This window comes from Urocitellus parryii, chromosome Y (genome assembly GCF_045843805.1).
Source record: "Urocitellus parryii isolate mUroPar1 chromosome Y, mUroPar1.hap1, whole genome shotgun sequence".
NCBI classification, from domain to species: domain Eukaryota; kingdom Metazoa; phylum Chordata; class Mammalia; order Rodentia; family Sciuridae; genus Urocitellus; species Urocitellus parryii.
Window position 1 is genome coordinate 19,613,381 of NC_135548.1, and position 71,598 is coordinate 19,684,978.

At 47.8% G+C, this 71,598-nt stretch overlaps 1 protein-coding gene and 1 pseudogene across 1 annotated transcript; one reads left to right on the top strand and one right to left on the bottom strand.

Moving 5' to 3' along the window:
- Positions 1 to 27,471: 27,471 nt before the first annotated feature.
- On the top strand, positions 27,472 to 50,960 carry LOC144250962 (protein-tyrosine kinase 2-beta-like). Its single transcript, XM_077794119.1, is given in 26 exon segments — positions 27,472 to 27,498; positions 27,787 to 27,965; positions 28,968 to 29,030; positions 29,221 to 29,275; positions 29,707 to 29,847; positions 30,171 to 30,243; positions 30,750 to 30,853; positions 31,481 to 31,598; positions 32,141 to 32,180; positions 32,507 to 32,553; positions 33,308 to 33,358; positions 33,760 to 33,857; positions 34,446 to 34,527; positions 34,641 to 34,741; positions 34,980 to 35,092; positions 36,172 to 36,275; positions 36,444 to 36,533; positions 37,351 to 37,555; positions 41,240 to 41,342; positions 46,257 to 46,400; positions 46,544 to 46,578; positions 46,813 to 46,838; positions 48,147 to 48,193; positions 48,795 to 48,932; positions 49,123 to 49,203; positions 50,745 to 50,960. Coding segments are annotated over 26 exon segments (2,481 nt in total).
- A 2,737-nt stretch (positions 50,961 to 53,697) lies between these two features.
- LOC144251065 (neuronal acetylcholine receptor subunit alpha-2-like) lies at positions 53,698 to 55,867 on the bottom strand (annotated as a pseudogene).
- Between the last annotated feature and the right edge of the window lie 15,731 nt (positions 55,868 to 71,598).

Genomic DNA, 71,598 nt, shown 5'->3' on the forward strand with positions numbered 1-71,598 from the left:
TGCTCTGGCCAGTGTTTCGAGGACTATGTTGAACAGAAGTGGTGAGAGAGGGCATCCCTGTCTTGTACCAGATCTTAGAGGGAATGCCTTCAATTTTTCTCCATTCAGAATGATGCTGGCCTGTGGCTTATCATAGATTGTTTTTACAATGTTGAGGTATGATCCAGTTATCCCTAATTTTTCTAGAGTTTTGAACATAAAGGGATGCTGTACTTTGTCGAAAGCTTTTTCTGCATCTATCGAGATGATCATATGGTTCTTATTTTAAGTCTATTGATGTTGTGGATAACATTTATTGATTTCCGTATATTGAACCAACCTTGCATACCAGGGATGAATCCTACTTGATCATGGTGTATAATTTTTTTGATATGTATTTGAATCCGATTCGCCAGAATTTTATTGAGGATTTTTGCATCAAGGTTCATTAGAGATATTGGTCTGTAGTTTTCTTTCTTTGAAGTGTCTTTGTCTGGTTAGGAATCATGGTGATGTTGGCCTCGTAGAATGAATTTGGAATTTCTCCCTCTTTTTCTATTTCCTGAAATAGCTTGAAAAGTATTGGTGTTAGTTCCTCTTTAAAGGTTTTGTAAAACTCTGCTGAATACCCATCCGGTCCTGGGCTTTTCTTAGTTGGTAGTCTTTTGATGGTTTCTTCTTTTTCCTCTATTGTTATTGGTCTGTTTGGGTTGTCTATATCCTCCTGGCTCAATCTGGGCAGATCATAAGACTCAAGGAATTTATCTATGCCTTCACTATCTTCTATTTTATTGGAGTATAAGGATTCAAAGTAATTTCTGATTATCTTCTGTATTTCTGAAGTGTCTGTTGTGATATTGCCTTTTTCATCCCGTATGCTAGTAATTTGGGTTCTCTCTCTTCTTCTCTTCGTTAGCATGGCTAAGGGTCTGTCAATTTTATTTATTTTTTCGAAGAACCAGCTTTTAGTTTTGTCAATTTTTTCAATTGTTTCTTTTGTTTCGATTTCATTAATTTCAGCTCTGATTTTAATTATTTCTTGCCTTCTACTTCTTTTTCTGTTGTTTTGCTATTCTTTTTCTAGGATTTTGAGATGAAGTATGAGATCATTTATTTGTTGGTTTTTTCTTTTTTTGAGGAATGAACTCCAAGCAATGAATTTTCCTCTTAGAACTGCTTTCAATGTGTCCCATAGATTCTGATATGTTGTGTCTGTGTTTTCATTTAACTCTAGGAATTTTTTAATTTCCTCCTTGATGTCTTCTAAAACCCATTGATCACTCAGCAACCTATTGTTCATTCTCCAGGTGATGCTTGATTTTTCCTTTCTTCTTTTATCATTGATTTTAAGTTTCATTCCATTACGATCAGAAAAGATGCATGGTATTATATCTACCTCTTTGTATTGTCTAAGAGTTGCCATGTGACATAGTATATGGTCTATTTTTGAGAAGGTTCCATGTGCTGCTGAGAAAAAAGTGTAGCTACTTGATGTTGGGTGGTATAGTCTATATATTTCAATTAAGTCTAGGTTGTTAATTGTGTTATTGAGTTCTATAGTTTCCTTATTTAACTTTTGTTTGGAAGATCTGTCCAGTGGTGAGAGAGGTGTGTTGAAGTCTCCCATGATTATTGTATGGTGGTGTATTAGACTCTTGAACTTGAGAAGAGTTTGCTTGATGAACACGGCTGCACCATTATTTGGGGCATATATATTTATGATTGTTATGTCTTGTTGGTGTATGGTTCCCTTGAGCAGTATGAAGTGTCCTTCTTTATCCCTTTTGATTAGCTTTGGCTTGAAATCTATTTTATTAGATATGAGTATGGACACTCCTGCTTGTTTCCGTGGTCCATATGAGTGATATGATTTTTCCCAACCTTTCACCCTCAGTCTATGTACATCTTTTCCTATCAAATGCGTCTCCTGTAGACAGCATATTGTTGGGTCTTGTTTTGTGATCCATTCTACTAGCCTGTGTCTCTTAATTGGTGAGTTTAAGCCATTAACATTTAGGGTTATTATTGAGATATGGTTTGTTCTTCTATCCATATTTGTTTATTGATGTTACTAAACCTGATTTGTTATCCTCTTTGACTACTTTCCCCCCTTTACTGTCCTACCTCCCATTGTTGGTTATCAATGTTATTTTCCATTTCCTCTTCCTGTAATGTTTTGCCAAGGATTTTTTGAAGAGATGGTTTTCTAGCTGCGAATTCTTTTAACTTTTGTTTATTGTGGAAGGTTTTAATTTCATCTTCTAACCTGAAGCTTAATTTCGCCGGATACACGATTCTTGGTTGGAATCCATTTTCTTTTAGCGTTTGAAATATGTTATTCCAGGATCTTCTAGCTTTTAGAGTCTGTGTTGAGAGATCAGCTGTTATCCTGATTGGTTTAACCCTAAATGTAATCTGCTTCCTTTCCCTTGTAGCTTTTAAAATTCTCTCCTTATTCTGTATGTTGGACATCTTCATTATAATGTGTCTAGGTGTGGATCTCTTATGATTTTGCACATTCGGCGTCCTGTAGGCTTCTAGGATTTGGGATTCTGTCTCAATCTTCAATTCTGGGAAGTTTTCTTGTATTATTTCACTGAATAGATTGCTTAATCCTTTGGTTTGGAGCTCTGTGCCTTCCTGTATCCCAATGACTCTTAAATTTGGTCTTTTGATATTATCCCATAGCTCTTGAATGTTCTGCTCATGGTTTCTTAGTAGACTTGCTGAGCTATCTATGTTCTTTTCCAGTTGAAATACTCTGTCTTCATTGTCTGATGTTCTATCTTCTAAGTGATCCACTCTGCTGGTAGTATTCTCATTTGAGTTTTTAAGTTGGTTTATTGTTTCCTGCATTTCTAGTATTTCTATTTGTTTGTTTTTTATTACCTCTATCTCCCTGTGAAATTGTTCTTTTACTTCCTGGATTTGTTTGTCAATGTGATCTTTCATTGTCTGCTTTTGCTGTCTCATGTCTTCCTTGAGACTCCAGATCATCTGAAGCATGTATGTCCTGAGCTCTCTATCTGACATTCCATCTGTTGCAGCTATTACCTCTTCTAAAGTTGAGTTGACCTGCATTGCCTGTGGTCCTTTCTTTCCTTGTCGTTTCATACCGCTGGCGTTTCTTTCTGCTTGGTGAAATTGTTGTGTCTTTGATATTTTCCCTCTATTTATTTATATTGCTCTTGTATAGTTGAAAAATCACTCTTGCAGCGCAGGTAGTGGCTGTGATCCTCCTCCATTTAGTGTGATCCGTCTACCATGCTGGCAGGCCCTAGGTCTGCTTTGCTGGTCGGTCAAAGGTCCACCTACCCAGCAGGCGCCAGGGGCACCTGTGTCACTCCATAGGTTGCTGGGCCTAACGTCCCGATGGGTTGCAGATTCGCCTCACTTGCCGGCACTGGGGGAGGGGCCGGTTCCGCCCCTCAGCAGGCTTTGGGCCCGCTCTGCTGGTGTTCACAGTCCCCCGCCTACCTGCAGACACTGCTGTGTACATTTTTGTATGGACATGTGTTTGCAGTCCCTTAGTGTAAATACCAAGTGGTGTGATTGCTAGATCTTATCATAAGAGCATGTCTAGTTTTGTAGGAAACTGTGAGGCTGCATTTTTCAAAATGGCAGCATCATGCTGCATTCCCACCAGCAGTAAAGGGGAGTTCCTGTTGCTCCACATTCTTGTGTCCTGTTTTCTCTCGAGTTTAAAAGCACTGTCTGCTTTTTTACCATCATCTGTAGCAGCTTAGGCAAAGAAGCACCTGTAGGTTCTAATATCGTCCCCTCAGACTTTGCCCTGTCCCTGTCCCAGGCATGGACTTCTAACTGTCCCACACCACTATGCTTCCACACTCCACCTGCCAGTAGATACATATAACACTGAAGATGGAGTTTATCCAGATCCTACCAGTGAGATCTCTGAATTCTATAGACATTTTATTCCTAAAACATTCTCTCTCATATTCTTACCAGGATATTTTAGGAAGTCACTGAAGTGTCTTTTTTGTGCTCACTGGAACATCACCCTTTGGTAAGAATGCTGGATGGGTTGAGGTGACATCTCTTAGGGCTCCCAAAGCTTCAGAAACACCAATTCCCTTCACGGAGCCTATCTGAGAGCATGCGGTATAAGCAGCAGATATGGGTACAGTGCCCTGATTTCCAGCTCTGAGAGCATGTTCTTACAAGCATGGCATTGCAGCATTATAGGTGTCCAGGTTTCCCAGTGGCCATTGGGAAGCCAGGCTGTTGGCTTTCATTTTAGAGTCCTAGGAGTTCTGTCTTAGTTTGGGCCATTATACAAAGTACCATAGACTGGGTGACTAGAACAACAAGTGTTTATTTCCCACAGTACTGGAGGCTGGAAGTCAAAGATCAGGTGTTAGCATGCTCAGGTTCTGATGGGGGCCTTCTTCCTGCTGATACATGTGGCAGAAAGAGGGTGACAGAGTTTTCTTGGGTCCCTTGTAAAAAAGACCCTGACTGATTCCATCCATAAGGTCCACCCTCATATTGTAATCACCTCCCAGAGCTTCCATCTTTCCAACACCATCACCTTGGGGGTTAGTGTTTCACACATGAATGTAAAGGAGCACACCATTCCATGCATTGCAGGTGCTGTCTAGTCCCTAGGGATAGACACCATATGCCACTCAACTTCCTCCTCCTTACACCTGTCTCATAAATCTTCCTCATGAAGATTAATTCATACACAGAATTGCCCGGGACCACAGGCCCAATAGACACAGCAGATCCTGAAGCAAGGACCAGCTGTGTGTGTAGTGTTTACCTAGTTATATGTGATGACCTATTCTCATCCCCATTTGGAGTATATGCTCTTTAGGGACAAGACACCCTCTCATCTTCACACCCTCCAGCAGCATTTCCCTCGTCTCCTGGGGTATCTCCTTGGGCCTCACTGTTTCAGTGTTCTATCTTAGTTTGGGCCATTATACAAAGTACCATAGACTGGGTGACTAGAACAACAAGCGTTTTATTTCCCACAGTACTGGAGGCTGGAAGTCAAAGATCAGGTGTGAGCATGCTCAGGTTCTGATGGGGGCCTTCTTCCTGCTGATACATGTGGCAGAAAGAGGGTGACAGAGTTCTCTTGGGTCCCTTGTAAAAATGATCCTGACTGATCCTATCCATAAGGTCAAGCTGCCAGCTCTGCATCTTTGTTAAGGAATTTCTTTGTTCTCCCTTTTGTGGAACTGGCTGGAAATGCTGGGGACAATGGCTGTACGAAGAAGAGTCTAAATGTCCCAGGTCTGGGTGGGTGTATTCTGTCAGGCTCCCAGGATTCCCAGCAGAATTAATTAAGCTGTTCAAGTGATCCCTCACCAGAGAGCTCTTTCGTAGCTATCTTGCCTTCCCTTCACACATTCCATACTCTCCAAGTGGTATTTCCTGGGATCACCTCTCAAATGACCTCCCCTAGATTCCTTGTGGCAGTTCAAGGGGAACTGAGATCCATCCCACTGCACGGCAGACACTGGCACCTGGATGTGTTCAGTGATGTCTCTGGGAAGATGGAGTGGACACTTCCATGATGCTGGGTGGATGGTGTATAGATATGTACATAAAGATGTTCATGTATATGTAGCTGCCCTGAGAACTCTGAGCCTGTGTGCCCCTCAGCTGAGGGACAAGCCCTGCTCTTCTCATCATTACAATACCTCTTTGAACCTTCCTAGTACATATTTGCTTTTTAAAATAAATGGTCCCTCAAAGCTGCTGACTGTCTAAATCTTTTTTTAACTAGTGCCCAGCATAGTATGTTTAATTTTATGTTTAAATCATAGGCTATAATTCCACTTTTTAAATATTTGACCCCACATTTGTTTTTTAATATGGCCAACTCCATCATGTTGCCCCCAACTTCTGTTCCAGAAATTTTCCCTCCATATCATAGTATCTTTTGAGATCTTTTTCTGTAACTGTAGATTTCACCATGAGAGCTAAGCTAACTCCAGGTGAATGTTAGGACACTCCTAGAAATTTAAAATATACTAGTGTTCAGACCTCAGTTGCCCTTCTGTAGACAGGACCCAGAGTTAGTGTTCTTTAAAACTTCTCAGGTAACCCCAATATAGAGCTTCAGTTGACACCATCAATCCAAAGCATTTCCATCACTTCTTTAGGACAACCCTGTTTAGACCTCTAAAAAGTAGGTCCTTGGAAGTCTTATTAGATCCCGAAGACAGGATCAGTTTGCTGAAATTTGGGGTGAACTACAGATTCATAGGATTCTTATAGCTTGATCTGCATCAAGCTAGGCTATCATGAGAACTGGATTAATCTTAGAGTCCAGCCCCTCCCACCCTACAGAATACACTTTCATACATACTGGAGAGAGGGTGGGAATTGTCCTTCATGTGCTGAGGTATGCTCTATTTGATGAGTCCCTGGGGGATCCAGGCTTCCTATCATGAAACCTCTGGCTAGCAACTGTGGCTGTGGATGGTCAGACCATCATTCAAAAGCCAAGTTCACCATCTATCCCCTCTCTTGCCTTCTCTGTTCCAGGTCCCTCAGAGCTGTCCATTCTCCAACTCTGTCTCTCCTCTGCTTTCTCCCTCTTGTCCATGTTTCTTTCCTGCTATTTTCTCCTGCCCCACTTCTTACTTTTCTGCTCCACTGTGCCTTGGAACCAGGCTGTGGCTGCCTCCTCTCCCAGCTGCATTTGCTCTGTGTGGGCCCCTTGCCTAGGAGCCATTGTGGGTGGAGAAATGGGGGGTAGAGGGGGCTTCCAGAGGAGAGGGCTGGCATGCTTGGAAGCTCCAAGTCCAGATTTTATACCTGAATGTTCATGCACCCTGCTTCCACCTGCTGTAGCTTCCCAAGACCATCCAAGAATGCTGAATGCCTTTAGGGGAGTTTTCAGGAAGAGCAGAATAGGTCATTTGCTTGGTGGTTGCACCTGGGGGGCTAAGGCACTCATTTCAGTACTGTCTCTCTGTTGTCTCCACAGGACTGAGATGTGCTGGGCCCAGCTGCTGTCTGAGAGGATATCCGGGGTGTTCAAGCCCCTGAGCTGAGTAAAGGTGGGCACATTACACTGGCCTGAGGGCCCCCCAGAGCCCATGGTGGTGGTAGCAGTCGACATGGAAAAGGGAGATGTGTGCATCCTCAAGGTTTGCTTCTAAAGCAACAGCTTCAACCATGGGAAGAACTTCAAACTGGTCAAATGCACTGTGCAGACAGAGATCCAGGTAAGCTGCACTCTATTTGTCTGTTCTGCCCTCTGCTTCCTAGACAGTTGAGCAGCACTCCTTCAGCCCAGCAGGCTCTCCTGTACTGCCTGGCAGAGGGAAGTTGGCATCAGGAGAGATGATCTCAGCTGATGTGGCCAAAGTCCTCTCCAGGTGTGCAACTCCACTTCCCTAGGGGCTTGGGGGACAGATGCTACAGCCTTGGTTTGAACCCCTGATTGTTTGTTTGGTCTTTGTTCAATTCATTTCAACTCCTTAAGTATTTATGACATTTGAGTCTCTGCAAAGGACATAAATGCCCCCTCAAATACTCTCCAATGTAATTGGAATTAGAGGCATATGCAAGTGATTACATTTTCAAAAAAAAGCTATCTAAGATTTCTGCTGGGCATTGAGAGGATGGAGCTGGTGGGGCATTAGAGGATGGTAATGAGCTACAGATGCCCTGGGCTAGATGGGCGTCACCAGGCTCTTTTGCCAGAGCAACAGCTCAATGGGCTTATTCTTACTTAGGGTACTAAAATCTGTTAACAGACCCAGGTACCCACCTCATCAAGGCATCTAGATACCAGGAATTCAATTCAACTTTACTAAATCTATATGAAATTGTCATTAAAAGCAGAGTTCCAATATACTGGCTGATTTCACCACCTACATGTATTCAACAATGGCTACATGGGAGCAGTTAGGTGTGTCTTTGCATACTCATGATCTCATTAAATCCTCTAATGGCCCCAAGAGATGGATTCAGTGAGGATGCATCTTTCCTCTGTCCAGAACATTCCTTATTGATAATGGAATGGAAAGTCAAATGGATTTTCAGAAGGCTGCTTGGAGGATTTGTGATTTGAACAAGGAAGCAGGGAAGCAGGGAGGAAATGCACCAGCTCTGGGGCAGCTGCCTGAGCTCTTCCCATGGCATTGCCAGCCCTTCCTGTGTCCTGAAAACCCGTGCCTCTCAACTCTGTGAGTGGCTCCTTTGGTTGGTGCTGTGGCAGCTTGGCCACGTCACCATCCCGCCTGCTGTCTGTTACAGCATGCACCTGCTTCTGCACACCAGAGCAGAGTGTAATTGATTAGCTCACTGTGTTGGCCAGTTACCATTGTTGATTCTGCCTCGGTTGACTCCTTCTGTTTCCTGTAACTGATTTGATTAGAGCCTTGATTACTTGTCATATGGTTTCTGATATGGGATCATAAATGTGCCTGAGTATGAGACCTGGACCCCTTCTTCCAGGGGACACTTTCCTATCTTCTTTACTGTCCTCTTCATGAGTCTTCCTTCAGGTATGTCATTTTCATACATAGATGATACCATCCACTGTGAGCCTCACTAGCATAATTTTCAGAATTTAACCTGATCTTCAAGTTTGAGGACCACCTCATTGACCTTTTGTGCTGAGAAGCAGAGGACATCTGGTTGGTTCAGCTTGGGACAGGTTTTATGGAATTAACAGTGAGAAGGGCCCTGAAAGATGGGTGAGATTTAAAGCATAGACTCTTGGGTAAGAATGGAGCAACACAGATAGAGGCTGGGAGGCTGCTGGATGGTGGGTAGTCTGGCTTGATGGAAGAATTAGATTTATTTAGAAAAGCATCTCAAGTCAAGGCCAAGGTAGAAATTGAGGGCAGATAATGCAGGCCTAGAACATCAGGTTAGCAATTTGGAGTTGGGCAGGCACTGGGGAACAGCACCTAGTTTTTAAGAAGGGGGAGAGAGATTTTCTTAGAGTTGTGTGATGGCCTGGTGGGTGTATAAGGGGAGGAAGAGCAGGAGGCTTACAGAAAGGGCAGTAAGGCCCAAGCTCAAGAATGGCTACCAGTTCTGGGGGCATCATCTGGAGGAGTGTGGGGACAAAGGAGAGGCAGCAGCAACAACAGAGGGAAGTAATTGCCTTCTAGGAGTTTCTACCCAAGTTTTGACTTTTCCTGCTTCCAGTGTCTCCTGCAGGCTAAAGGTCACCTTCTAATGTCACTGATTATTACAAACAGCTGTGGCCATAAAGCCACTTGAACTTCCAGCCATGAGCTGTCCTACCCTTAGTGGTATGTGGCCTTGGGTCTAAATGCTTAACCCATCTGCACTTCAGTCTGCCCCCTGGGGACCATGGCCATCTGCAGCTTTGCTGTAGGATTAGAGATGGTAGATGAAATGTACCTAGTGCACAACAGGGTCTCAAATAATTGGAAATATTGGTTGCATGGATGGATATTAGGTGATTACCCTGCTCAAAAACCTCAGAGGATCACTAATTGCCCCGAGAATGAAGTTCAAGTTGTCTTATTTGGGTATTTATCCATTCAGCTTTCTTATTTTCAAACTGAGAAGACAACCACATTAGTGTTTTAAAATAGCACATGGTGTTCTGAAAGATGTTAATGAGGTTGCCCTGGAGAAAGGGTCTTATCTCAAGGAAGCTTAGAAGATACTTGGTTAAATAATTCTGAACAGATTCTTTTATAGCAAGCTTTCTCAGAACCTTTAATAAGCTAATATGCCCAGTGAGTCTTTGAGACAGGTGCACAGAAGTATTGTTTTCTACCTAGCTGTTTCTTATTGGCCTAAAGAAATGCTCTAAATGCTCTTTTAAAAGTTGGTCTACTAGTCTTCTGAAAAATCATTTAGGGAACTTTTCTCCCCAAATCCTGGCAGCAGAACACAAAGGGTTAGAGAAAGAAGCTGGCAAATGGGAAGTGGGTTAGGAAGTGGTGGCTGTTGTGTGGGAGGGAACTGATGAGGACCTGAACTAAAGGAGCATCCCTGGGAACAGATAAGTCAACAGATCTGAGTGTGTCTCAGGAGGCAGAGTCAACAGAATTTGATGATTAACTGGATGTAGGGAGGGAAAGAAAGGAAGGAGACAAGGATGACTCAAGCTCTTGCCTGGGCAGCTGAATGGGAGCTGGCACCATTCATTGAGATAGGAGCAGAGAAAGGAAGGGCCTTGAGATTCCAGCTCCATTTGTGGTGTATTTGAAGCACCTCCACAGCGAAATGTGGGCCTGGAGCTTAGGAGGGAGAAAGGACTTGGAGGTAAGGATTTGGCATTGTCATGCGATGGATGCCAGGCAAGAGAGCAGACTCATCCATGGAGGTTGAGTTGAGCAAGAGCAAGAGTTCCAGTTGGGAAACCCAGGAAAGTCAATTTCCAGAGGACTGAGGAAGAAAGAGAAGCAAATGAAGGAAAAGAAGAGACCAAAAAAAAAAATGAAGAGAACTGAGAGAACCAGTCGGGGGGCGGGGGGCCACAGGCCAAGGGGCTTTAAGGAAGAAGTGTTTAGCAATGTTAGGTGCTCAGAGAAGTCAAGTCAGGGGAGGGCAGATATAGGGTCATTGCCTTCAGCCACAGGTGCCATGGGTGACTCTTTGCTGGGCAGTTCCAGTGGAGAGATGGGGGCAGGAATCATTGTACAATGATGGTTGAGTAGAGGTGGTTAGAATAACTAGCATTGTACAATTTTGACCATGAAGTGAAGGAAAGAGGAGAAAGCAAGAGAAACGAAGTCACAGCCCAGGCAATACCACATGTGGTAGTCTTCGAGTGGAAAGGTACATGGCAGGTTGGAGGCTGAGAGTTCCTTAAGATTGGCTTCTTAAAACTTGTTAAATTTTGCTCTTTACTCCATCCCTTGTGGGAAGATGCTGATGTAATTTAATTGATATCCAGAGACTGTAGGAGATGGAAGTGACAGGCTTTGGTGATGGATGGGAGGTGCAGGAATGAGGGATAGGAAGGTGTGAAGAGTGGCTGCCTTGGTTCAGGTGTACAGGGCCCCCTCCCTAAGATGAGGAACACTGGATGTGAGACTGGGTGGGGAGTAACGTGTTCCCCAGCTCAGTTTCAGATCTTTCAGTGCGACTGAGGTGCTTTAACACTTTCACATGGAATTGTTGAGTAACCGTTGGTGCATGTTCTGGAGGAGAGAACTAGTGTGGGCACAGACAGTCAAGTGTGGTCAGCCTCAAGGTGGTGGTTGAAACCAAGGCTGTGGATGAGGTCACTGTGGAAAGAGTCTTGAATAATTCCATCTTCCATTCCATGAACAGAGTTGGGTGCCCATGCCTGGCACTGTGCTGGCCGTGGCCTGGGGCAGCAAAGTATCCCTAAACACAGGTACACTCTCTGCTTTCACAGGGCTTCCTGGCCAAGGGTGAGACCAAAATTGACTCAAACCAAAGCACAAACGATTACAAACTGAGGCAAAATCTCTGACAGGAAGAAACAGGGCTGAGGAGAACAAATAACACAGAAGAGTTGGGTGTGAACATCAAGGACTAGCTTTGCTATTCAGAGCCCACTAGAGGTATCCAGTAGGGAATGTCCAATAGGGAACCCAGGCCTGGCATCCTTGACTGATATTCTCCTGGATCAATGTCTCCTTCCCTCTATTTCCTGACAGCCTTCTTTCCCTAGCTTGGCTTTGACTTCAACCAATTTTTCATATCCAGCTCCATATCTTCTTTCACCATCCTCCCAGTACTCAAAATGCTGCCAGCACTTCCGGATTTGCCAAGCACATGTCCTTCCATAAGAGCACTCCTGAAATTCCAACACCCCCATTTGGCTGCATCTGATCAAATAGAAGCAATGGAGATTCACCCTGGCACATCCCCTGCCAGGGCATGTTTCCAAAACATGGTTACTCCAGGCGTACTTGCTGACTTTGTAGAGTTATCTTTATTCCCAACTTACTTCTATGCAAATACAATAGACTCATGATGCTTGCTCCATTCAAAACCACAAAAGTACTCCCTGGATTTGGTTCCTAGGACCCCTCAGAAATCAGGAAGGTGCTGGAGAGACTCAGCAATGTGCCAAATGAAAACCATACTTGGCTCTTCTTGATTTTCCACTTCCCTTTGGTTTGGTATTCAGAGGAAATTGTGTTTGTTTGGGAGCTTTGAATCTCTATAGCAAGCAGAGGCTTATATCATTCTATTTTCTTCTAACACGCTAATTTGCTTTCTGGGAAAGAGGCTAAAATGACATTCTGAAAACAACTGGCAGAGCATCACCTAGATGTGCCCACATGGGACGTCTCCTTCATGATCATGATTACACGCACGCAGCCCCCCTCCTCTCTCTCCCCTTCTCCCTCTCCTTTTCTTCTCATTCTCTTTTGGGTGGGAGTGCTGACTATATGTCCTGGTTTGTCTCAGTCCCAGCTTACACATAATGTCCAGGGATAACCATTAGGAATGTCCCTGCCAATCCCCAAAGTACGATGCATGTGAGGTTGAATTGTTTGGTCACTTGCTTCTAAGTGCCATGTTCTGTTCTCCCCATGCCTGGCACACTGACTTCCTGTTTTGTGGTGTCTTCTCCCTCTGACTGTCACCAGCAGACCCACTCTCTGCATGTGTGCAACCCTATCATCAGACCATCTGTTTCTCTCTTAGGAGGGCAGTAAGCAAAACGTGGGCATTTGTCTATGATATGGTGCAATGCAGAATTGCCGGCAGGACCCCAACTCCTAACCTGTCTCTCAGCCAGCTTCAACTAGGCTGAAAAGCCACATTTGAGATCCATCTTCATTTTTTTTCCTGAAGCATCACTGCACTAGGGATTCATATTTGCATCCCCAGGAGGGGCAGGAACTAAAGCCATTCTGTGTCCTTCCTGTCCTTCCAGATGCATTCCTCCCACCCACAGCAGAGTCTCTGCTTTGCAGGCGTGGTCCCTGGGTGTGGTTTCCCTGGCAAGGGATGAAGGCAGAGTCGAGTTTCCAAGTGTGCCCTATGCTTGTGTGACACCATCAGCTACCCATCCAACTTAGCTTCAAGCTTAAACCACTCACCTAATGTGGCACAGTGTGCTACGGACTGGATGATTGTTTTCTCCCCAATTTACATGGTAAAGTCCTGGCCCCTGATGTGGTGGCATTTGGAGGTGGGGCCTTTGGGAGCTACTTGGTCAAAAAGCTACATTGGACCTAATACTGAGTGTGACAGCATCAAAAGTTATGGCCCCATGAATGAGATTAGTGCCCTTACAAAGAGGTTGAAGGAAGCACCCTCTTCCCTTCTCTGCTGTGTGAGGATGCAGCAAGAAGGCACCATCTTGGAACCTTCACCAGAACATGAATCTGCTGGTACCTTGATCTTGGACTTCCCAGCCTCTGGGTCTGTGAGCAGTAATTCTCTGTTGTTTATAATTATCCCTCTTAAGGTATTTTGTTATAGCAACAGGAACAGACTAAGATATGAGGTAATTAGATTTAGATAAGACCATGAGGGTAGGGCCCCCATTATAGGATTAGTGCCCTTATAAAATGAAGAGAGGCCAGAGCACACTCTGTCTTAGCCATGGGAGACACAGCAAGAAGGCAGCTGTCTGTAAGCCAGGAAGTGGACCCTCACCAAGAACTGACACCTTGATCTTGGACTTCTCAGCCTCCAGAACTATAAGAAGTGTTGTTTAGGCTGCCCTGTCTGTGGTATGTTGTTTCAGCAGCCCAAGGGACAGAGACACAGGGCCAGAAGCTCCCTGGGTTTGGAGGAGCAGTCTGGCCTTCAGACCATTGGTCCAGGTTCTTGGTTTCCAGAGCATTCCTGCTGCCTTCATTCAGATGCAGCTAAGGCAAGGCTTCAAGTTTGGGATGCAAGGTTGGTGTACAAGATGAAAGGAGGGGAGGGCTACCTGTCCTAAAAGAAAACCTACCCTAATGAGAATAGATGGAATTATAGAAGGCCAACCCCCCATGCATGAGAACACCACTGGAATAGGAGAGGAAAGGCTCATCCAGGAAGCCACAAGCTGGTACCACACAGAGACTCAGAATAATATAAAAGAGGCACACTCACATGCCTCCTCCTCTCTGCACCCTCCCCATTTCTTGTGAGTGCTCCTGTCCACCCACCCACACAGACACCTACTGAGGCAAGCACAAGGCAAACATGCAGAGTTCTGGGTCCCTCTGTTTATCTGTATGCTTAGATTCATGACATCGACAAATTAGCAGTCAGGTGTCCATGCTTTCTCTTCTGTTTCTAACCTGGTGCATGCTTTGCTAAATGTCCTTGTTAAAGGCTTTTATTACCTCAAACTTAATGCTTTCAGAGTGATAAGTTATGCTAACTTTTATTATTTTGTTCTTCTATCACTTTTTTAAAAAAAAAATATTGCTTATGTGTTGAGGACATGGAACTCAGATGGCCTTTGAATCAGTTTCCTATTTCAGTCATAATATATTACTACAAACCTGGGGCTTCAAAAACATAGGAATGGTTCCTTTGCAGTTCTGGAGGCTGGAAGTCCCAAATCAAGGTGTCAGTTGGGCCTTGGTCTCTCTGAGGGCTCTAGGACAGATCCTTATCTGCCTCTTCAGCTTCTGATAGTCCAAGTGTTCCCTGGCTAATGACAGAATTGCTCCATTCTCTGCCTGTGTCTTCACACACACTCCTTCTCCCTGTGGGTCTTTTATAAGAACATTCCCATACAGGTTACGAGCCAGAATGACCTCAGTCCAGAATGACCTCATCTTGAAATTCTTAACTCAGTTACATCTATATAGACCCATTTTCCAAATGAGGTCACCTTGAGGTTCTGGAGGTTAGGACATAGGCATACTTTGGGGGACCCCATTCTTCTATTCTTGATAGCTGTCTCTCAGTATTGCTGTGTTTGTCACTGGTTTCTGTATGTAGGCTAGCACAGACAAGGACATACAGATGTACAGACCTAAGCTCTCTGCACACACTCCACCCAGATGCACAACTGGCGTTGGAACTGACCGTTGAACTTGGCTGACACAAGTCTACCCCTCCTCTCCACTTCCCAGAATTCTCAGCTGCTGGCCATCTGCAGGTTGTGTGCCCTAATGTGAGGCTTCCTGTGATGTTGCCAAGCATGTGACCCCCTAGGGTGTTGCCTTGTCACTCTTCAGGTGATCTCCTCCAGTTCCCCTACCTATGATTCTAACCTAAGTGTTGCCACATATGTACTTCTGACTCCAGTCTCCCACGACTCCCAGTCTCTTCCCCACCTGCCAGGTTGCTGTCTCCACTGACCATATGTGCAGAATCAAACATCACCACCGGTATTCTCCTCAGTCTTTTCCCTTACCTGGTAGCTCCACTCTTTGCCAACCATGTCTCAGGCCTTAGAGCTGTCATGACTTTTATTCTCTCAGACTCTATTCAGTCCATTAGGAAGTCCTGTCAGGCTCCACCATCACAAACACCCAGATTCTGACTCCCTTCAACCATCCATTGCCTCTTTCTTGGTCCAAGCCATCAGCATCTCTTGTCTGGAATAACTCATTTGCCTGCTAACTGCTCTGCCATTAGCCCCACATGCTCCACCCTATAGGCAGAAGCTATGGTGAATTTTTAAAACACAGGTCAATTAGAGGGACATGTTTAAGGCATAGCTTAGATCATATTATTGCTCTGCTTTAAACTCTCCAGAGGCTCCTTATCTCACTCAAAATCTTCAGTCTCACCTTGGTTCACAACAGGGTTTAGAAGCAATCATTGTTTTGCAGGCCAAATACAGCTCGTTGCTCTCAATTTTGTAAATACAGTTTTATTGGACCACAGCCACACTCATGTATTATCTATGGCTCTTTTGAGCTACAGTAACAGCGTTGGGTATTTGCAACAGATATCCTATGGTCCACAAAGCCTCAGATATCTTCTACCTGGCCCTTTACAGAAAACATTTGCTGATGCCTGGCAGAGCCTCCCTGACCTTTCCTCCCATCAGTTCCCTCCATGCTGTCTCCACCCCGGCTCCGGTGGCACCAAGCACATTGGAGCCTCATGTCCTCCCACCCAGGGCCTTCCATGCTTTCTAGACCCTTTGTCTGGAAGGCTCTTCTACAAAAAAGCAGCTCTGTTACCCTCTCTCTTACGGGTGTGGCTGTCAGTGGGCTGTAGCTATGGGTGTAGAACAGACCCACATGACAAAGAAACTTCTTGCCTCAAATGTCACTGGTGCCTGTGGAGACTCGTTGATGACAATTGTGGAGCATTATAGTAAAATGGGTGCCTGGGACCCATCACCGAACATGAGAAAAACCTGCTTTACCTGCACACTGAAGTAACCCACGTCACCCACCCCTCCTGCTGAGGCACATGCTACATGTTGACTTCACACTGAATTGGAAAGTCATTACTTTAACAGGCAGAAATTTTTGAAGAAATACATGAAATCCACCTGGTACTTTCCTTCCTAATTTTTATTATCCATCATTATCCATCATTCCTCCAAAACTTAGCAAAAGGCCCAACCTGGTGATATATTAGTAAATCTGAATATTTGATAGAATGGTTTTATCTTTAACAGAGTGTTTTTTTTGGGGGGCACCTCTCATGCACTGTAAGTCAGCCACAGAGAAGCTCTTATTCCCTCTTTACGGCTTCCTTGCGCCTACTTCTGGTCTCACTACAGAAGGGAAAAAGGAAGCTGTTGCTGGGCTGAGTGGGGTGCTGGGGCTGAAGCCCTTCATGGCTCTTGCTCTGAGCAGAAGGAAGTGTTTTTTTTTTTTTCATTCTTTCTTTCAGACAGCTGGCATGGCTGCATCAGCTGTGACCATGGCCTGATTGTCCCACAGGATCATTTATCATTTACCACCCTTCATCTGCCTCTGCTGGTATTGGCTTCAGCTTGCCAACAGCCTCGTGGTCCTTTTCTTTCTTTTTAATATTTATTTTTTAGGTATAGGTGGACACAATGCCTTTATTTTACTTTTATTTTTCTTTATGTGGTGCTGAGGATTGAACCCAGTGCCTCACTCATACTAGGCGAGCACTGTACCTCTGGAGCCAGAACCCCAGCCCCCCTCAGGTCCCTTTCTAAAGACTGTTTTCTTCAACACCGCACCCCTTCCTTGGTGCTTGCAGGTATTGAGTGACTGCGGCCCAGCTCTGGGGCCACAGCTCCGGCCCCTTCCTTTGGCCCCTACCTACTGGGTTTCTGCCTAGACACCAGCTCCCACTCACTCAGGCAAGGCCTGAGCCATTGGAGAGATGCTCCATCCCCAGGTCTCAGACTTCCTGGGCCAATCAGTTCAGCTCTTCATGTTGACTTGACCTTTGGGCCAGGTCAAGCACCTACCATATGCCAACCACTGCACTAAGCTCTTTATGTATCTGTGATCCACATAAGGCTGGCCAGTCTTAGTACAGTGTCACACTCCAGAAAATGTTAGTCTGACATCTAAAAATAATTGGAAATACATTTAAATCTTTATTGTCATCACTTAGAAAGGTATCGCTGGAAGATCACTGTTAAGATAGGTAACAAAATTTCTTAAAATTCTCATAACCATTTACCAATTAGAACTAAAATGATAGTTGGTGTTTGTCTTATCAAAGGTCAGACCTAGACTGTGGTTTTAGTTCATATTGAAAAATGTCTTCATTAGTTTCCCAGGGCTGCTATCACAAAGTCTCACCAATAGGGTGGTTTAAAACAATGAAAATGGATCATCTCACAGTTCTAGAGGCAGGAAAGCCAAGAGCAAGACCTCAGCAGGGCCATGCTCCCTCTAAAACCTTAAGGGAACCCTCTCTTGCCTCTTAGCATCTGATGACTTTCCAGCATGCTTTGGTATTCCTTGGTTTGCAGATGTGTCACTCAAATCCCACATCTTCACCTGGCACTCCCACTGCGTGTGTTTCTCTCTATGTTTCCAAATTTCCCCCTTTCAGAGGATACTGACCATATTGGATTAGAGCCCACCAGAAAGTTTTCATTTGAGCTTGAGTAGTCTGCAAAGACCTTATTTCCAGATAAGGTCACATTCTAAGAACTAGAGTTTAGGACTCCAAAGTGTCTTTTTTGCGGGAACAAACTCAATCCATAACAGTTTCTTGCTGGATTCATAAGCAAAGTCCTTTGTTATCTCAGTGAGAAAACAAGAGCTCTGTCAAGGGCAGTCAGGAAGGGATTTCCAGAGGACTTAAGTGTGGACTGGGCCTTAAAGGATACCTGGGATGACTGGGAGTTCTCCAGGAGAAGTCAGGAGACAGAGGGAGCCAGGCAGGAAGATGATGTAGTCAAGCACAGAGAAAAGCAATGGCATGCTGTGGTGAGGATGGAAAGACCAGCCCTGGGGCTAGGCACTTTGTGGGTCAAGAGGGGAAGACAGGACTGGGAAGAACATGTGGAGGGACATTCCAAAGGGCCTTTTAATCCTAATGCTAAAGAAAGTTTGGTTACTATCCTATTATCATATAGAAAACAAGGTACCAATGGGAATTTTCAACTCAAGTCACTTGCTTTAAATTTGTTCTCAATCTCAGAGTGACACCTTTTTGAACAAAGTTGAAGCAAGACTCTCTTGAACCAAGGCTTAAGTAGCTCTTATTCATTAAAGGTTGAATTTTGTCATCTTTAAAAAGAGGAGCATTTGGTCTTGGTAGGGCAATGAGCAAGGAGGGTGAACTGAATCAAGCCCAGAACATAGTCTAAATGCCAGAGTCCCAGTGGGGCTCCCAGGAGGCAGACCCGGCTTGAAGGCCTGGGTGGAAGAAGTGTGGATGAGGACTCTCACATGATGCACCTGGAACAGGAGATGCAGGATCGGTTGGGGAAAAGCTAGGCTGTGACACAGTTCATTCCACATGGAACTCTGGAGCTCTGGAGCTAGGGCAGCTCAGTGACATTGTCCCAGTCAGGATGAAAGGACAGGCCTTGATGACTATCTATTGACCAGTCACTGTATGTGAGCCATCCCTCATCAGGGATGTGACCTTAGGCAAGGACCATTTTTGTGAAAGAGTGGAGGATGATGGGGACCTCATTTATCACATTGTTTTGAAAAATCCAGCCACTGACATACAGTATGTCTAATAAGCTTAAGGAAAACAAAAAGATTAGGTGATGCCTAAAAAGAGATGAGCCTGAGAAAATAGACCACAGAGATTACAGGGGAAGTACCTCAGTGTGATTGATGTGGTTAAAGACAGAGAAAGTAAATGGAGAAGATAGTGCTTGGATGACCTTTCTCTTTGGGAGCATAGTTGAGTGTCACTCAATGACAGGAGAAATACATCTCGAGGTGATTTCATCCTCATGTGAACCCTGTAAAGTACACTTACACACACATCTGATGTCACTAGATGGTATAATCTGTGTGACTGCTATCCTATATGTGGTCCATTATTGACTATGTAGTGTATGACTGTAAGTTTTCTTGCTCTTAGGGACAAGACACCCAGACATATTCTTTCTTTGTTTATGACCTACAAGAGGAAAAGCCAGAGAATGGGGAGAGAGGAGAAGACTTCTGGAGGAGGTCTTCATGCTATTTGGTAAAGCAAATAAATCATCATTAGCCAAATAGAAAGAGAAGCCCTAGAAATGCCAACATTTGCAAGAAAGCACCAGAAGGCTTCTCACATCCAGGCTGTGAACCAAGGGCAGGCTGAGTGGCTGGAAGCTTCATCCAGGGCAAACAAGGCCTTCCTTCAAAAAACAAATCCTGGGCTTATCCAAAGAGCAACTGAGAAAACTAAGACCATTTAAAAAAAATGTGTTCCATATGGCAATTGAGTGAGTAGGTATGCATCTTGCACTATCATTTTAAAGGAGGGATTTATTAATAGAGAAAGAAATATTGACTCATTAGTGACAGGTGAGGAGCAGTGGGTAGAGCACCCATGTTGCTGCTTCCACCATTTGAGAAGCTGTGCAGGTACCAGAGAGCAGCAGGGAGCACAGAAGACAGGACCACTATGGGAGCCAACACAGGGAGGGTGGCCCCAAGTCCCCGAGCTTGCCCTTCTCTGACTCCTCCCTGAAACTCAACCACTTTCTTCTACCTACAAAATATAAGTTCCTCCACAGCTGAGGGCTCTGCATGCCAATGCTGGACCCCCTAACTTGCTCTGCATGGTGTGAATGGTGTCGATTGTTGCTGATGGTTTGAATGAAGACCCTTTCTGCAACTCAATAGAGAACAACAGGTAGAAGACTGTCCTATCTTGCTAAAAGTGTGTCAGAATTGGATTCACACCCTGGTTTCCATATTTACTGCTCTTTTTGTGTCACTTGTGGTCATCAATCTTCTTTTTTCTCCCTGCTGTGCCTAATGGATTAGCCCATTTTGTAATTCAAATTCTGCAGTCCATATAGTCTTCACAGGTTGGGGGCATAGTCCACAGGACACCCCTCCCCTCAGACTCGAGATGCAGGCTCCACCATTCCCAGACCACCAACACTTTTGATCAACTGACTATGGATGTGGGAGTTTCCTCTATCTGCTTAAGTTTCACCAAACCAACTCATAGAACTCAGGAAAGTGTTATACACATGAATGATTTTAGTTTTGACCAGTCAAAGGAAGAAATGCATAACACAAAGTCCAAGAGGATCCAAAATATGAAGTTTCCATGTCCTTAGGATGCATCACGAACCAGGAAGCTCACCTAAGCACAAGTGTCCAGGGTTTTCTCAGGGTTTATTATGGGGGCCTGTTTGGATGGTTGATTGAATCATTGGCCACACTGAACTTAATCTCCAGCTTCCTTCCCTCCTTCAAGGTCAGGCCATCATGTGGCTCAAAGCTCCAACCCTCTAATCACAGAGTTGGTCTTTCCAACTTGAAAGCCTGAAACATGGTTGACCAGGACCCATCCTGAAATCATCTAGGGTCCCTCTACGTTCATTAGCATAGATTCAAGTGTGGTCCAGGTACCCACCATGAATTCCAAAGGCAATCCTATCACTTGGGAATTCCAAAGGTCTAGAGGCTCCTTCCCCAGAACCAAGGTCAGAGAATAGCCAGATTCTTTACCATACAACCTCAGTGACCAGTGGTAGTCATGTTGGTAGTTTCCTTGGAGCATCAGGTTTGTCCCTGATAAGAATCTTCCCAGCACTGGACAGCATCCCAGAGAGTATGTTTGGGCTTAGAGAACTCCCAAGTTCTTCCTTTCCTGGGGCTGAAATCTATCTTTCTATGAACATCTGTTAAGCAAGGAGTTATGAATTTCCACTCCAAGGACCTAGAGTTACCCCACTATCTTCTCTACAGAATCTTTCACTTCCAAGAAAGAAACCTGGAAATTTCTTGCCCAGAGCAGGTCCTGGAAAGTTTCACCAACCATGAAACGGAGAGCTGGACTCTGTCCAGCCCCTGTCAGACACCTCAGAAAGCAGCAAGGCTCTGTCTGGCCTGATAGAAGTTTTATTTATCCCCTTGATATAGTATCTTTCTTTCACATGTACTAGGTCCTATAGGAGTCTCTCCTCTCTTTTTATTTTGTAATTATTTCAAATTTAACAAAAAGTTGGAAAAAGCAGTGCTAAGAATCCAAGTCACCTTCACTCTGGTTCCACAGTTTTTCAATGTCTTCTGCTTTACTTACTAGCTCTTTTTCTTATTAAGCACATTCATTCAAGCATGCCCTTCATCTTTTTTTAAAACTATTTGAGGGCAAGTTGTAGCAATGTTGCCCATTATTAAAATGCTCCAGTGTTTATTTTCCCCACTCTCCTGCCAAGGGCACTCTCCTGCCAAGTTCCGTTACAGCCATGTAAATTGGGAAGTCAGTGTTATTCTGATACCACCATACAACTCACACCCCTGACACAATCATTCAGCCCATATCCCTGATGTCACTGTGCAACCCACAAACTTCATCAGACTGACCCAGCCATGTCCATGTCCCCCAGTCCAGGAGCATACATTGCTGTCATATTTCTTCTGTTTTCTCCAATGTGGAAGAGTTCCTCAATCCTTTGTTCCACAGGGACTATGGGGAGACCCCTCACCCTGGGTCTCATCACCAGACGTGGGCCTCAAACTCTTGGCAGGAACATCTCATAAGTGAAGCTGTGCTTTTCATGGCACATGGAGGCAGGAAGCATGCTAGAGCTGCCTGTCCTAAACTGGGAGCTGCTAACTTGGACAACTGGGCTATTCGTGTCTGTTCTTTTGTATTTGGTTGGTGTCTGAGGATCAAGGCCCTGAGACTGTCAATCCCCTGCCCACCATCAGATCTCCACTCCGCAATTTCATCATCCTTTGATGAACCCTGCATTGATTAACCAACACTAAGCTTGTTGCCAAATGGTGATTTCTATTTCCATCCTTTTCTTTACATTTACTAATTGGCCTTCTACTAAGAAGAAAAGTATTCTCTTCTCCCTCATTTATTTATCTATTTAGAGTCTATTTTTTCCATGGGATATAATTTCTATCATTATATGTTAATACTTAGGTTGTCCCAGATTTGGCCATTCTGGGTCCCTTCAAGGTCATTCTGTCTCATTGTCATATATTCCCAACATCCTCTAAACATTTTCTCTTTTCCTGGCACAAAAATGATGTTTCAGGCTTATCTTGTACTTTTCTCTTTTCTTCTGCCTCAGCTCTGGAATCACCCATTTCTCCAAAGAACCTTAGATAACTTTCAGTGAAGAAGGGTATTTATCTGTAAACTAAGATTGGGTGGTTGTTTTGCAAATCACTATGAAATGCCCTTTCCCCTAAGCCCTTTTGGTAAACAAAGCTCAGTCCCTTTCTATCTCTTTGTCTTAAACTATGAGTCAAACACTATTTCTAATTCCAGTTCCTAATACAGGGTCCTCTCTAGCCTTCCCCTCTTCATAGTTTGTGTATTCCTTCCAGCAGTAAAAGTTTCCTAGCATCATCATAGATTTCTTCTTTGCTCAGCCCCCTGGGTGGAGCCAATCTCCTAATCACTAGCTGATTCTTCACTGGGCCCTCAGCCTCACCACTTTGACCTTTGGCCATGCCACCACCTCCTACGGAAGGAAAAAGAAAAGAAAAAGAGGAGTAGAATAGGAGGCTCCAAAACTTTGTTTTCCCAATCTAGTTTATGAAGCACCAGACTTTGCATGAGGTTGTTATTAAAACAATGTTTCATTTGTTTGTGTTTTTAGTATTTACCTTGAGTCAAGTAATAGTCTAAAGAGTTCAAACGAATTTAATTCTCACAAAACCATTCTAAATACTGTCATTTTCCCCATGTTCTAGATTTAAAAACAAAAAATAAATTAAAAAACAAACAAACAAAAACAGACTCCAGAGAGCATCAGTGTTGTCCAAGGACATCTAGCTGGGTACTGGTGAGTGGTTGGGCACTGCTAGAGTGGCACCAGGGCTTGCTATTCCTGACAGTTGCTATGTTGCTGTCTGGCTGTTAGTGACTTGAAAGGAGCTCTCAGCTCCCCAGGCCTCTTCCATTTGCAGAGGACACAGATTTGTTCATAAAATAGCACAGAGATTTCAAAAAAAGTGAAATAGCTTGGTTGGACTCATCTTCCTGCAGGTAACAATGATAAAACCAGGACCAAATTTTAAAGCCATCTCTAAGGACTGAAGAGTGCCTACAGCAAGCAGTGACTAAGAAGGACATCTGCTCTTGTGACATGGACTGTGATGAATAAGTGGGAGTGCCTGGATTTTCTTTGGAGGACACTATCCAGTCTGGGAGGGGCACAGGCAGAAAGCAGCAGCCTTGCTAACTCGAGATGTAAGAGGTTAGAACCCGGGGCCGGCAGAGCAGCAAGAAGGGAGTCACAGAAAGGGTGAGCAAAATGAATAATCGACTTTTAAAAATCCCAATTTAAAAAGCATCAAAATACACCAGCCACTTAGGACTAAAGCCTACAACTGGAAACTATAAAGTATTACTTAAAGAAACTAAGGAAAATCTAAAGAAACAGAGAGATACAATGTTCAGAATTGGAAGACTCAGTACTGTTAAGAGATCCATCCCTGCGTCCCCACCCCATTAAACTAGAGATTTAACACAGTCTCAATCATAATAATGCTACAAAGTTCTGGAAAAGAACAGGGAAAGCTGTTTTTAAAATCAATATGGACATGTGAAGATCTAAAAAACCAATAATCTTGGGGAGAAACAGAAGATTTATCCCATTTGACTTTAAGATCCCTAAAACTACAGTAATGTGTACATTTATGGTATCAGCGAGGTGTGAAGAAACATCAATAGAAAGGAGTCAGAATTCAGAAATAGACCTAAACTTAGATAGCCAACTGATCTTTTACAAAGACAGGAAAACCATTCATTTGGAAAGAAACATTAACAACCAATGCAAATGACTGTAGAACTATATGAACAAGTGTTTTATCCCTGCCTCACACCACACAGAAACATTCATTTAAAATGTATCAAAGACCTAAAAGTAAATATTAAACCTATGAATCTTTTTTTAAAATATTTTTAGTTGTAGGTGTACACAATGCCTTTATTCTTATTTATTTTTATGTGGTGCTGAGGATCAAACCCAGTGCCTCACCTATGCTAGGTGAGCGCTCTACCACTGCTCCAAAACTATGACTCTTATAAAAGAAGACACAGTATATCTTCATGACCTGGAGGCAGGTGAAAATTTCTTAGGACGCAGAAAGCACTAACCATAAAAGGAATTTTTGATAAATTATAGATACCGAGACACTAATATGGAAATGATAACAGATCTGGAGAAGATATTAGTAAAACAGATCGTACAAAGTACTTTTAGCTAAAATGTGTAAAGATCTCCTAAAACTCAATCACAAAAACACAGAATAGAAAAAAAGGCAGAAGACTTGAACAGACACTTCACAAAGAAGGAGTGCGAATGGCCAATACACACGTAAAAATGTGATCAATGTCGTTAGCCATCGGAAGATGCAGATCAAGGCACAATAATATACTACTAGCCCTGCCCCTCAAGTGGTTCCCACACTGATGTGCTAATACATGCATGCTGTGCCTCAGTTTCCCTACTGAGATGACACATATTAGAAAGATTGACAGCACCCAATCTTGGAGAAGGTGCAGGGTAACAGAAGCCTGGTGTCACAATGGAAACACAAAAGTGGAACAAACGTGGCAGTTTCTCGTAAGGCCACACATACACTGACCTAATAATTCTACTCCTTGGTGTCTATTCAAAGGCCATAACAGCATCTACACACAAAAATACTTGTAAATTAGTTTTCACAGCAACTTAATTCATAATGGTCAAAATTAGAAATAGCCCCTATTTCCAAGACTAGGGGGCTAAGTAAACATATTGTGCTTTCTTTATAAATTAGAACATCACCATTAATAAAAAGAAACACATCAATGATATATACAACAATGTGGGGGAATTTCAGATATTGTCCTCGGTGAAAAAAACTGGGCCAGACACAAAAGAATGGCACCTATGAAATGATCCCGCTTATGTGAAGTTCTGGAGGGGGTGGTTCCTGGGAGAGAGAGGTGGGAGTGAGCCACGAGGGATGACTGAGGAGAGAGAAGAGAGAACTTTCCAGGGATCTGGGAAACTGCCTTTCTTAATTGGTGTGTGGCTTTCACAGGTGCATTCATGTGTCAAAATCATACCGTTAAAATTTGTGCATTTTAATTTATATAAGTTTTACTTTAAAAAAAAGAACCACAAAATAAATTAATAGTTGAGTTACAGATGGAGAGTAGGGGGTGGCACAGATGAAGCAGGAGGGGCAGAATGTTGGTCATTGCTGAGGCTGGGTTGTGTGTACAAGGGAAGCTATTATGCTCCTCTGTTTACCTTACATATGTTAAAGATTTTCAATAATAAACAGCACAGGGGGGCCAGCCCTAAGGAAATTAGATATTAGCCTAATCGGTTTTAACTGGGGAGAGGGAATGCTCTCAGTTTAAACACCTGAAGTGGGAACTCCAGGTGGGGCTCAGGAGGGAAAAGGGGTTGGGTACCATATCATGAGGACCTTGTGGACAGAGTGGTACAGATGAGTGGTATAAGTGGGTGGAGAGTGACAAAACTGTCTACTTCACATCCTCTTACCCACAGCCCTCTCCCAGTGGGAACCCTAGGTCAGAGCCCTCTTCCACATCCTGAGACTCAATTGATTCCCATGCTGATTTGTTACAACTGAATACATGTGCATGCTGTGCCTCAGTTTCCCCAGCTCTCTCACAGAGCAGTAGTCAACTTCTCTGCAGTAGTCAACTTTCTGAGGGAAAAGGAAGGTTTTAGGCTGAGGGTCTTCTAGCATCCTGGTAGGAGTTAGCTGGACCCAGACATGTGTGTGCTCGGGCAGATGAACAACTGGAAAAGATGTCATATCTTGTTCTGTATGTTCCAATTAAGAGATTAGGTGCATCCGGCTAACTGGAACCGAGTCCGGCGAGGGATGATGAGGTTAAGAAATACACAGGACACCAAGGTTCTTCATCCAGGAGTCTCTCTTTATTACTAACATCCTCCCCTTATATCCCCCAAGCAGCAGGAGTGGAAAATTACTCAGAAAAGGGAGGGAGAGGGGAGAAATTCGGCTACGACATCTGCCATTGTTAGACACTGAAACTTCTCTTATCAGGGAGTCCACCAGAGCAGAAAAAGGTCAAGACGTTCCTGGCGTTCCTGTGGAACACATATGTCTCAGGCAGACAAGCAGGAAAACCGCAAGCATGCTTTCATGGCCTAGTGAGCTGGCCACTTTGACATGCATTACAAAGAACTGGGCACTGGGCCTCAGGGGCCTGGGAAAGGCCTGCTACCTGGGGGCTGGGCCTCAGGGGCCTGGGAAAGGCCTGCTACCAGCAGCAGCATTTCATTTACTAAATTAGAGAACTTCTTGGGAGGCATGGTAAAAAAAATAACAACAACAAAAAATCATGAAATCTAAATAATAAACTGCCTCTGCTCTTCCTGGTCAGAACAGCAACTGCCTGGGCATTGATCCATCTCTCACATTGCCAAGCCATCCAACAGGATAGGTCAGTGCCTGCGGGCTTCTAAGTTTGCATCTGAGCCATCTCTCTGCTGTCAAGAGTGGGCTCCAATCACCCATTATGTGTGGAACCACATGAGAGGCTTGAGCAAAAATGTTGCAAAAGTGATGTCAGAACAAGGCAAGGCCTCAGAGGTTCACATTCAGGCAGCCAGCTGCCCAAGTGGCCCTCGTGTCAATCCAGCTCTGGCTCTGGCCAGGAAGCTAGAACATCAGGCTGTGGGTAAGTGGCCCAGTTAACTAGAGGCCACCTTGTCATATCTTCATTTCCTATGACCATACTTCTTGTGTAGGGACTGTGTCACTTGCTCCCTTGAGGTGAGTCTTGTCCTTCTGTATTGTCCTCTCCATCATCCCAGTGAATCAGCTTGGCCTAGTAGAAATCTAGAGTCTAGCAGGCCAGGGTACAAAAATCCCAGCCTAATACCATGGCTTGTGTGACCTACATCAATTTCCTCTCTGTCATACAAGGACAGTGACACCTGCTTGTTTCCCCATGTTGTACAGATTCAGTGAAATCATGTGTGTGTAAAGTATCTAGCAGTGCCTGGTCTGGTACTCAGTAAGGATGGTGAACTTGGGAACCATTAAGAAGGTGCTTTTTTACATGGAAGGTGCTCAATGAGTATTAACTGGTTCAACTGGAATGCAGTGCAGAAGCACAGCACCTGTGCTGTCTCCTCAGTTCTGTCTCTGTCTCATTTTGACTAAATGAACAGCATTTGTTCATTCACAATACAGCTCACTGTGTACCACATCTTGCACTAAGTGCTAGGGAATCAGAAACAAGTACATTGTTAAGGCAGAATCCCACCCTAGAGAATCACACCCTGGGGAGCCCAGCAAGGAACACCCCTGAGTTGTGTCCCTCTCTTCTCTGCAGGAGATCATCACCTCCATCCTGCTAAGTGGGTGGATTGGGCCCAACATCCAGCTGGCTGAGTGCTATGGACTGAGGCTAAAGCACATGAAGTCAGATGAGATCCACTGGCTTCACCCCCAGATGAAGGTGGGTGAGGTGCAGGACAAGTATGAATGTCTACACGTAGAGGCCGAGTGGAGGTAGGAATGTGGGGTGGTCCTCCCCACAGCACTCCCAATCCTCAGAATCTTCTAGAAAATCCAAGTGGCATCCTAGACTTAGACCTCCTACAATATCTAATGCATGAATTTTTAAAGCCTGATGTGGACTCACAGTAAATCTGTATCCAGAAATGTTCCCAGTTGGGATAATGTCATGCTATGGTGAAGGGGAGTAAAGGATAGGGAGGATGGAGGGACCCACTTCCTCCTCGAGATTCGAGCTTCCCTGCATCACCCAGAGTCTGACCACCTATCACAGGTATGACCTTCACATTAACAAAAATAGAGTCCATTTACGCAAACAAAGACAGCTATGATTCTAGGTGAGTAATCTTATGAGACTGCCATGATATCTGTGGTCCATTGTTGACAAAAAGGTCATTATGTGGCATCTGACAGTACCTATAAGTTTTCATGAATGCATATATTTTTAGGAGAAATGGGACTTGAAGAAGATGTGTCATATATTAATAGATGCCACCTCTGCTGGTAGAATTATGGATTATTTATATTTTCTTTTACAAATTCAAAAATTTTAACATGTTCATTTAATAATTGTTTAGGTGAACACACAAACATATGCACACATTTCAGAGATGGCAAATAGGTAAAAAGAAAGTGCCCAGGATCCCAGGACCTTAAGGTGCAGGTGGTGTCCCCGGCCTCCTGGGCTTGGCCACCATCTTATTCCTCAGCCTCAGAGCCCACAGCTCAGGAGCTGGGTCTCCCAGAGCACGAGGATGGTGCCTTTCTGGGAACAAAGTCTGTGGGATTTCCTTGTCCTTGCTGTTTCCTAAAGATCCAATTTTAGCCCCCTGCCGCCTTGCTCCCTCCTGGCGAATCCCACCTCTGGAAGGGGAAGGGCCTCCAGGCCAATATCTGGGCATGAGTGACTTTTATTTTATTTTATTTTATTTTAAGGCCCTGATGGCCTTCTTCTCCAGTTACTGACTCTCCCCTCCATGACTCCTTTCTCTCCAGGCGGTTCTTCAAGGACATGCCCCACAACGGCCTTGACAAGAAGTCCAACTTCGAGCTCCTGGAGTAAGTGCAGGGCTGCCTCCTGACCCGCCTCCCCTCCTTCCCTCCAGAGCCTCCTTTCCCACTCAGCCCTGGACCAGAGTGGGATAGTCAGGGCCTTATCCCCAAGCCATGGTACCTCCTCCCGACTAGCCAGAAGTCTTGAGCTGGAGGGAAGGAGAGTCAAATGCTGCTTCTGTTTTCTTGTTTTCAGAAAAGAAGTGGGACTCGACCTGTTTTTCCCAAAGCAGATGCAGGAGAATTTAAAGGTGAGAAAATCAAAGGGTGAGGGGCCCAGAAAACCTTTCTTTGTGCAGATCCCCTGGGCTAGAAATACAAGGATTGGGCTGGGGATCCTCAAAGAAGCTGGGGCATCTGCGCTGTCTTGAGCCAGGACATAGGACAGACAAATGCCCCCAGTGGGCCACTTCTGTGGTGGAGAATCAGGATGGGCTGTGCTTGGCTCTAGCCTCCCAAGAGGCAGCCTGAGCCCTGGGAGGCTGACTTCCCTGCCTCCCGCTCAGGGTTAGGATGGGCACCCGAGACCACTGAGTGTGGTTTGAGGAACAGGTCAGTGTTACTGTCATGGCAGGAGCCCTGGGGGCATCTTCCAGCATGGGCATCCTCTCAGTCAGACCTAGTGGAAGGACAGGTGCCAGGAGGGGCAGGGCCTGGCTCAGCACTGCCAACCTCTCCCCAGCCCAAGCAGTTCCGGAAGATGATCCAGCAGACCTTCCAGCAGTACGCCTCACTCCGGGAGGAGGAGTGTGTCATGAAGTTCTTCAACACCCTGGTGGGCTTTGCTAACATCGATCAGTAGACCTATCACTGTGAACTTGTTGTAATGACCAGTCTCCTTATATTCTCTGGGCCTGGTTCTAGGCCTGGCAGGCTAGGGGGCCAGGGAGCTATTTGGGGCCAGGAACAGAATTCAGGCAGCAGGGCCTTGCTGTTACCTGCCTATGGCGGAACTCATGTTAATCCATGTGCGGAGCAGGGAGCTGAATGTTTGCCTCCAGCTGTGGGAGGTGGGCAGGTGGGCAGTTATCCAGAGGGGTGAGCTGTAGAGACAGTGGTCCCTGTCTAGCTTAATGAGCCTTTCTTAGAGTGTCAACACACCAGGTGGCAGAACAGAGGTAACAGCCCCTCTCTCCTCTATTCCAGCAAGGGTGGAACATTACGGTGGACCTGGTCATTGGCCCCAAAGGCATCTGCCAGCTGACAAGTCAAGATGCAAAGGAAGAGAGCACTGAGGCCATGCCAGCCCCTGACTCAGGGTCTTAGATTTCCAACTCCTTCTCTGTCTGACCAATCATTCTTCTTCCCCCGTTTCTGAAAGCAGAGAGCCATGCCCTTGGCATGAGCTTTGTGGACAGTGTTTGGGGATGGTAGCTTGGGCAGATGGCTCCTTATTGCAGACATAGGTGCAGAGAGAGAGAAAAGGATGTGCTTGGCATTCTCCTGGTACAGAGAGAAGAGTAGCTCTGTAAGTGGCAAAGGGAGGCAGTTCTGGGTCCAGTTCTGACTCTACTGCCACCTTGACATATGACCTTGGGCAAGTCCTGTCTTTCTCCACAACCCATTTTCTCTTCTCAAAGGTGAGGGCTTGGACTCGATGATCCTTCCAGACTTTCTCCCTTCATCTGCAGAGAGACTCCCAGTCGCTCCTCCCTCCCTCTCCTGACCCATCTGTATTGCCTGATCCCAGCAATGGGATGCTCTTAAGGCCCCCTTCTTATCCACAGCCCACCTGCCTGGTTGAGTTCAAGCAAATCAGGTCCATCAGGTGCCTCCTGCTGGAGGAGGGCCAGGCTGTCCTGCAGCTGGGCATTGAAGGCGCACCCCAGGTAAGCCTGTATGAACACCTGGAGTCTCTTCAGAGGTATCACTATGGGTTAGGATGCCCTTGGGTCGACATGACTGTGGCAAGCAGGAAGCCAGGGCTTCAGTGACTTTGGGGATCTTGTTAAGAAAACTGCACCCATGCCCCACCAAGGTGCTGGGATGATGGTTTGTATTTTTATTTTAATGTCAGGAAAGAAGTGGGGTCTAATATTGTCCAAGTGAAAAATGACTTATAGGTCAAGATCCCAGGGACGGGGGGATTTCATGGTGGAAGAATCAGAGACCTCCAACTGCAGAGCATCTATCTCTGCTCTCCCCAGTCTGTCCCTGCTTCACTCTGTTTTCCATTTCTCAGTTTCTGCTTTACATAGGGAGCACCCCATGTGGTACGAGGCATCCTGCTTTCTCACTGGTCTTCCCAGAGCTCAGGGTGGTCCATAAGAGGGAGCACAAGCACGTTCCCTAGTGGCAACAGGGAAGGCCAGCAGAGCCCAGAGGAAGTGTGGGTTAGGGCTGGGGATCCTGCAGCATGGTTGGGGATGGGGGTCCTGCAGCCTCTCAAGCAGCACTAGGGGGTACAGTGTAGCCAAGGCTTGAGGTCTCACCTTTGACTTGCTTTTTCTCTGCAGTCTTTGTCCATTAAAACCTCGTCTCTGGCAGAGGCTGAGAACATGGCTGACCTCATAGATGGTTATTGCCGGCTTCAGGGGGAACATAAAGGCTCTCTCATCATCCATCCCAAGAAAGGTAGGTTTCTCTGAAAGGCACAGTGGACAGCTGCACACTGAGCCAAGCCTGCAGGGCGATGTGGAGGCATCGGGGCGTGGAGCCATTGGCTCTTGAGCAAATGCGTTCTTCAGGGGTGTGAGGAGGCGCTCAAGCAGCCCTGCAGGTGCTTCCTGTGGGGCCATCCTGGATCGCCAGCTACAGGCCCTGGTCCTGGTCAGCCACCCCTGGTCCTGCTGGTCAGAGCTTTATAGAGGCCAGCTTCTGGAAGAGCTGCATTTGTAGTACTAGGGAGATCAGAGCCATTGCTAGGACATGGGTGGACCTTCCTCATTTTGGGACCAGGGTCAGCAAATAGGTCTGAGATGGATCACGGGGTGCTGGCAGGAGGAAGCCTACAAGGAGGATCTGATTCTGGCCCAAGGCCTACATAGCTTCCACCCTGATGCTGAGAGGGGACAGAAGGTGGGGAGGGGTCTCCTTGTGGAACAGTGAAAGGCCCTCCATCCATCCCAGACTATGTGTTCCTGGCTCCAATCTTTCCTCCCCTCCTCTCTCTCCAGATGGTGAGAAGCGGAACAGCCTGCCCCAGATCCCTACCCTGTGAGTACAGTGGGGATTTGAAAGGGCCCTGAGCTCAGCCAGTGTGTGCTGGGAGGCGGATGAACAAGCAGGGTGCCCCCACCCCCTCATATTTGAGAGAACTCTAGACCCTGGCCTTTCCCACAGTGTGTTGTCCTCCATGTTTCCCCCTGGTGACATCCTGGGAGGATTGCTGCTGAGCCCCATCCCAGGCCCAGGCCATGCCCCAGCTTGTTGCAGCCAGGTGGGCTGCTTCTGCTATTGGGCGGTGGGTGAGGGGGACCAAAGCTCTGGGGGAGCTTTGCAAGCTCTGTGTTCACTGTCTCCTGCCCTCTCACCTCCTGCAGTAACCTGGAAGTGAAGTGGTCCCACCTCTCAGAAAGCTGCAGCATAGGTAAGCCTGCCCACCCTGCCCACGGCCTGTGCCCACCTCCCCATGTTTGGTTCCTGTGCCTGCTCTTCTGACCATTCCCTCCAAGTTACAGAAAACAACCTTTCCTATCCCTTCTCAGCGCTGGCTTTAAAATATTGCCATTTGTAATAGCAAGCATGTATTGAGTAGTCAGTACACACACTCAGTTTGTCATAACAAGAGGTGGCCCCAAACAAAATCCACAGACCACATGATTACAAACAGACATTGATTTCTCACAGTTCCAGAGGCTGGCAAGCCCAGGGTCAAGGAACCAGCAGATTCAGGTGACTGCCTTATCACTGTGTGCTCCTGTGGTGCAGAGAGAAGGAACTCTGGTGGCCATTCCTCCTCTTATAAGGACACTAATCTTGTAATGGGGGCTCCACTCCCTGACCTCATCTAATTGCCCCTCCAAGCTGCATATCCTAAAACCATCAAATTGTGAGTTAGGACTTCGAGACACAAGCACCCAGTTCATAATGGTGTTAAATGGGTAATAGGAATGTTTGAAGGAGATGGATTTGCCCTAGATAACAAAAGAGAGACTTGAGCCAAGACACCCCAGGCTCAGTGGCTGCCCCAAAGCCTGGGACAGGAGCCGCGGACTTTCCCAGCTTCCCCCCTTCAGTACCCTGACCTCTGGCTGCGCTGGGCTCCAGGTGGGAGCCACACCCAGGTTCCTTGCCTGATGAGGCATCTCACCTGTGTGTTGGGCATCATCCTGTCGTTCCAGAGTCAGACATCTATGCAGAGATTCCCGAGGAGACCTTGAGTTGGCTGGGAGGTAGGTCCTGGACCCCACCAAGGTGACCAGTCAGGGCTCTGGGAAGTGACATGATGGGGATTCCTGGGACACCACTGTGGAGCTTCCTGCCCTCTCTTCCTCCTGCCTCAAGTGTGCTCAGGCAGCAGCCAACCCGGGCTCTTGTGGGTTGCAAGATGAGCTCCTCCTCTGATTGATTGTGTGCTTTTGTATGTCTGTGGGATATGCGAGTTCTAAGAACATGGGCCTGGGATCCAGGAAACGGGGTGATGGTTCCTCCATGGATCTGAGGCAGTGGAATATTCTAGATCTGCTTTCCCAGCCCAGCCTGTGCATTTTGGCTGAGGTTTTATGGGGTTCTGGGGCACCAGGGGATACCAGCTAGTCTGTGTGCCCAGAGGCTGTGTTCTCCATCTGTGCAGGTCCACAGTACAGCATTGCCCATGAGGATGTGATTCTGAACTGTATTCTAGGAGAAGGCTTCTTTGGGGAGGTCTTTGAAGGGGTCCACACAAATCATGCGAGTCCCAGACTCTTCACAACTCTTTGTCCACCTGTCTGGGGGTGAGGCTTTGGTAGGAGAATACACGGAGGCAGGAGGGTGGACCCAGCCAAGTGGGAGTTCATCCAGGGCACCTCTGGTTGGACAGGCTTCGCCTTTTTGGCTATCCTCAACAAGCCTGGGGAGGGTAGTGCCGGAGTGTGGGCAGGGAAGTAAGGAAGCACAGTTTGAAGCCAAGTGTAGATAGAACAGGGCCAGGCAGCCCGCATTTCATGAAGGCCTGTGGTCACCAGCTAACCAGGGCAGATCACGCGGTCCCTCATCTCAGCATCCTGGTCTACACAGCTGAGCTTGAGCTCTTTGATCTCCAAACCCCATTCTGGTTCTAACCCAGCCTGGTCCAGAAGAAAGGGGAAGAAGAGTAAGGGAAGGGGAAAGGGGAGAGAAATGGAAGAAAGGAAGGGGTGGTGTGTCCTGCAGAGGCCAGATCGCCTCACCCCTCAGCAGTCGGCAAAGTCTGTGGGAAGGCCCTGCTGAGGCCAGGGCGGGAACGGTTTCCTTTGAGCACTAGGCTGGACCAAGCTTCCCTAAACCCCCTTGTTGCAGAAAGGGGAGAAATTCAATGTGGCTGTCAAGACCTGCAAGAAGGACTGCACCCTGGACAATAAGAAGTTCATGAGGGAGGCAGGTAGGCACGCCTGGGTGGTACCCAGACTCCTGGCCTTCTAAGGGAGAGGAGAGGGGTGGGTTCTCCTCCAGCTTTCCCCCATTCTCCTGTGTGACCTCCTGCTCCCACTTCAGTGATCATGAAGAATCTCAACCACCCCCACATCGTGAAGCTGATTGGCATCTTCGAAGAGGAGCCCACCTGGATCATCATGGAACTGTACTCCTTCAGGGAGGTGAGCTGGAGGAAGCAGGCCAGGCACCCTGAAGATAGCTGAGACACCAAGGGAGCAAAGGACACTTCTCCAAGCTTTCTGCCTTCCATACTCAGCAGAAGCAGAGGCCTTATTGATAGAGGAAGTCGCCAGAACGTCTTGCTGACTTGGGGTTTGCCCCCAGAGGAAGGGGAGGGTCAGTGGCTGCCAGCAGCCCTGGCTCCATGCTGGGGTCCTGATGGCACCTCCCTCCCCACAGCTAGGCCACTATCTAGAGTGAAATAAGAACTCCCTGAAGGTGCCCACCCTTGTCCTGTACGCGCTGCAGATATGCAAAGCCATGGCCTACCTGGAGAGCATCAGCTGTGTGCACAGATGGGTACACGGAGACAGCAGGAAAGCCAAGCCCATCCATGACCCCAGAGGAAACTGAGGAGCAGGGCCAGAGTCCCACAGGGAGGAGCTGGAGTTCCTGCCTGGGCCTGCACCCAGCAGCTTAGAGCGCTTGAGCACCTCTACAAAGTGTTTTCTCACTAAAAAGCCAAAACAGTTGTGTGGGCCTCAGAGAACTGTCACTAGAAGTAGCTCCAGAGCAACTCCAAAGCTCAGCATCTGATTGTAGCTGAGACCTTCTGCCCCTCCCCTGCAATGCCAGGAAACCTCCTCCCACCCTCTTAGAGCTCCACCTCCTCCAGCCTGCCCACTTAGCTGCCAGGGGTCCAGGAAGAGGATCTGAGCTAATAGAGCACCTGGAGATCCTGAGGTTGAGGCCCAGCACTACCCTCATTCCCCAGCCCCTGGGGCTGTGGAGCTGTCCCTTCCCCACCTGGCCTTGTTCCCATTCCCTGAGAGGAGGCTACTGCCATGGGAACATAGCCCCGGGAGACGACCTGGGCACTTACCAGGTGCTTCCCCACCACTGACGTGGCCTGTGTGGCCTTGTGCCTGACCCTATGCAAAGCCACCCAGGAAGTATCCATTCATTCAGTGATATTATGGAGCTCCTCCTGGATGCCAGGCACTGTCCTAGGTTCTGGGACAAAGTTGTGACCAAAACAGACAAACTTTGTCCTTGTGAAGCTCATGTCCTAGCATGAGCATCAGGTAAACCCTGTCAGTGGCTGTAGGCTAAGGGAGTGGAATGATGGGCCGGGCCCCTTGGGGTACTTAAGCCTGCATGCTTTCAAGTCAGCTTTTTTAACAACGGAAGCAGACTTCTGGGAGCAGAGCTGCCTGTGAGAAGCCAATAGGCCCACTGGTTTGGGGTGAGGAGCCATGCCAGGAGCAAGGCCATCAGTACCAGTAGCTCCTCTACGAGGCTGGAGCTCAGCTCGAAGGAAGCTTCCTGTATGCAACCTCTTCCTGCACTCACCTGCTGGGAACCTTCCTTCAGCTCTCCCACCTGCCCCAGGGTCCTAGGCAGTGCCTCACCCTGGTCTCACGTCCTTCTCTAGGGATATCACCATCCGGAACATCCTGGTGGCCTCCCCAGAGTGTGTGAAGCTGGGGGACTTTGGCCTTTCTTGATACATTGAGGATGACGAGTATTACAAGGGTGAGGGAACTTCCGGCCCCTGCTTTGTCCCTGAAACTAAAATCTCAGAAGGAGCCTACAACTGGGGAGCCCAGACCATGAGCCTCTGGACAGTAGGCTGTTTTTTCTGGAAAATTCTATATCTTTCTTCCCTTAATAATGCCTGTAAACCTCTTTGCTCACCCCAAGCCTCTGTGACTCGTCTCCCCATCAAATGGATGTCCCCCGAATCCATTAACTTCCGCCGCTTCACGACAGCCAGTGACATCTGGATGTTTGGTACGAGGCAATTCAGGAGGGTGTGGAAATGGGCTCAAATTCTCTGTGTGGGTTGGACCAAGAGGAGGATGATCCCTGAACCCACAATACCCCATTTCACTGTGGCCACTGAGAAGTCCCAGAGTTCGGGAGGTGGTGGTAGAGTCAGGGGTGACATGAGCCAAGGACTGGCCTAGAAAATCTGGGTTCATCCTCCTGTAAAAGGCTCTGATGAGAAGCATGGACCCCACCAACCAGCTCCAAGGACAAATGTGGGGACGCCTTGTAAGGGAGCTTCAAACACAAAACTCAGGTGTTTCATGTAAGGAGAAGCAGGGAGTGGAGAGTGCCTAGCTGGGTGTGAATGGGAAACCTCACCAAACACAGCCCTTCAGGTTACCTGCCAGTTCTCCCACAGCTGAGTATAAACCTCATCATTGTTACCCCCATTTTCAAATAAGGAAACTGAGGCTCAGACCAGTAAGGGGCTTGCCCATGATAATACAGGCAGCAAGGGGTGGTGCCTGCCCTACTACTGTAGCTCCTAAACTTCCCAAGAAGGATCTGGTGGTTCCAACATGGGCCACCTCTTGAACCTACAGAATCCAGCCATCTCCATGTTGAGGGTGTCAGGGAGGGGAAGCCCTGGTTCATGTACCACAGATGTAGGTCATTGGTCCCCTGAGTGGACCACCATGGTGGGTAAGACCCCAGTGGCCATAGAGGGAGTTGCAAGATAACACAGACACTCCCTGCTGGGACCAAGTGCTAATGGCCATAGTGTCCCTGGGGTGCCCACTTCCCAGCAGGGTGCCTGACCTTCCCCCTCTGCCCTCAGCTGTGTGCATGTGGGAGATCCTGAGCTTTGGGAAGCAGCCTTTCTTCTGGCTGGAAAACGAGGATGTCATCTGGGTGCTGGAGAAAGCGGACCGGCTGCCCAAGCCTGATCTCTGTCCACCTGTCCTTTACACCCTCATGACTTGCTGCTGGGACTATGACCCCAGTGACCGGCCCCACTTCACAGAGCTTGTGTGCAGCCTCAGGTGAGCACGGGCTGGGGAGCTGGTGTGGGGGGGGGGCGCTGGCTGGGTTGCCCCAGAGGCAAGCTGCTACCGGTGGCACTGAGAGGTTTACAGCTAAGTCAGTGCACTCAGGGGCTCCTCAGGCCTATGCAGCAGGTGGCCCCATTCCCATCTGCTGAATGGAAGAGTTCAGGTTCAAAGTCAGTGACTTGCCCAAGGCAGTGACAAGATGGCCAGGACGTGTACCCAGACCTCCCTGCTGATCATTACTGAGCCACATGACCACATGGAATGAACCGGTCCTTTCAGCAGAGGCATGATGAGCATGAGGCACTCGGTACAGAAGCAGCTCCATCAGGGACTGAAAAGCTGAGGCCAGGTTCACTGTCAGATACTAGTTCAGAGACAAGGTGAGCCTGGGGAGGCCTTGCTCATCAGGGCATCTCCAACCCAGCCCTGTGCCTTGCTCATGCTGTGCCTAGAAGATATTTTCTCTATTGGAATAAAAAAATGTCTGGTGCAGCCAGACATGGTGGCACACACCTGTATCCCAGCAGCTTGGGAGACTGAGGCAGGAGGAATACAAGTTCAAAGCCACACTCAGCAACTTAGTGAGGCTCTAAGCAACAGCGAGACTCCATTTCAAAATAAAATATAAAAAGGGCTGGGGATGTCTGCTCATCTCTGCCTCCACAGCTTAAAAACAGTCATAGACAGTAGTGAATGAATGGGGGTAGCTGGGTTCAATAAGAATTTCAATAAGAAATTCAAAGAAATTTGAATTTCTCATAATTTTCATGTGTCATAAAATATCATTTTATTTTTATTTTTTTCAATTATTAAAAAAATGTGATAACCATTTTTAATTTGAAGCCATAGAAAAATAGGTGGGAGACCACATGTGGCCTGTGACCATGGTTTGCTGACCTCTGTTTTAGGAGATCTCTTGCTTAATTGACCTTTAACAACATTAACATGTTGTTAATACTACTCATTGATATAATATAAACATGTTGGCAAATTTTAGTGAGGGCAAGAAAATTATCCCTACAAACTGGCTGGTTGGAGGGCCACCAAGGAGGAGGCTTGGAATGTCCAGGCAGGGGGCAGCAGGGATGACCCTGCATTTGTTTGTGGGGCAGGGTCCCCAACATAGTCTGCAAAACCTCTAGCTTAAAAAGCTTCTCTGGCTGGGTGTGGTATTGCACACCTGTAATCCTCTCTGGGTGGGTGTGTTATTGCACGCCTGTAATCCTCTCTGGCTGCATGTAGTACTGCACGCCTGTAATCCCCGTGACTTGGGAGACTGAGGCAGGAGGATTACAGGTTCAAGGCCTGCCTCAGAAATTAGTGAGACTCTAAGCAACTTAGCAAGACTTGTCTCAAAATAAAAATTATTTTCCTCCTTCATTGGCTCTCCTGACTAATTCATCTGCGTTGTCCCTCACAGGGAAGATTGACGAAGCCAGGGAGTTCCAGGAGAAATGTATTGAAAGCTGTACTTTGAGAGAGCAGAAGTTCTGATTGAGGAGTATGTGGTCTTAATCCATTCTGGGATCTGGAGAACCAGGGGAGCATGATGGGGTGCCTGAGGTGAGAGGTGTCTCCTTCGGAGGCAATGGGCCAACCCCCCACCTTGATGCAGTTTGAAGCAGGCTTCTCTGATGCAAAGGAAGGATACTCAAAGACCCAAAGGACCCCAGCTGCCTCCCTCAGGTCCTTTCTTTAGGGGAAATAAAGGTTTTGATTAGTGTTTCCCAATCTTGTAGGGGTAGGAAGGGCTGTTTTAAAGGTCAAATTTGGAGAATTCTTCCATGTAATCGTAATTTTAGAATCCTTTGATCGGCAAAATACATTGTGTTTGAAAACACAGTACCAGGCAATATCAAAAGTGTATAACACTCTGGGGCTGGGGATGTGGCTCAAGGGGTAGCGCGCTCACCTGGTATGCGTGTGGCCCGGACTTGATTCTCAGCACCACATCCTCAGCACCACATACAAACAAAGATGTTGTGTCTGCCAAAAACTGCAAAAGAAATAAATATTTAAAAAATTCTCTCTCTCTCTCTCTCTCTCTCTCTCTCTCTCTCTCTCTCTTTAAAAAAATAAAATAAAAACAAAAGAACATAACACTCATACCCATTTGAACGAGTGGATTGATGGAGCCTCTGCAGTAATTCCAGAGGCCTCTGGGGTCTGTGATGCCCAGGTTGAGAAGCATGGAATTGGGGCAGAAAGGTGAGGGGCACTAGAATGGCTAACAGGTGAGGGTTGGGGGAGGTGAATCCACAGCCCATTTGCTCACATCAGAAACCAGATGGTGAATTGTTTAATGACAAGTGAAACCCAGGCCTTCATCATGAAGTTGACTGGGACACTGGAAATCTAAACAGGGGATTTGCACCAATAGCAGGCACAGGAAGGCAGGAAGTGTGGGGAGCTGGGGATACAGCAGGCTTATGCTGCCCAGTTGGGCTAAGTCTGGCTCTCCAGGGACTTCCTCCCATCCCTGAGGTCCTCCCAACTTGGTGCAGGGTGCCCTCAGGATCCATACCCCACCCTGTCTCAGAGGGGTCCCCCAGGCCACTCTTCCCAAGGAAATGCCCCATGCCTGAGTAAACCAAACCAAAAACCAACAGATAAATCCTTTTTTTAAAAAAGAGAGAGAGAGAGAGAGAATTTTTTAATATTTATTTTCTAGTTTTCGGCAGACACAACATCTTTGTTTGTATGTGGTGCTGAGGATTGAACCTGGGCCGCACACATGCCAGGAGAGCGCGCCACCACTTGAGCCACATCTTCAGCCAGAGATAAATCCTTTATGTGAAAATAAAATGCTTTGATTCAGAAGGTGGAAGCAATGTCCTTAAAAACTAAACATAATTAAAATAGTGATGTTATTTAAATTTTATATATAACTATATATAATTATTGAAAATTACACATAGACACACACACACACACACACACACACACAGTTAGCTTTCCATATTCATGTGTTCTGTATCTATGGATTCAACCAACCAGGAATCAAAAATATTAATATAAGAAAAAAAATCTCATCTATACTGGATATGTACAGACTTTTTTCTTGCCATTCCCATAAATTTACTGTATGCCAGCTATTTGTGTAGCACTTACATTACATTAGATGGCAAAAGCAATCTAGAGATGATTTAAAGCATACTGGGAGATATATGTACATTACATGCAAATACCATGCCAGTTTGCTCAAGGAACTGGAGCATCTACAGATCTGGGGTATCTACAGGGTGTCCTGGAATGAATCCCCCTTGAATATGGAAGGACAACTATGTGTGTGAGAATTTACTTATCCATGGACTAATCATATATGTCAATTTGTAACATGACTATGAAACATAACTGTTTGGAAAAGGGCCCGAGGGAGGAGTCATGGTCTCAATAGCAGCCTGCATGGACCCTGGGTGTGCAGAATACCACTGGGGGAGTGTTAGGCAGATGAGAGGCCATGATGCTCCACCAGTTGTCTCCAACAGGGCCAAGGAAATGCCACATCACATTCTTCAGCAACTCTGAGAGAGCAAGTCTGTGTCCCCCATGATGCTCTTGTATCACTTCTTTGTGCTCCTGTTTGTAGCAGCTGATTGTCCACCCTCCTTGCCTTGTCCTATGCCTTGTGCTCCTTTACTTCTCCTTAATAGGTCCCTGAGGGTCTGTGTCCAGCTCCCCTACACTCACCAGCCCTATGGAGTACCCATCTCCCGTTAACTCGCTGCATACCCCACCTCTCCACCGGCACAATGTCTTCAAGCGCCACAGCATGCAGGTAAGAGGGAACTACATGCTGAGTCCCAGCCCAGACTGAGGAGGATGCTGGAGGGAGGTGGCCTTGGATACTAGGAACCCCACATCCTCAGCCTCAGGGAGTGCCCTCCATGCTTCTGTGTGCCAGTCAAGTCATCGAGGTATTCTATGACTCTTCCCTTTGCAAATATATCAAAGTTGGGATGAAGTTAGGCTCTGCTCCTGGGGACACCAGCTGGACACCATCTGGAACTGCCCTTGTCCACACTGGAGCTGTGGCAAATGATGTAAAATTCTCTTCCTTTTCTGAGCCCCAGAGGCAGGGTGCAGTGCAGTAGTGTGGAGGCTGGTGGGTGGAGTGCAGCCAGGCCTGGTGGTGCTGGAGAATAAAAGGCCCTGGAGGTTCTGCCCCACTCTGCCGTCCTACCTGATTGTTAAATCTCTCCTCCATCAGAGAAAAGAAAGTCTTCCTGGCAGCTGCTGCTACTGCTGCTGCTTTTGTAAAGGTGGTGCTGGGTGGGAAGGAACTTAGGGGGTATTGTGGTTACAGGCTCATGAACTGCTAGAGAGGGGGCTAAGCCACCTCCCCAGTGATCACTATGTCATCAGTGACTGTGAGACCCTGAGTGCTTTGTAGAATATCTGTTGATTGTCATATCTTATATAGCAAAACCATCTTTGCTTGAAAGCAGATGCTCACTTGCCACCAATCATCTCCTTTAATGCAATGACCTCTTGCCGTTTGTTGCCGTGAAATCTTGACATATTTTACCAAACTGGATTACAAAACAGGCTAAACTCATAATTTGAGCTCTAACTTGTATATATATCTGATATTTCAGGCTCAAGATATATGTCTCAAAAAATTGGGGGGCAAGGGAATATGTGTTTATCATAACAGATTTGGAAATTTTGGGCAAGTATGTTGTCATATATCTGTACTGTTATTCTTTATCTAGGAACGAATTGAATGCCCATGGTAGCTTCAAATTTCAGGCAGCGAGATCTGTTGAGAAATAAATTTTCCCCAACCTACCTCATTTTTCTCTCTCACATTAATTTAAACAATTTCTATCTTTTCATAGGCTTAACAATAAAACTATGGTTCTAAGCAAGTACTATAATTTACGCAGTATGCAGTTTCTCTACCCTTCTGCCCTCGACTCTTTATCCATAATTAATTAAGTTTTAGGGAGCTTTACTTTAAAAATTGTGCTTTTAGAAAGAAGCTGTTTTGTATACGTGAGGGGCTGCGTGGCCTTTGTCTAAGCCCTGCTCCACCCGGAGGATTTTGTTCCCTTCCATAAAGACAGACTGTGCCGCAGGAAAAAATGACCTTTTGTGTCAGAGGTTTAGAAGTAATTTCCAAGAAAAAAAATCTGCCTGCAAGAACATAATAAGCACTTCTTTAATCAAACAAAAAAAAAGATTAAAAATATAGATAGAAACACTGAGGAAATCCTCCCCCAGGTGAAGCGCTGACGAGGTCCCTGCAAGGCACTTGGAAACATTAAAGGAACACTCAGAAATGGTAACAACAATTTTCCTCCCTACGGGCCCCATGGCCTGGCTCTTCTGGGAGCCTGTGGGATGCCACAGAGTCAGGATGGCAGCATCTTCTTCCTGGAGTCTTCGCAAGTCAGTACTGAAGTTCCACAGGCCACAGTGCGCCTGTGCACTTGAAGGCGCTGTCCAGGGTGCTGAAGGAGGAACATGATTTTGCTTCCAAGGAGCTTTCAGTCAGTCAGAAGAAGCAGGTCAAGTGTAGGCTCACGAATAATGTGAGCCATAAAGTTGTGGGGGCCACGAAGCAGGTGTTCAGAGGGGAGAGTGACTCCTGCCTGCTGCTGGCTTTCAGCTGAGCCTGAAGGATGGAGAAAATTTGGACTGGAAGAAACTGGAATGTAGGGATGGAAGAGGCAGGGGCAAGTGTGGTGGGGTTTGAGCAAGGAAGGGTATATATGGTGGGGGGGGGACGAGGCTGGCAGGTGTCGTGGCTCATGAACATCATTTTAAAAGACAAAGGGAGTGTTAACTGTCCATGACCTGGGAAAAATACCTAGAGTGTATTTCAGAAAAACCAGCCTAGAGATTCAAGATTATAAAGGCTCTCATTTTTTCCTTTGGTCTTACTATGAAATTGAAAGACTCGTTCTGTTGAGTCTTCTAATTTTGGTTCGTTAAAGTTTTTGCTAAGATTAATCTTGGAACACAAAAGCATGAAAGTGGTGGCATTTGTAAAATTATACAGTATTTTCTGGACTCCAGTAACTGATATTTTCTGCATTGAATCTTTCTCAGTCTGTGTATTTTTTTTTCTTACACCTAGATATTCTTATCTCTGTATATAGAACCTGGGGCACTTATTTCCTTTTTATCACTATTTGTCAATAACCTGGGGCAGCCATACCATTGTGTTTACAGGTATTGACACTTAACCAAGCATATTTGTTGCCTCAAAATTTGTTAATTTTGGAGTATCAGATGTATGCCTGCTTCAATTGCTTAATGAGTACTTATTCCTTTTTGTATGGCTGTAACAAAATTCCCGAGGCTGGATACTTTATAGAGAAGAGGGGTTTGTTTACCTCATAGTTTCAGAGATCCAAGAATAAGACACTGATATGTGCTTAGCTCTGGTGAAAGCCTTCTGGCTACATCACAGTCTTATGGATGGCATCACAGTGGGAGCACATATAGGAAGGAGAGATCACTTTGCAATACAGAAAACAAGATCCCAAGAGGGAAACATTTTTCATAGCAGTCCCCTCTCTCAAGAATTAATGCACTCCTTCCACACCTGGCCCACTCCCATGAGAGACCATTAAACCATTTGTAAGAGTGGCACCCCTGCAGCCTAATTATGTCCCACCTGGCCCCATTTCTTTTGGAGGTTCCAACACCTTGGCACTGCCACATGGAACCCAGCCTCCATCCAGCACATGAATCTCCGGGGGGCAAACAATGCCCAAACCATAGCACTCTGTCTCTGTTAAGTAGATTATATATTCAGCAATCTCAGGGTTGTAAAATACCCTTACATTCTGAAATCTGTTTTCTTTTAAAAAGGTCTAGCTCAGTGATCCTCAGCTGAGGTGTTTTGCTTCTGCGGGGACACTTGGCAATGTCTGGAGTCAGGTTTGTCCCAGTGGGGAGGGCTGCAGGTACCTAGAGGGTGGAGGCCAGAGGCTGCTTTGCATCCTACAAGGAAATTTCCTTGAAATGAAGGATTGATTGTCTGGCCCCAACACTGGCCTAACTGTTGTTTACTGATCTCCATGAGAAAAGGAACATCTCCTATTTTAAAATAACTATTCTCCCAGCACCCAGTTCTATCCCTGCTTCATAGTATTGCTTAGTGAGTACGTACTAAATAGATCATTGAATAAGGAATATTTTAGCAAAAACGGTAACTTGTAGGGAAGGTATTATTAGAAATCAAGATTGGTAACTGAAACTAAATGAACTCTAGGTAAACTGTCCAAATACAGCTGTTTTTAGACTATAATATTCAAGTTTATTTTATAGGGTATACGGGGAAAACTATTTTGAGAGGCTTGGCAGGGATTGTAGCTTTCTAAAAGTATATAGAGTTTTTCTAGAATTTTCTTTACATGATTTGTGTGTGCACTGGCCACTTTGAAGGAAAGGAACTGTTTTAGTTCATTTTGTGCTGCTGTAATAGGACACTGGAGACTGGGTGATGTATGATGAACAGAGATCGATCTCTTACAATTCTGGAGGCTAGGAAGTCCAGCACCAAGGGCCACAGCTGGTGAGGGTTCTCTTGCTGTGTCATAGCTTGGCAGAGGCATCACCCATGTGATGAAAAACAGTATGGGAAAATGAGGGAAGGAGGCCTAACTCATGATTCTGTCAGTCTGCCCTCCTGTGCTAACTAGCCTACCCATGCATTGGTGGCACTGACCTATTCATGAAGGCAGAACCCTCGTGGCCTAGTGGTCTCTTAAAGTCCCCACCTCCCACGCTGTTGTGCAGGAGATTAAACAGCCAACACATGAACTGTGAGGACCACTTTCAGACTATAGCATGAGCTGGAGTGCCTGTGGGCTTCCTTGTCATGGTTGAGTCCTGCCACTGGCAAAGGCTCCCTGGGGAGTACTCAAAAGGACGCCCCTGGCACTCTCCCTCCATCCCAGATGCTAAGGGGATCACTGTACATCAGGAGGAAAACAGAGTAGTTGGAGGGACTAAACAGATAATTACACAATTGAACCATAAAAAGAAGGAGGAAAAACAGGAAAACACCCGCGCTTTCCATTCAGCAGCTCGGTCTGTAGGTCCACAGTCCCACAGGTGAGTGAAAACGGGGTGAGGTTAATAAAGCTGGGGACAGAAAGCACCAGCCTTGAGATCTGCAGAGCTTTGCTTTTTAAAATTTCATTCTTCATCTTGCCTCATAGCTCCTGCACTTCTGGCCTGTGGTTAGATAACCCTGGTGGCTACCTTAACAAAGCTGAGTGGGACTACATGCCAGAGAGCTGGAGGCTGCACCTGTATCCCATGAAGCTTCCAGGACTGTTGCATGGCACTTAGATGGAGAAAAAAAAACAAAGGGCTTCCAGAGGCTGGCTTTGCATTTCTAAATATATTAAATGACAGCAACATCACCAATGCCAACCGAGAAAATATAATGTTAAAATGTCGTTGACAGTTCATGTCGCAGCTTGAGTACGGTGCATGTTTAGCAGTGTGTGCTGGGGTTCATCATTCCTGCTGCCACCAGGGCCATGTGTGAGGCTGACACCTGATAATAACTGTCTGCATATAGGGCTGCTGGGCTAAGAACAAGCTAGAAAAAAGTGGCTGCAAGGCCGAGGCTTGTGGCTCCCCTGAGGCTCTTCTGGGGACCTTCCCTCCTCCAAGCCTGGGATAGGGCTCATTGCATCTCTCCTTTCTCTCACTGTCCTCCCAGGAGGAGGACTTCATCCAACCCAGCAGCAGAGAAGAGGCCCAGCAGCTGTGGGAGGCTGAGAAGATCAAGATGTGGCAGATCTTGGACAAGCAGCAGAAGCAGAGGCTGGAAGATTCCCAGTGGCTGAGGCAGGAGAAGTCCTTGGTGAGCCTGTGCGGAGCCTGGGAAGGGGTTTCCCTGCTCTGCCTGTGCCCTCTTTGCCTCCCACTAACTGGGACAAACACATGCCGTGCATTCTGGTGTTCAGTTCCAGAACCCTAAGTTGTTGCCTTTGGTCTCCTCTGCAGGACCCTATGGTTTACATGAACAATAAATCCCCATTGGAAAGTCTCCTGGAGAGGCCTCTTTTTAGAGCCACGGCCTGGGAAGGCCTTGTCGCCCCAGGAATCACCAGTCCCTGGGCCTGCCTGTCTCCTCCTTGGGGCTGCCCATCTTGGGACCCTCCCACCCCATGGCCATAGTCTCTAATCACACTGTGGAGCAGGGTGAGGGAGGTGGGTCAGTGGGTGGTCCCAGAGCTGTAGAAGTGACTGTTCTCTTTCCTTCTTTCCTTGTAGACCCCAGAGAAGGAGGCCGGCTACAGTGGGTGTTCCTGCCCTTCCTTGGGGAGTCCCCACCTGGGTCTCTGTGGTACCCCATCTTTGTTTACTGCCTTGCAGGGAGCAGCAGAGTATGCCTGCAATGTTAAGAACCATCTATTTGATTTGTTTTTAATGTGGCATGTGCAAAGGGGGTCAGCTTACAGTGGAGAGCTGCTCCCTGCTCTGTGCAACTCCTCGGTCCTCTTCTCGGTCCATCTCCTGCCTGCCTTTATTTGGCATAGTGGGTGATTCTCGCCTTTCCACTCCTCACTCTGGTGGAGGAAGGTTAAGTAGTTCCACCCACCTCCCCCACTTCTTAGGTCTTCTCCAAGCCCAAGGGATGAATGAGACCAAGCCTAGGATATCTCTCCAGAAGCTCGTGCTGAAGTCAAGGAAAGGAGGGGGAGGAGCTGATGATAATGATAAGAAGAGCAAGGACAATGGACAGAGAGAACTTAACACAAGCCAGGCACAGGCCAAGTCACAAATATTAACTCATTTGTATTGTAGCAACTCAGAGACAGGCAGTGTGTCTCCATTTTACAAAGGATGCAACTGAGACACCAGCTGGTTGATAACTTGCCCAGTGTCACCCAGCTGCTAATTAGCACGGCTCAGGGGTGAGCCTAGGCTCTCTGGTTCCAGGTGACTTCAGAACTAACCCTCTTATTCTGCAGATGAAAATTGAGACCGGGGGCATACAGATGTGCTGTCTTGGGTGGCAGGGCTCTTTGGTGGCGGAGGTGTGAGCAGAACCAGGTGTTCTGATTTCCATGCTGTGTTTTCCCTTCCAGCAGCTTCGCAGGGCCTGTGTGTGTCTTTGTTCATCAGAGTGGGCATGAATAGCAAGGCTCTGCTGGTATTTCATTTATTTGAGCCCCAAATGCTCAAGGAAAATCATTATATCATCCTCACAAATCTACCCATGAGCAGCTGATACACCAGGGTGGGGGCTCCAGGGACCCCCATTGCCTGTAGAGAGTGAGGCTTCTTTTTCATGGGTGGCCAAGGCCAGAGTGTTGCTGTCCCTTGGGCCTGTGTCCATCAAGGAGGAAGCATGCCAGAGCTGGAACTCCCATGAGGTCACCCCATCTCTGTGGTGACTTTGATTTTTTTTTCTTTCTATAGAAAACCACAGAGGCCAGCATGCTCTTCCCCTGCCATCTTCCTGGGATTGGGGCCTAATACCCCCGGAGTCTCCTGATAATGGAGGAGAGGGCTTTGCTTGATCATCAGTGGGTATGAAGGCAAAGGCCAGCTGCTGAGACCCCTCTACCCACTTACTCACTCACTGTCCTTCCCGTTGCAGCAGAGTTCACAGGGCCCCCACAGAAGCCACCACAACTGGGGGCACAGGTAGGTGTTGGCTTCCCCAAGGCTGGATATGAATTAGAGTGGGGATTCCCAGGACTGAATACTATGGTCTTTAAGACAAGCACCTTGCCTCAGGCTACATCAGTTGGTACATGTAGAAACAGGGGTAGAGCTAGGCTCCTGTCCCCACTGCCTGACCCAGAGGAAAGCTCATAGGTGCAGCCCTGGGGGAGGATGAGTGGTCCCTTTCTCTTTTGAGCCACCCTTAAGCTTTTGGCACCCCCCTCCACCTCGTCCTTGCAGTAGCCTGGGTGGCCACTGGTATTCTTTGCTCTAGAACAGTGGTTCTCGATGTCCACTGCCCATTAGAATGACTGACGGGCACTGACCAACCTGGACCCCAAGGCTAGGTGATGGTTCCGTGGGTCTGGTGAGGCCATCACCAGAACGTGATTAGGTTCCCTGGCTGGACCGACATTGTCCTGGAGGCAGAAGGGAGGGATACAGGCCCAGGAAAGGTCACTATTGCTCCACAAGAGTCCTTCCTGGTGGGCTGGTGGCTGAGTTGCCTACCCACAAAAGAACAGCAGTGGTAGCAGGGTCCTCCCAGGTCCCTCAAGCCCCCTCAGCTTCTTGTCCTTAGTCCATTCAGCCCACAGCCAACCTGGACCGGACCGATGACCTGGTGTACCTCAATGTCATGGAGCTGGTGCAGGCAGTGCTGGATCTCAAGAATGAGCTCTGCCAGCTGCCCCTTGAGGGCTACGTGGTGGTGGTGAAGGTGAGAGCCCAGGCAGAAGGGATCCGAGGAGGTGGGGCTGTCACCCCTGAAGAAGGGGGTGGTGTCTCCACCCACGGTTAAAGGGAAGTTGGTCCTGGAACCCCAGAAGTGCTCTGGCCAAAGCAAACAGGGCTTTCTGGAAAAGAAAACAGCAGGCGCTAACAGCTGCCCTGCGCCTTCCTCCCCTCAGAACGTGGGGCTGACCCTGAGGAAGCTCATTGGGAGTGTGGATGATCTCTTGCCCTCCTTGCCATCATCTTCGAGGACAGAGGTAGGTGTCCTATCCTAGATGGTGTCGAATCTGTCCCTTCTCCCCATACCTCCACCTGTTCCTAGTTGCATTTCTAGCAGAGGCCCCTGGGCCACCTGGGCAGCCCCATTTCTGTCCATCAGGAGACTGCACAGCATGTCTGGGCAGCAACAACCAGAGGGCTGAGAGGCCCCCAGGAGCCTGGCCAGATTCTGGGGTGAATTTCCTATCGGGTCTCAGATTGCCATGTATTCTCATTGAATGCGGATGTGCAAGAGGGTACGCCTGCCTCCCCTCCCCATCCTTTATCCTTTATCTACTCACTGGACCAAGGTCAAGGTGAATGTCTCATTGAAATCCCGTCAATGAAGCCCTGGGAATCACAGTGTCCTGCTGACACAGCTCTGTGGTGTCCACCAGGGACCTAGCCTGATCCCTGGGACCTGTGAACTCATTACCTTACAAGGCTAAAGGGGGCGGGGGAATGTGATCTGTGTGAGGCTCTTGAGAGGGGGAGATTATGTGGATTACCCAAGTGGGCCTGTGTCCTTATTAATGGGCAGCGGGAGGAAGGTCAGAGAAGTGCTGTGATGACAGAAACTAAAGTCAGAGGGACACTGCTTCTGGAAGGTGCAGCTTCAACACAGGGAAAGGCAGGGAACACCCTGCCCACGTCTAGAAAGAACACAGTCCAGTCTGCACCCTGGGGTTAGCCTCATTGGGCCCGCTCAGAAGTCTGACCTGCAGAACTGTAAAGGAATGACCTGTGCTGCTCGGAGCTGCTGGGTTTGTGGTCATTTGTTACTGCAGCTGTAAGAAGCTGATCCAGGGCCACTGGACATTTGTTGATTGTCTGTCTGGAAATCAAATGTGGGCCTCCCATGGAGCCCTGGGATTCTCTGCCTCTCGTGGTCAGCCATCTGACACATGATCCATGTGGCATGTGGCCCATCCCATCACCACCCTAACCATCTGCCTGCTCAAGGCAAGGCAGAGCAGGGACACTTGGGACATTTCTCAACCTGCCTCTGGGTGGCAGCAGTAGCCCACAGAGGCACCCCATCTAGGCTGGTACCACCAGAGGGCTGAGATGGCCACCAGGGACCTAGACAGCTTTAGGGAAAATTTCTTGAGGAGAAGTCAGGTGTGATGTGATAGCTCTGTATCCTAGGGATGACCATGTATTCACTCGCTCATTCAACAAACATCTCTTGTGTTTCATGTGCTCAGTGTGCTAGGCTCTGGGCATGTGGTGGTTAAAAAAAAATCCCAGATCTCTTGATTTGACAGTAGAGAGTTACAAAACGGCACAGGGACGTGGACCCTGGCCGTTCAACTGAATGCTGGTGGTGTGAATGGTTGTTGCTACCTGATGGCATATGGGGTGGGGTCAGGCCATGCTCACATGATTGGCTAGGGGTTGGGATGCCCACTCCAATCTGTATGGGGGGCTGGATTCAGCCAGGCCTAGACCCACCTTATCCCCAGAGATTTCTGACTACCTCAGCCAGTACCCTTCCCCATGGCCAAGCACCTCGCCTTTCTGTGTGCTTTCCCTACAGATTGAGGGGATACAGAAGCTGCTCAACAAGGACCTGGCAGACCTCATCAACAAAATGCGGCTGGCGCAGCAGAATGCCGTGACCTCCCTGAGTGAGGAGTGCAAGCGACAGATGCTCACGGTCTCCCACACTCTGGCTGTGGACGCCAAGAACCCGCTGGATGCCATGGATCAGGCCAACGTCCTAGCCAATCTGGCCCACCTGCCTGCAGAGTGACCTAGCATAGGGGCCACCCGCCTGTGTCTTCCACCCCCACCCATCATGCACCTCCCCTGCCTTGCCTTTGGTCACATGGTCTTCTCAGGGAAGGCCTGGGGGAGGGGTCCTTCCCTCACCACTTTGCAGGACCCCCTCCCCACCCCACCCCAGACTGTGTTGTTCAGGCTGCTGCTGGATGGAGGGGACTCTGGATATGGATGCAGGGTGGGTGTGACACATATGGTTCAGAGGTCACTGTCGCTGCCAGCTACCCCTCCCACCCCAACCTGGGTGCTGGAGCCTCATTGGGGTCACAGTAGTGTCCCTAGCAGCCAAAATGGCTTATGCATGGACATGGTAGGCCCATATGGGAGCCAAGCTATTTCTTCTCCTTCCTCTTCAGCCCTCGGGGATCCCCTGATGCACAGAGGGGCCAGAGAAGGGATTTATTTGGGGGGGGGGGGGGTCAGGAGGCTTGTAAGTTGGGGGATGGGCTGACTTTCTTGTACAGTGTATATTCAAATTTATTTAATGTGAGTTTGGTCTGGACTGACAGCTGGGTTCCCTCCTGATGGGGAATCTGGGACACAGTCCAGGAACAAACTGATTGGGAATTCTGGCACAGGACACTGTGCTGTTATCACACCAAGTATCAGGGGAAGGAGCAGAGAGACAGTGGCCAGGACTGGACTTTGGACCACAATCTGCTCTCTCCCTGTCAACCTCCTCTCTTTCTTCCTTTACCTTCCCTGCCTTTTCTTACTGCTCCTCTTCTCCCCCCACCCCCTTTTCTCATCTGATCCCTTCCTTTCTCAAGTGTTTGTGTTGAGCCTTCTTTTACCTTCTTTCTATCAGATTTGTGGTTGAATTAAACTCATACCATTTGCTTTGTGGTTTGTTGGACTGTGGTGTTGGCTTGATGTGCCCTTTGTGGGAGGTGGCTGGCCATGAACCACAGCCAGGCAAGAGATGGATGGCGTTCTTTTGGGTGCAGATGAAGGGCTGATTGACGCTGGGCCGTGGCCAAGGAAAGCACCTGGCAGTGGGACAGGTGTGCTCCAGCCCTTTGTCCCAACTGCACAGTAGGGTACCTGACTCAGGGGCTGCTTTCCAGGAGGGACCCAGGGCAGTTTCATCCATGTGGCATCTCTTTCAGCTGCACCTAGACCACTTGGGCTCTGGTGATCTGTGGGGGGTCACACAGCTGAAGGAGCAGCAGACTTGGCTTTATTTAACCACTTTACTCACATGCAAGTTGGATGGACAGGAAACTTGAACAACACAGATCTCCATGCTGTCCCTGCAGCAGGAGATCAACTCTGGGAGCCTCAGTTAGGCAGAGAGACAGGGGGTTGGGGGTGGAGGCTACAGAATGAGGAGTAATGAGGCCAGAGGGCATGGAGTGGGGGGGGGGTCTCAGGAGAGAACTGAGGAGTAAGGCCTGGGCCAGGGTCACAGGTAGGTAGGTCTTTCCAGATGTGTGAAGGAGTGTTGTGTGCTGAGGAGGAGGAGGTTCAGAAGGACAGGACCCCAAGATGGAGGGGAGTCAGCAGTTTGCCCTACTCTGCTTCCTGCCTGGGGATCCACACTGTCTGGACAGCCTGGTGTACACTTCTGGTGGCTACTGAGGTCCTGCCCTCAGGGGCTGGACAGAGCTCAGGAGAGGCTCGACCCACCAGGCTCCGCATTCCTCAGAGCAAGAACAAGCTGCACAGAATGGCCCAGAGCAGGTCAGACATGGTGTGGCTCTGGGGAGGACAGGAACGGCAGGCTGGAGGGACACCCCAAGGGCACTGGCATCACCCAGCAGGCATGGAGCCCAAAATGTTCAGTGTTTCCCCTCCACCACACACAACATAGAGTGCCGGTGCCCCTCAACCTGTGCTGTGCTAGGTCCTAGGGAGAGGAGAAACTAAAGGGTCCCTGGCTGGGAGGAGTTCAAAACTGAAGGAGCTTGAAGCAGAGATCCCCAACTCTAGAGAGGTGTGCTGACCGCAGACTACAGGGATCAGGGCACTGTGGAAGAACAGCTAGGGATGGTCTTCCCGGTTTGTTCACTGCAGGTTCATGGGCACACGGCACCCACAGCAGCAGCTCTCAGTTCTGGCTACCTCTTTACAAGGAAGAGGGAGGCATGATGCCTCAGGGAAGCCCAGGGGGTGCTGAAGGTGCTTTGGATGGAGGGAAAGGCCTCGTTCCACTGGCGCCCCCACACTTGCTCCCTGCTCCTTCTGTAAAGTCCCTTGTTCCTCGGCTACTACACCACACACCTCCAAGACCTGCAAACTCACACTGAACTACTTCTCAGCCTGGTTTAAAGAGCCCAACCTGCACTACCAGCCTCCCCAACTCTGGCCTGGGGGTTCCCCTAGGAACTTTGGGCTCATTCTTAAATCTAGACCATTGCTCATAGACCCTCCACCCCTGAGGCAGCCTCCCCTTCTCCCATGTGCCCCTCCCTCAAGGCCATATTGTTTCTCCTTGTGCTAGTCCCACCCCTCTGCAGGGCAGGGTCCTCCTCCTTTTCTAGCTCCTCTGCTTCCTAAACTGGGCTTTCTGTCCAGTAGATTCCCAGTACTAGGTGCAGTAGCATCACAGTGAGTGCTCCAGGAAGACCTTCAGAGCTGGTGCTCTCCCCAGAAGCATCACAGGCAGATGGCGCTGGCCCCAGAGGGCACTCTAGAGGCAGCTGCAGTTAACGGTGGTCATTGCTGGCTGGTAGGACTGCCTTGGAGCCAACATAAGGGACATGACATCAGATCATTCCAGCCAGGAATGGAGGCAGAAGGAGCCCCAGGGTTCCCAGGAAGCGGACAATGATAAAGAGCCGGAGGAAGATCCTGTCGATGACCATGGCAACACACTTCCAGTCTTCTCTCACCTTCAGGAGAAATAGGCTCACAGTGACAGAGGCCAGGCCTCAAGAAGTGTTCCTCTCATGCTTAGACCCTGTAGGGACAACCACAACTGCCCCCTGAGACCTAATGGGGAAGCTAAAACTGGCACAGGTGCAGAGATGGGGTGGAGGGAGAAACAGAGCTGGCCCAAGCCCCATACCACCCTCTCCTGTGTCCCACCTATCTTACCGTCCACACTGCCGGGGCTCAGCAGGTTCCAGGCAAAGGGACTAGAGGGACACAGAGAGGTGCTGGAACCATCTAAGGAGATGGACTCCCAGTGGCTGCAGTGATTTCAGTGCAGAGAAGGTAGTGGGTGGGGTAGGTGTGACTCAGGGCAGGTTAGGGGGTGGGTGGGCTTTGTGCAGCTTGGACTCCCAGCCCATGCCAGGGATGGATGCCTAGCTGCTCCCAAATTAACGATTAATTTTCTCATTCACTCATCAAGGCTATCCAGTGATCCTTTCCAGCCTTTCACCCTTCCCTAAGTTGATAAGAGAATGCTGATGCTGAGCGCTAGATAAGGCAGAGGCTGCAGAGAGGCCCAGCCTCGTACAACCAAGAATCTGCAGGGTTTGTGGTTGACTCATGAGCTTCACAGAGGGCCTCATGAGCAAAGAGGAGAGGGGACCATCTAGCATAAAAGAGGAAGGCCACTGCCAGAGGTGGCTAGGCCACCAGGCTCTCCTAATGCCCCCCTCCACCTTCCGTCACTGCCAACTCCTGTAGGTAGTGGCATAAGCATGGCACTGCAGAGTCCACATCTAAGCATGCCCTTCTCTGCTCGCTGTCTCCCAGTTAGGATGAGCAGGGACATTCTTGACCTACTGCCATCAAGTGTCCCAAGAGCCAGCTAAATGTTCTCTCACAATTGATTCCAGACTCTTTGGAGCCATGAATGAGTGAGGCCAGCCCTCAGGGAGGGGACCAGCTTGGTCTAGCTACCACCTTGATGTGGGAGGGTTCCCTGGTAAGCTGGTAGGGTCACCCAGGGGAGGCCCTCACCCAGATCTCACTCAGGAAGAGTCGGCATCCTCAGACCGCAGGTGGTCGGAAATATAGTTCACACCTTCCAGGGTTTTCTGTATGCAAGGCGACAGCAAGGCGACAGCAAGGCGACAGCAAGATCTCAGGCTCCCCAGAGGGAGCCTCGGCTCTGGGCCCTGAGGCCTGTGGGTGCAGGCGTCTGTGGCCATAGTTGATACCCATGGAGGGGGCTGGGAGGCCTGCACACACCCATCTGTCTTTTTCCTCCTCCTCCTCTGCCTCCTCTCTCTCCTCTGCATTCATGTTGGTCTCCAACCAATAACAAGATGGGCCGAGTTTCAGGCCTGGGGAGTCGTGTGGCTCCAAAGGAGGCTGGTTCATTGGCAGCCACCCGGGCACACGTCCCAGCAGGGCCACCAGCACCCAGCGGGGCAAGCTGTGGGTGCTGGAGGAGCGGTGGTGCACGTTGAGCACGAAGACGGTGATGACGATGGAGAGGGTGACCAAGATCATGGTGAAGAGCAGGTACTCTCCGATGAGCGGGATGACCAGCGAGAAGGATGGGATGATCTCAGTGATGAGCAGCAGGAAGATGGTCAGCGAGAGCAGCACAGAGATGGACAGCGTGACCTTCTCGCCGCAGTCGGAGGGCAGGTAGAAGACCAGCACGGTGATGCAGGAGATGAGCAAGCATGGGATGATGAGGTTGATGGTGTAGAAGAGCGGCAGCCGGCGGATGACAAAGGCATAGGTGACGTCAGGGTAGATCTCGGCGCAGCAGTCATACTTCTTGCTGTTGTAGGTCCCGTGGCATTGATGATGGCCCACTCGCCACTCTCCCAGTAGTCCTTCAGGTCCACTGTCTGCTCCATCAGTTCCAGGTCGATCTTGGCCTTGTCATAGGTCCAGGAGCCAGACTTCATCTTACAATTCTGCTGATGGAAGGGGAAGAAGGTGACGTCGATGCTGCAAGAGCTCTTGTAAATGGGGGGGGGGCACCCAGTGCACAGTGCCCATGGAGAAGAGGTGCACTTTGGTCATGTGGGTCACCGCAAACTCCCCATCTGCACTGCAGAGAGAAGACCAGCTGGGGGCTCTGCACACCCACCTGACCCACCCAGACTGCTGCAGAGAGCAACCTGAACAAGGCAGTTCTCAGCTGGCCAAGTGTCCCATCTTTAGCAAGGGTATAAAATTTCCCCAGAAGATGAATATACTTGAGTTTTCTTTTCATATAACATTGTTTTAATTGCAAAAGGTGGAGTTTTGAAGAACACTGGAAAGTACCAAGAATTTTTAAAATACCCACTATTAACATTGTGATATTATACATGTCTATTCTACTGTCAGGCAGACAATGTTTCTGATGGTTTTGCATATTTGAGGTCACAGGGTGTATGCAGTTCCATTGTGTGTTTTATTCCTTTAATATTTAAGAGTGATAATTTTGAACTATACTTTCCTAGCACACAGTGAGCAAGCAGCCTCTTAGGTAGAAGATCATGACTTTTCCACTTGGATCTTTAGTTCTTTGCTCAAGAAACCTAAGATTTTGGCTAGTGAGGAAACTTCCTGGAGTCCATGCATCTAACCTTAAACACTAGGGCCCCCCTCGGAGGCAGCTTGGCACCAACAGGAGGCTGGCTGGAGTGCTCAGTGAGGACTCAGCCAAGGGAGGGTAGGGAGCACCACAGCAGAGGGCCCTGCAGGAACAAGAAATAGCTGGGGCCAAGGAAAACCTTAACAGTGCTCACTGGGGCCACCAGGTGGGCATCATAGTGACTGTGGTAGATGAGGTTGGGGACTTCGTGGGAATGAGAATCCAAAGACCCACAAGGACTATGGGGACACTGGAATAATGGTGACCAGTCAGATGGGAATTTTTCAACTCCCCCTTAGCTTCCTACGGTCTGTCCTAAAGTCCAGGGCATCAGAATACAAGGGAGTTTCCCATGGAGTAGTTCCAGGGTAGAGAGGCAGACTGGCTGGAAACAGGAATTTTGAAAGAGAGTAACAGATACATCAGGCAAAAAGTCAAAAAGAAAAAAAGAAAAAGAAATTAAAGGCATTTTGATTATTTCACATAGTTGCCACTAGATGGCAACATGCACCCATTTGGTGGAAGGAACAGTTCTATTGATTGGCCAGAGTGCAGTGCCTGGGTGGAGCAGATGTTTCTTTATATGTCTACAGAAGTTTGACTGGACTTTTCTTGTGAAAATCATCTTAGTGGTCATGGCTTTATTGACAATCCTGAAATGTGAAGTTGTATCTGACCCTAGGACTTTGCTCATATCTCTGCCAAATGCTCAGGAAGCAGAAACTAGAATGTTCCTGGGTGCCAGCTCCTGGGTACAGAGCAATGGGGTGGGGGTGTGAGTCAGCAAACAGGTACCTGCACTGTCAGACCTGCCAGGTCACCCAGTGGCAAGTGTGTGTTTACACAAGACGGCTTGGTTAGAGGGCGCTGGGCCTGCCTAAGACCAGACAGTAAAAGGAACTGGTGTAAGGAAACGCTGACCTCTCTAGAGGTCTAGAAATGGACTCTCTCTCTATGTTTTATTGTTCAAAAATATCATTTCCAAGGTAGGGTCCGAGGGATTGGGAAGTGCTGGGTAAGCTGGTTTCTTTGCTGCAGGACTTAAAACAGCATGTAAAACACTATTGTGCTCTGCTGGCTTCCAAAGCCCTTGGCAGGGGATGACAGACATACAGTGTGATAGAAAACCATGACCACAGAACCTTGTCATAGCTATTAATATCTTAATATCTTAAAGCAACCTGCTTTAGAAAATGGTTTTAGACAATTATAACACCTTCTTTTAAATTTGAACTTCTTAACTTCTCAATAAAGAATTGCCTGATACCAAACATACTAATAAAAATATATATTTCTATTTCCTCCTATCAAAAAGTATCTTAATTCATTGATTTTTGACCACTGGGATTCTCTATAGACTCCTCCCCCTGCCCCCCCCCCCGCCCTCCAGCTTCTGTTAGCTTCTAGTTGTTAGGGTGAGATTGATCCTCTGGGTCTTGAATCCAAGGCAAGTATAAGAAAACATGATTAAAGAAAAAAACATACCCAGTGAGTTTGTTCTTCAAAGGTGCTACTATAGGATGCCACTTACCTGGTCAGACAATATTGCTATCCTCTAAAATTTCATCTCTTAGGTGTTTTTAGAGAGCCTGAACCACATTTTCCAAAGGATACTCAGACTTGGCAAATCTGTCCCACTATCACTGTGCTACAAATGAATACATCTTCAGTGCACAGCAAATGTTGGTGTGTAGGAGGGAGAGGACAGAATGAAAGGAATAAAAGAATACAGAGGAGGGTTTCTCTGCTAAGCATTAAGAGGGAAATGATGAAGCCCTCCAAGTCCCCTTTACCATCCCTCCTGGCGGTCTTCTCAGGGCTCCATGGCTTCCTACTACTTGTTGTAAAGGACAATGTCAGGGATACAGATCATCTCTGAAGGGACGCAGAGGGAGGTGATGTTGCCAAAATCAGCGAGGTTCCAGCGCAGCTTGTAGTAACTCCACTCCTGTGCAGGGGAGGGGTTCCATCACTGCCATGCCAGGGAGGGGCCTCTGTCAACCTAGGCTGAGCTAGGGATTCAAGAGACCCCAGAGCCCCACCCAGCCCCACAGAACAGAGAGGCTGCAATGCCAGGAATGGACTCTGACCAAGGAACCATACACACCCTCCCAGATAAACACCCTCCTTGCTTTGTCCCCACTTCAGTAGCTAACTCCCAGGCAGGTGGTGTCCTCAGCCATGCCCCTGGTCCTCTCTTGCCTCCCTGGCTGGCTCCAGTGAGGCACTGCAGGATCTGAGCTGAAGCTGTGTTTCAGCACATCACAGTTTACAGAGGTGGTTAGATTCTCCATCCAGGAAGAAGCTCCAGAGACAGCCGGAGAGGGCATGCCAAGCAAGTGCAAGTGAGGACCACAGAGGGGAAAAGCCACCTTCCAGAGGCATGCGGCTGAGGCTCGGAGCTATTTGTGATCTCCAGACTATGTTTCAGAGAATTCTCTTCCCAGGGGCCAGCCCAGGAGGGAGCAAGAGTTGCTCTGGAATTCACTCCTGCTCCCCTCAAATCATGTCCAAGTGAACCTATGTTTCTCTCCCCGGATCAGTTCTTATTCTCTCTTCATTCCATTCATCATGTTGTCAGTTCCAACCAACATTTTGGGGAACCCACATCAAGTTGGGGCATATTACCATCCTCGGGCATGTGGTAGTAGGTTGAATCACATTCATTTTACAGATGAGGAAAATGAGGCTCAGAGAAGCTGAATAACATGCTCAGCATCTCAGGGTAGCCAGAGGTGGTGACGGATTGATAGCCCAGGTCCCACAGCAGTGTATGTCCTCACCTCCCACCCAGCCCCTGGCCCAGGTGACCAGACCATGGGGACAGCAGCAGTGACCTAAGTTCTAGGCCTACACCAACTACACACAGTACCTTCCTTGCTCTGGTCCCCAGTTGGCATATCTGTATAGATGAGCCTCCTGATGTTCCAACAGCTCTGGGATGAACAGTATCCACTCAGAGCCTCTGGACCAAGGTCTAATTTAAATAAGTAGCTGAAACACCACACCCCAACATCATCTGGGGCCCCCTGGGAGACAGGAATTACAGAAAGGGCACTGAAGGGCCAGGCACCCATTCAAAGGACTCAAACAGAGATGCCAATCAACATTCTGGTGGGTGTGGCTCTCTGCATGTTTACCTCTGCCCAGGGACAGTCAGGTATGGGTGGGGCAGGGCACCAGCTCCTCTTTCTCAAATTCTACTGCCACCTACATGTCAGAGGCCTTCAGAGCAGCAGAGCAAAGCAGGAGGGGTAAGAAGGGAGGGAACACACTGGGGTTCTCATGAGACCTGAGCTCTAATGAGTCTGCCCTAGGAGTGGCCCATCCAGGACGGCCACATGCTCTTTGGCTGTCCTTCCACTGAGAGGTGGGGTCTATGGCCCCTCCCTGAATCTAGCTGGACTCTGTACTTCCCTGACCTACAGAATATGGCAAGATGGATGCTGAGCCCATTCAGGCCATCAGAGACCAGCAAGTTCTGCTTCTGTCTGGGGACCCTCTTTCTGGGAGCCCTGAGCCACAGGTGGGAATCTGACTTCCCTCCTAGAGACACTGCAGGGAAAGACCCTGAGAGGTCCTGGGCAGGGCCAGGAGGTCAGCCAGGCCCACCCTTTCAGAACTTTCCAAACACCCCTGCTGTGAGTAAAGTTTGTCCTTAACCCTTCAGTACGGGACAGCCACGAGCCAGATGCTCCCAAGTAGTCACCATGCAAAGCAGAGGAAACACTCAAACTCCTGACCATGAAACAGATATACAAAGCATCCAAGCGGCTCTAGTTGGAGAGCTTCGGGTTTGTCAGGCAACACAAACAGGGATACTCGGCGTTATTTGGTAGAAGGAGCAGAGCCAGGCACACCTGGGTGCCCCCTTTACTGGCCCAGCTGCACCCAGCTTCTCATTTTCCTCAGCTCTAAAATGGGCAGAATGAGACCTCCCTGGGGTTTTGGTGACAATGCAGCCTGTCCCCAAGCAGCAAGGACTATGAAATGTCCATTTCTAAGAAAGGTATCTCTTGCTCTCTGGTGACATGTCCAGGGAGTGGACTCAGAGCCTGGCCATGCAAGCATAGTCCTCTGGAGAGGCCACTTGCAACCAGATGACCCAAGTGGCAGGTGTTCACCAACCTTGAATACAGCAGCTTACCCCTGTCAGGGAAAGGTACAGGGAGGGGTGGGGCGGGGCCCAGCGATGACTGTCCCCTCCCTGCTGGGAGAATCCTCACCTGCCTCAGCCAGACATTGGTGGTCATCATTTGGTTCTTCTTGTCCTGGCCGGTAAGAGGGAGAGGGCAACAGAATCCAGAGCACAGGATGAGTGAGAGGGGCTGCTGGGACCCCCACCCACAGGAAGAGCCTCTGTGTGGCACCCAAGCCCAGCGTCCCTCCCAACACTCCCCTGGACTCAGATTCTTCAGGGTCACACAAGAAACCCTCCTGCTGCCCTCTGCTGCCCCAGAAGGGGATCTTGGCGAGAGAGGGGAAGGGGCTGTGGCAGCCCAGGAGGAACAGGCTGAGGTCCCCGCTGTAATGGAGATGGGCTGGGAGGCTGGGACTGCAGGGGGGACCCTGGGGTCTGGAGGCTGATTCTGAGGGGCCCTGGATTGGGAGACAGGCCCACCACATCAATGGGCTGGGCAATGGACAGTCCAAAGCCCATGATCACCACATCTGAGGTGTTGGGCACCAGCCGTGCCTAGCGGTTATAGCCCCTGAAGAGGTATTTGAAGAGGCGGTCCTCAGCCTGGGTGTGGGGGCTTAGCTGAGCCAATGCTGTCGGATGGAAGAGAAGAGGAGGGGTCTCCAGAAGCCAAGGAGGCAGCGGGCATCTGGTTTCCCATCAAAGCAGAGGCCGACATCTGTGTGAGCTTCAGCTTGCTCATCTGTCAAGTGGGATGTGAATCCAGATCACACTTCAAACCCTGTGGAGGACTTACTATGATAATGTTCATCAGAGCTGTGCACAGCCCCGTGGCCACAGTGCACTTGTTCATGTTGGTCTTCAGTACTGGACGCCAGTACCTGTGTGATATTAGATAACAAAGCCAGAGTGCTGCGGTAGGGAGCGGGGAGATCCAGCCCAGGTCCCAGTTAAGCTGCAGGGAGGGGACTTGCCCCATGACAGTAAGCCTGGTGGTGAGTAGCGTTAATTCCACCCAGTTGTCAGAGGAACCAGCAGTACCAGCCGTAGCCCTTGCCACTGAGGGCACCTCCCTGAGTTGTTCCTAAACCCCTGGCACTTGCCACCTCTCACCAACTAGGTCAACCACTGTTGATGGGTCTCTAGGGAGGTTTTCAGTACTCTGCCAATGGCTTTGGCACACCAAGGCTCTGCCACTGAGTGAGTGGACAGCTACTGCTCCAAACCCAGAACCACAGCAGCTCCAGCTGGGACAGAATGCCTGGCAAGGACAATAACCACCACATGTGTGTCCTGGGTGCCTGCTGTGACCCAGGTGCTAGGCACAGGCTTTCCTTCTGTCCCCACAATAGCTCTGGGAGGTTCACAGCACTATTTGTGTTTTGCAGATGAGCAACACTGAAGCTGGGGACATTCAAGGTGACACAGTTGTTAATATGTGCGTTGACAGCTCCTCCACCTTCTCCCTGTGGAACCAGGCACCAGCCTATGACCTCTAACATCCTTGCAGCCTTGAGGACTGCCATGAGCCCACCTGCAGGATATCCCCCCACCTGGCACATGAGCACACAGTGGTGAAGTCTCAGAGATAAGGCAGCCACTCACCTGCTGGGAGCAGAAGGGGCCACCACAGGCCAAACTTCATCCAGGGTGGCAGTGCAGAATGGGAGGGGTCCATGGTCTCAGAGGAGGGTCTGGCTTCCCCTGCACATCCCCTGCTGTGGTCTAATCTGTCAGGATGTCACCAAGCTGGCATGGCAGGGGGCCACTGGATTCTGCAAGGCTCCTTCTGCTGAACCTGAACAAAGCCAGAGAAGGACTCCTGAGTCATGCCTCCTCAACACTCCACAGAGGGATGCAAGGCCTTCCAGGAGCACCGGGCTCCTGGACTATCCCCAGCTTGACTGAGGAATCCATGTCTCCCTCTTTCCAGAGTCAGCCGGCTTCTCTCCCTAGACAAGGCTGACCTACCAGGGGGCACCAACGTTCCCATCACTCTGGCTTCAGCACCTCATTTGTAAAATGGGGATAATTGCACAAGCTAGTCAGCAGAAGAACACAGGTACCAGTCACAGTAGCCTAAAGGTGGAAATGGTCCAACATCCACCAGCTTATAAACATATGAAAAAAGCCATTGGATGGATGCGATGGAATGTGATTCAGCCACAAGAAGGAATGAGGTGCTACATGGGGCCACCATGCGGAGGAAGCTGGGAAACAGCCCAGACCCCAAGAGGCCAGACACAGAAGCCCCTGTAGGATGAGGACAGGAAACTCCACAGAGACAGAAGGACAACCAGGAAGTGGATCTGGGGAGGGAGGGTGGCGAGGGATTGCTTAAACATCACTGGGGGGGTTCCTTTTGGGGTAACAAAAAAGTTCTGGAAATACACGGTGGTGATGACTGCACAATTCTGGGAGCATTTCTAAAGGGGGACTTCTATGCTATGTGAAGTATACCTTGAAAATGCTGTCATTAAAACATATACACCTTCTGGATTAATAAGAATCAGCCACTCTTGGGCCATGAGGACGATGGTGTGTGCAGAACACAGCAATGAAATGGAGGCAGCATCAAGAACGGTGAACTTCTCGACTTGTCATGGCAGTGAGAGTTGGGGAATGCAGTATTTTAAGTCTATATATTATTGTATGTCCTATGTGGTTTAAAACTTCTCACTAAGGTAACGTGTTAAGTATTACCTTTAAAAGTGGGCCCATTCATGGGCTGGGATTGTGGCTCAGTGGTAGAGTGCTCCCATAGCATGGGCAGGACCCGGGTTCAATCCTTAGCACCACATAAAAATAAAGACATTATGTTGTGTCCATGTACACACACAAAAAAATTGGCCCATTCAAATTAGTTTTATTTTTAAAGAGCTGTTTTTAATGGGAAAGAAGATGCCCTCTGCTTGTGTACAGTCTGCATATGGGGTGCAGACATAACATTGGCTTTCTGCACAAGCTGTGGGAGCAGGTTCTCCTTTGGGGATGGTGAGAATGTTCTAGAACTAGATAGTGGTGATGGGTGTAATGGTAAGTTTTATGTTAAGTGTATTTTAAAAACAATTTCTAAAAACAAACAAACGAGAACAAGGCTAAGAGAGTGCTTTGAAAATGTAAGCCACCTCGTGCATGAGGGAATTAGAATAACCGTTAATAGAGGCATGAAGCCACATTCTCCTTCTCAGCCCTCCTTGTCCCAACATCTCAGCAGTGAGTCCAGACATCATCCATAATCTTCTGCTTTCCCCAAACCTGTCACACTGCTCCCTTCTGCCCTCTTGCCAAGGAAAGGAGAACTGGCCTGGAGCTTGCAAATGTGGCTCTGGGTCCTGGCCAAGTCACTAGGCTCTGCTGAGCTTTTGGCTTATCCTTCTCCTGCCCTGCCTACCTCCAGGACAGGGGCAGGGAACGAGTAGGATGGTTGTGCTCCTGGAAGCTCCTGGCCTGCGGTGGCTGGGCTGGGCATGCTGCTACTGGGTTTGTCAAAGCACCAGGGCCCAGTGGCATCACACAGAGACAGTTCATGCCAACTGGAGAAGAGAGGGTGGGAAGGGTTTGAGGAGAGCGTCAGTTCTGGGACTTATTTATTGCAACAGGCTCTTCCAGGGTGTGTTTTGGGGCAAAAGGCCTCCCCACATCAGTTTCCCCAGGAGGTATCAACCCAGAGACTCACTAGAAAGTGAGATTTACGTTTGTCCCCTGTTCCTTGAGAGAATGCTGCCCCTTACCACCAGCCACCCTTACTCACCTGGTGCCACACTACCCCACTGCTGCCCTGGGGTTTCCTGCTTCATTCTACCTCTCTTAGAGGTGACTGGTTCCTTCCAGTCCCCCAAATGGTTCCCAGAGGTGGCTGCTCTGGAGAGCTCTCCCAGAAGAGGTCTCCACATGGTAGGGACAGGGGTTCTTGGGAGCTGCATCCCACAACAGCTCCAGGCTCAGATCCCTCAGGAGCTGCTCTGTCCACACACCAGGTGCTGTGGCACAGCTGCCCAGGTTCCCACAGGAGTGCAGCTTCATGTACTCACCAACTAATTGTTCCCTGAGTGCCACATAAGGTTTGTGCAACACCCACCCACCTGGGATTGGCAACTTCCCTGATCCTGGTGAGCAGAGCAGCTTGGTCCGAGGTCTCTAGCCCTCACAGCGGACTGTCCCTCTTCCTCCAAGCAGACCCTCTGCAAATAAAGCAGCATAGCTGGGCTCTTTCTAGGGAAAGCTTTCATTGCTGTCCTGCTCTTTCCTCTTGTAACCGTTTCCTCCAGGTACGTATACATCACCTGCTATCTCAGGGATTAGAAGCCATTTTACTTGTCTTTGACACTTTCCACACTTCCCAAATTTCCAACCATAAGATACATCAGTTACTTAATACAATAGTGCGTTTTTTTGTTTGTTTGTTTGCTTGCTTTTATACGCAGCAATGCCTGCTATGCTTGTATATGTTCTCCCTCAATCTCATGGGGAAAGGGGGCTCACAAAAAATCATGTAAACTCCATCCAAACAGAATGCAATAACCCAGGTCAACTGTTGGGAAAAGGAAGCCATCCAAGCTCAGATGAATAGATACAAAAAACGTGGACCTTGAATACCATGGAATATCTCTCAGCCTTTTAGGAAGAAAAATTCTGGTACCTGCTACAACATGGATAAAATAAGCCAGATGCAAAAGGACAGATACTGTACAATCCCACTTACACGAGGGACCTGGAGTCACCAAATGCACTGAAACAGGAAATAGTATGGGGGTTGCCTGGGGCTGGGCAGAGGGGAGATTAGGAGTTGCAGTGTGGAAAGATGACGAGGTTCTGGAGATGGATGGTAGCAATGGTGGCAATGGTGGTGGAGCAGCCTGGATGGACTCACTGCCACTGAACTGCCCAGTGGTTAAAGTGGTAAATAAAAATCAAAGTCAGTTGTGCTCACCTGGGATTGCCTTAGCTGAGGATTCGGGGCCTCTCATGTGGCCCCACAACTGGGGCACAGTCTGCAGAGGCTTCTGGAGAAGAGCAGAAATCCCTGCTGTGAGCTAGCTCCTTCAGGGTGAAGGCTGGGTCTCTCCCCAAGTCTCCAGCCCATGCCCGGCTCCCCAGACACCTTTTGCCCTGTGAGTTCTAGGTACGAAGAGCCTCCTGGGAAAGTACCAGGGAGGAAGAGGCCCTGGGAGAGTGGATGGGGGAGGCCAAGGCTGGCCAGGGAGTTTACGACAAGACTACAGAAGACATTTACTCTCATAATCCAATTGTTTGCTTTTTATGATTTATCTCTCCATGACCTCATCCTTTACCAGGACCAAGGATGCGCTGGGTAACAGGACAGAGAACTGAGCTACTTGACCCCAGAGGGACACAGTGGACACAGGAAGAAAGACAACTCTGGGTTCTCATCTACTCATCCCCACCTGCTGTCGAGCTTGATCATATTCATTTAACCCCGGTGGTTTCAGAGGCATCCAGGGAGGCCCAGGTGCCCCAGGCTTCCCTTCCAGGCTTTAAACAATTCCCCATGTTGGGAAGTCCCTCCCTGAGTCTGATTCTGGTTATGCACCTGAGAAGCTTGAGTAGAGCTGAGCTAAGCCACCAGCGGCTAACCTTCTTTACCACCCCGGGGAAGCAGGTGGCACTTCCCCTCTGTTCTCTGTTGTCTTTAGAACACCTGACAACCACAGACCAACTTTCTCTTCCCTTTTCCTCTTTCATCCTCTCTACTTTGGAGGACCTCAAGTGTCCCAGGCCCTCCAAATTCACCTGGGGATGTCAATGCTTACATATCACCTCACCCACACTCTCACCACCTACTGGAAGTTTGTGTTTTTGTTGTTGTTTTGTTTTGTTTTTCATTTTGCTGGTTAAAACAAAGAGGAATTATAAAATGCAATTGGTTACAACTATCATCGCACAGGCATGATGTTTTTCTTTTCAAGTTAGAAAACAGGGCTAGGTAAGTCCAGAGAAAGAGGAGGCCAGGGTCCCTTTGGTGCTGACCCCTGAAGGTTTTCCTGAGAACAGCTTGTTTATGCCACTTGCAGGTTCACAAGGCATTTCTGCAGCTTTGGGCTCACCCCAACCCCAAGGGTGTATGGAGAAGAGACATTACTACCTATTACAAGTAAAATAAAAAGCCACACTCAGAGAAGTTGGCTGATTTGTCTAAGTCCATATAGTTTAAAAGTGATAAAGCTGGGATTCAAACTCAGGTCTTTAGTTTCTAAATTATAATGTGGCAAAATGCTCCTCAAGAAGTGCAATATGTGTGAGCATTTTAGCCAGAACTTGCCTGATTTCTATAACTCCTGGCACTGTGACTGCTATTGCTAAGCCACTATCAAAACTGAGGTCCATTGGAGATGGTGAGAAAGAACAGGTGTCCATCTCAAAGCTGGGCTCACCTGGATCCAGGGTGCTCCATGTGCAGATTACTAACTCCTTCCGTCCAATATCATGGCTGAAAATTTCACAGTTATAATCTGTTTCACCTTTTAACTAAGTGAATTAAATAAAAGAAAGATTTTTCCCTTATTAATGAGACTAGGAATCCAGGCATACTGAAATTGCATCATTTAGAGACACAAGGAGAGATACTTGGACTCTCTGCAAGAAGTGCAAATGAGTACAACTGACTCTAGAGGATATATTCCTGCAATATGCCTCAAATTTGCATCCTTTATAATTAGCCCACAATGATAATTTCATTAATTTGTCACCAAAGACCAAAGTGGAAATTGTTCCAGGTAATTGACAGTAATTAAAGTCGAGTTCCACAAAGGTATTTAAAGAGAAAGAGCTCTGGACTCTGACCCCCTCCATGACTGGAATGGCAGGTTTTTTTTGGTTGTTGTTGGGGAGCAATCACTGTGGATGTTACATTCCTATCTGTAAGGTCTGTGTAAAAGGGATGCACAAAGAAGCCTTTGCATAAAAGATGGTGTGGGCCAACATCAGATACCAACATCCCCTTCGGGCTGATGTTCATGGTATCCCTATTTCTCCCTCACACCCCCACACTCCATGAAGCCTCTCTCACCTCCCTGAATCCTGGTTCCATTAAGTCAGCATAACTTGAATTCTATCCCCTGTCCATCTTCATCCTACAGCTGGTTTTCAACTTTTTACCAACTGAGCCATGTTCTGTGCTTTTCACAAGCACCCCTTCCTCCCAAAAATCCACATGGGTCCCCCAGCCTCTCTCTGCCATTCAGGAGCCCCACACTTCACCCCAAGAAAGGGAGTCCCAGCTTTTGCCTAACTGGCAATATCATACCCCAGAGGAAACTCTGTGATTGGAAGAAATGACACTGTTTCTCCTTCCAACAGAGTGCTTCAGGGATAGCATACCTATTGCTTTGATATCTGCTTTGCATCACACAAGTTTAACCTCTCAAGGTCAGGTACACTCTTAAAGGTCATCTGCACTTCCAGCCTCCCATTCGGGAATCTCCCCACCTCCAGCCTCCAGAAATCCCAGTGTGAAGGAGTGGCTACCTCCCAACTCAGTAAATACCACTGGTGGCTATTAAGCTTCATGTAAGATTTATAGAATATTTACTGCATGAATAAATACATGACCAAAAGAGTGAATGGTAGAAATAAAGACATAGAAGCAGATACCATAAAGCTGGTGCTTATGGAACTCAAATAGCCGCAGCAGCTCAGAGGCATTATTGCTCACACAGGGCTTTGAACAGCCCCAACAGGACAACCAGGAGGCTAAAAATTTTCCCAGGAACAGGCACCTTCTGCCACTCAGACACGACCCCATCATAAACATCCAGGAGCTGCTAGTATTCCTGTGAACCCACAGCCCAGTCTCCCCCTATGCACAACACCCTTTGCTTTCCCATGGTCACAGAGGAAGACAGGCCATTCAAGGGATGCAGAGAACCGGTCTAGTCTGGAGATTCAGAATAGCTGACAAAGTCCTACAGAAGCAGAGCAGCAGGGGCAGAGTGGAGCTCAGTCACTTCATTTCATTGTCAGATGCAGAAGCTTGGGAGTTAGGTGACATCTTGTCGAACTGGGGGAGATTTGCTGGAGGGTTGGCGTGGTTTCCTGGGGATGGCTGGAAACTTCTGCAGAGTGATCAGTCTTCCTGGGCTGCCAGCTCTGGGAGCCAGAGAGCTTCATGCAAGTGCCACTGCAGAGGGCATCCTGGAGAGCCAGCCCCAGGGCACAGCAGGTGACAACTCAAACTGGACCCTGGCAGAGTAGCAATCCTCCCTATGCAGACTGACTCTCTCTCTCTCTCTCTCTCTCTCTCTCTCTCTCTCTCACACACACACACACACACACACACACACATACTCACACCCTCTCTGGAGGGGAGGGGGAGGAGCCTGTGACTGTTCAGCCTGTATCCAGTGGGGACAGAGGCAGCTTTGCAGGGTCTATGATGCCTTGCTTTCTGCTGAGGGACCCTCCATCCCAGAGCCACCATCTGCTCTTCCTAAGCTCACCCCAGGTGAGCCTGCTCTTGTCTCTGGTCTGTCTGTCATAGAGCAATAGAGTTTTCAGTAAAATAGGAAGGAGGACAGAGCCACTGAGCCACCCAGTCTGCACATCTCCCCTTCCCTCCTGTCCTGGATGGCCCCTCCCCCACAACCAGCCACCTGGGGATCACCAGCTCTCTCATGCTGCTGCCTGGCCTGGCTGCTTGCCTATCCCCATCTCATCCTCCCTACAAGTGACCTTGCCTTCTGTTGTCTGGAGAAGAAAGGTCATTGTCTCCCAAATCCATAAACTGACCTCTGTCTCTTTTTGTCTAGTATCATACTTGCCTGTGACCTTGACCTCTAGTCCCAGGCATCCTCATAACTGTGCCTGTCCCTCCTGGAAGGCCATTCCCTCTTCTTGGAACCTGAATAAGTTTATTCCCTGCCCTAAAAGCTCTGTGTTCTGCTCCCCATGCTACTTGCTATCTCAGTTCCCTGACTTTGTTAAAAGCAGAGGCCCTGGATGGGGACTGCTGAGGTTGGGTTTCTGGTTCTGCTCCTAAATAACCGTGGGATCTTGGGCAGGTCCAACTTTCTGTGCCTCAGTTTCCTTATAGGTCAAAGGAAGATGGGAATAATGGTTTCCACCTCATAGGCTTGTTCTGAGTTAGTTTAAACCCTGCAAAGTGCTTATGAGAGTGGAACTGTACACAGCACGTACATACATATGAACACACAGTCATTTACTTTTGTATATGACTGCTAGTATCATCTTTGAGAAAATCATAAGATATAAAATACAAAATATCCATTAAACACTCAGTCTCACTATCCATAATTAATAATTGTTACCACCTCACCATATTTCTACTTCACCATATTTCCCACTCATTCTACTTCCTTAGTGGAGCCTTTCGGATTGAGTTCTTTCCTTCTGTACAGTTTATGTCTTACTGCAATTGCTTCTCAACTACTGATTCCCATACTTATAACCTGGAAACTTGTGAGAAATCTCAGAAGCACTGGGGCACAACCACAGGGATTACTTACTCCACACTGATTGAATCACAGTCTGCAATTTCAGGAGATCCCCAGGTGGTTCTTATTCACAGAAGCTTGAGAGAGTCTGCAAATGACAATGTTTTCAAAGCTTTGGATGGCTTTCTTTTACACTAAACTCTTGAGTTCCTCTAGATCAGAACCATTTATTTATTTTTGTGCCTCCTTACAAGATGTCAGTTTATGCCAAGAATTTCATGTATGTTCAACAAGTGAAAGAGACAAAATGGAAACAAATGGTTCAGTGGTCATTTAAGTAGGAGTGACAATGCCAGGGTTCCGTGGATGCTTCTGTGTTCATAGATTTTTCTACCACCATGCTATGCCACATTCAGAATGATACACTTACAAGAAAGCTATTTTAAGTGGCAAAAAGGACTCTAGAGCATGAGTTCCTCTTGACACTTCTTTGAATATCTTTCCATTGTGTCATTTGGATCTATCTGTCAAGAGAACAAATGGATTGAACTTGTGTTCTTGAAGTTCAAATTTTAAAGAGCGTCTGCCAAGCTAGAAGAAAATGTATTTGTATTTCACAGTGTGCTTCAATTTAGTAGTTCCTGGATTATAGTCCTATAAGCCAAGTTCAATGTACATGTTTATTTCAAAGTAAAAACAGATAAATTAACTAAAAAAAAAACAAAAGCAGTTAGAAATTACTAGAATATGGTCAATTTACCAATTTGATTTTTACTATCTGGTGTAATAACTTGCTGGTAGAATTGAATGTATTTTTAGTATATTTATTTGAATGTGTGATACATAATGGTTACAGATTCCCATTTTGAATAAGATATATATATTTCAAATTCCTCATTTGCTTATTTATTCAAAACATACTTGAATATTTTGAGTAAAAAGCATATGTTTGTATAATTGCCACCAATATATTTTGCTTTGCTTTGTTTCAGTTTTTTTTTTAATATTTTTATTTTTTAGTTATGGGTGGACACAACATCTTTGTTTGTATGTAGTGCTGAGGATCGAACTCAGGCTGCACGCATGCCAGGTGAGCATGCTACCGCTTGAGCCACATCCCCAGCCCTTTGTTTCAGTTTTGAAATAACAACTTTGTCATGCCATAACTGACTTATTTATTCATTGTTGGTTTATTATTATATTTTCATCATGTGTCAAGTACTGCTATCAAGAAATTCTGACTCCAAGAATCTTACAGATGACTGGGGGACATAGCCAAAGAAACAAGCAGCTGCAATGGACTTTCAGGAAGAAAGGAACAGAGCATACTTTCTATGGTCTGAATGTTCATGTTCCCCGCACAACTCATTAAAATTCTCACCCTCAAGGTAATGGTAGTAGGCAGTGGAGCCTTTGGGAAATGAATAAGTCATAAGAGTGGGAACCCCATGAATGGGATTCGTACCTTTGTTCAAGAGACCTCATAGAGGCCCTCATCCCTAGCAATGAGGTATTTTCTGTGAATCAGAAAGCATATACTTACCAGGCACTGAATCTTCTAGTGACTTGATCTTAGACTTCCCAGCTTTCAGAACAGTGAGTAATAAATTTCTTTTGC